At 36.3% G+C, this 72,089-nt stretch overlaps 1 long non-coding RNA gene across 2 annotated transcripts; it reads right to left on the bottom strand.

The window, feature by feature from the left end:
- Positions 1-22,175: 22,175 nt before the first annotated feature.
- On the bottom strand, positions 22,176-48,098 carry LOC110201604 (uncharacterized). 2 transcript variants are annotated; one of them, XR_013485084.1, is made up of 3 exons: positions 47,843-48,098; positions 42,265-42,349; positions 22,176-24,067 (listed from the first exon to the last, which is right to left on the bottom strand). It is a non-coding gene; the product is annotated as an uncharacterized LOC110201604 (long non-coding RNA). The 2 variants fall into 2 exon arrangements; XR_002322523.2 differs by lacking the exon at positions 47,843-48,098 and adding an exon at positions 42,527-42,857.
- Positions 48,099-72,089: the final 23,991 nt, after the last annotated feature.

Consider the following 72,089-nt stretch of genomic DNA (forward strand, 5'->3'; position numbering starts at 1 on the left):
GTTTACCTCAGTTTCCTCATCTGTAAATTGAGCTGGAAAAGAAAAAGTCAAACCACTCCTTTGTCTTTGCCAAGAAAACCCCAAATGGGATCACAAAGAATTGCATATAACTGAATGACTAAACAATAAGATCCATTAAGCAATGAGATGGTGAAAGTGGACCTAAAGACAGGAAGTTAAAATACAACCACAGACATTGACTTACCTGTGTGACTCTGGGCCAGTCATTTATCTTCTGTCTGCTTCAGGCTCCCCAAATGTAAAATAGATTTAGTAATGACACCTATCTCACAGGGTTGTTGTGGCATTCTTTTTTTGTTTGTTTGTTTGTTTCCATGACTTCAATTTATTTATTTATTTTGGCAAATAGTATTTTATTTTTTCCAATTACATGTAAAGGTACTTTTCAACATTAATTGTTTTGGAAGATTTTGACTTTCAAATTTTTCTCCCTCCCTCCTGGATAGAAGAAACAGAATAAAAGGAAAATCCAGAAGAAACAACAAAAAAGTGAAAATAATATGCTTTAAATTCCATAGCTCTTTCTCTGGGGGTGGATAGCATTTTCTAACATGAGTCTTTTAGAGTGGTCTTAGATCGCTGTACTGCTGAGAGGAGCTAAGTAAATCATAGTTGATCATTGCACAATGTTGCTGTTACTATGGACAAAATTATTCTGGTTCTGTTCACTTAATTCAGCATCAGTTCATGTAAGTCTTTCCAGGACTTTATGAAATCCACTTGCTCATCATTTCTTCTAGCACAATAGTATTCCATTTGTTCATATACCACTACATGTTCAGCCATTCTCCAAATGATGGGCATTCCCTCAATTCCCCCCAAAAAATTTTTTTTGACTAGGTAATGGAGTTAAGTGATGTGCCCAGGGTCACATAGCAAGTAAGTGTTATGTGTCTGAGGTCAGATTTGAATTCAGATCATCCTGAATCCAGGGCCAGTGCTCCATCCACTGCGTCACCTAGTTGAACCTAATTTCAAAAATTTTGCCACCGCAGAAAGAGCTGATAAAAATATGTTTGTATCTCTAGGTCCTTTTCTCTTTGTAATGATATCTTTTGGATACAGACCTAATAGTGGTATTGTTGTATTAAAAAAGTTTGTACAGTTTGATTGCCCTTTGGGCATAGTTCCAAATTGCTCTCCAGAATGGTTGGAGCAGTTTACAACTCCACCAACAATGTGTCAGTATCCCAATTCTCCACATCTTCTCCAATATTTATCATTTTCCTTTTCTGTCATATTAGCCAAACTGAAAGATGTGAGGTGGTACTTCAGAGTTTTTTTTTAATTTGCATGTCTCTAATCAATAGTGAGTTAGAGCATTTTTTTATATGACTATAGATAGCTTTAATTTCTTCATCTGAAAACTGCTTGTTTCTATCCTTTGACGATTTATCAATCGGAGAATGACTTGTATTCTTATAAGTTTGATTCAGTTCTCTATATATTTGAGAAATGAGGCCTTCATCAGAAACACTGGCAATAAAACATGTTCTATCTCTTCTGCTTTCCTTCTAATCTTTATTACATTGGTTTTGTTTGTGTAAAAACTTTTTAATGTAATGTAACAAAAATTATCCATTTTGTATTTTATAATGGTCTCTATCTCTTGTTTGGTCATAAATATTTTTCCTTTCTCCATATATCTGACAGGTGAACTATTCCTTGTTTTCTTATTTTGCTTATGGCATTACCCTTTATGTCTAAATCATGTATACATTTTGACCTTATCTTAGTATATGGTATAAGGTGCTGGTCTATGCCTAGTTTCTGCCATTCTATTTTCTAGTTTTCCCAGCAGTTTTTCTCAAATTGTGAGTTCTTATCCCAGAAGCTGAAATTTTTGGTTTTATCAAACAATAGATTATTATAATCATTTTCTACTGTGTCTTGTGTACCTAACCTATTTTGCTGATCCACCATTCTATTTCTTAGCCAGTACCAAGTAGTTTGATGATTGCTGCTTTATAATATAGTTTAGATCTGGTGCAGCTAGGTGTGACATTCTAATGAGCTGTTATTTGAAAAGTGCTTAGCACAGTGCATGATATGTAGTAGTCAGCACTTAATAAATGCTTATCTCTTCCCTTCTTTTTGGTTCTTCAAAGTTTATAAAGTACCTCAGGGACATTATGTATTTTGGATCTCATAAGGACAGCAACAACAACAATAATTACTACCATTTATATATTATTTTAAAGTTTGCAAAGCACTTCACATAGATGTTGCATGCATTATTAACTTCCTTTTGTAGATAAATAATCAGTATCAGAGTGCTTAAGTTATAGTGTATAAGTGGTAGAAACTGAATTTAACTCAGCTATTCCTAACTGCAAGTGGAACAGAATATCCACAATACCATGCTACACACCTTCATTGCATAGAATAGCTAGGATTAAGTTCAGTCTTACTATGTTATCTCATCTACTCAGGTCTACAGTTACACATGTCAAGGAGAGGGAATTTCTTGAATCTATGTGGTGATGACCACAAAGGGCCAGTGGAAGAGGGCAGACATAGAGGCTGGGAGAGGATGGAAGAACACTGAAAGGCACTGTAGTTTCTTAATACCCCTGCTCATGGTGGGCTCCTGGGTTTTGCCTCTTGTATCTTCCTTTTGGTGAACATGGAGGTGTTCTGGGGTATTTGTATGGCTTCAGACCCATGTTCTCATTTTTTCTTAGAACACAAAATGCATTTCTGTTATATTATAGGGAACTGCCTAGAGCTGTCTTTCTGATTATGCTGGCTGGGATCATTCATTGCATATCCCCTCCCTAACAGTATGACACAGCAAGTGGTCATGGGACAATGAGTGCTTGGAGGGACCATGGCACTAATGTATACTTTGCAAAATGTTATGTTAATGCAATTATAGAGAATTGTTACATTTAAGAAATGTGCCAAGCACATGTGTACTTTAAAATAACTAGTAGTTAAGGGCCAGACTGACAGTATCTGAAGCTGTATACCCTTAAGGACTTCAGCAAGACTGGCAACCGACCTTTCAGAGATGTGGCAGAATGGATTCCTGTATCCAGTAAGGGCTTGGAGTACCTGGAACATAATAAACACTGATGAATATGTGTTAATTGATTGATTGATTAAAGTACATTCTCCCTAAGCATACTTCCAACTCTAGAACGTATAATTCTGAAGGGTAATCAGGAATAGCAGAGCTCTGTTTTATTATGGTAATGTGCTGGCCAAGTCCAGAAGTATCAACTAACTGAGCAAGTAACAGTGATTTTGTAAATGTGATCAAGGTACTTTGGGACGTTGCTCAGAAAAGAGGCCAGAATTTGCTAACAGTGTAGGCAAATTGCCAGCCATCTAAATTTAATTTAATTTAATTTTGTTTTATTTATGCATTTTATTTTATTTTTTGGCTAGGCAATGGGGTTAAGTGACTTGCCCAGGGTCACACAGCTAGTAAGTGTCATGTGTCTGAGGCCAGATTTGAACTCAGGTCCTCCTGAATCCCGAGCCGGTTCTCTATCCACTGTGCAACCTAGTTGCCCCTAAATTTAATAGTATAATAAGTAACTCGGAATAATATTCACCCAGCAAAAGGCAGCTGGGAAGATGCATTAACCTTCATGGCATTGTGGAAATAGTCCTCAACTTATACTGAAAAGGCCTGGAATGAACTCTCTCTCAAATGCTACTTTATAAAATCTCAAAGATCATTTGAAGCTCATTTTGAATGCCACCTACTACAGGAAGCCCATCTTATCCATCTCCCTCCTGACATCTAGTGTCATCCCTTAATTGTTTTTTGTATCTTTTACATTTAATTTCTCAACAGAATGGAAGTTTCCTGAGGGTAGGAACTTTCATTTGAATCTATTTCCTCAGCTCCTAGCATGGTGACTAGAACATAGTAAGGAATTAATAAATTTGTTGAAATTGGAACTCCTAGAATTGGATTCAAAAGCTGTCTCCGCTGCTATATGAGTGAGTGACAAATGTTCTGAGCTTCATTTCACTCATCTGGGAAATGAGGAGAATAATTCTTGTACTACCCACCTCATATGGTACTTATGATGAAAGTATGACATAAATCTGAGCTATCACATCATGGAGCAGCTGGTTGTGTACATATGTAATAATTTATGTTGGGTTTTTTTTTTGCAACAGCAAAGTTGCTGCTTGTTATAGGAGTTCTTGACACAGAGTAAGTACTTAATAAGACTTTATTGATTGATTGATTGAAATGACTTGGCCAAGATCATATAGATCAGAAGTATCAGAGATAAGGTGGCTAGGCTAGGTGATGCAGTGGATACAGCACCAAGTCTGAAGTCAGGTTGAAATCAAGTATGGCCTCAGACGCTTGCTAGCTATGTGACTCTGGGCAAGTCACTTAATCCCTATTTGTCCAGCTCCTCACCTGAAAAATGGGGATGTATTGGAGAAAGAAATGGCAAATCATTCCAATATCTTTGCCAAGAAAATCCTGAGGACAAAGTCTATAGGGTCATGTAGATTCAAACACAACTGAAAGACTGAATGACAACAACAACAACAGTTGCATCAGAAGCCCGTCTTCTGACTAAATTACCCAGTGGCCTTTCCATGGCACCATACTTGCACTCTTTCAAAGTGTTTGCATCTAGACATACATAACAACAATTCCAACATTGCAGAAATCATTTTTGGAGCTCTACATTGTAAATGCCTTCACAGCCCCTTGTTTGTTCTTTTAAATATTCTTAGGAATATGCAAAAATTTGTCCTTTCAATGTAATTTTGAATTTTTGAAAACAAACAATAGTTATTTGAAATGAATACCCATAGTGAGGAAGAAGAATGGCCAAACTGGGCAATTGTTTTGGATGAATAATGAGGCATGGACAATAAGACTTCATACTTAGGTGGCTTGAAAATTATAACAATTACAATAATGAGCATTATGCATCACTTCCAAGGTTTGCAAAATACTTTATGAATATTTTCTCACTTGATCCTTGCAATAAGCCTGGACAATAGGTGCTATTTTTATCCCTATTTTGCAGATGAGGAAATGGAGGAAGGCAGAGGTTAAGGGGATTACCCAGGTCATACAGCTAGCCAATTTCCGAGATCTGATTTGAACTCGGGTCTTTTTGTTTCCAGGCCCAGCACTCTCTCCACCATGCCACTTTGCTGCTTTTAGCACTGAAAAATCCTTCATTGAATCAAAATGATCACTGAAGATAATTCTGAAAAAGAAATCTAGGCAGAGCCACTCACAACATCGTAATCCACAACTGCATTTGTCATTGTTTGGTTTCATATCATCCAATTAGCCTCATTATTTCCCTATTCTCCTTGATTACTGCCCTCCCTTATGCCAGTGTGAGAGATCTGTTTCTTACCAGTGTTGTTCCTGTTCCTTCTCTCCTCTTCCAAATACATAAATCCCAAACTAGAACTCAGTGCACTTTGAGGAAAATGTGGTAATGACATTTAATAAGAATATTTTCTGGATGTTTAACACAGGGTATAACAAAATTCTTGTCGTTCCTACATACCAGACAGTGACTGTATATCGCAAGAGAGGAGGAGGTGGGTGGAAAGTGGGGAAGTGTGTTTTAGGCCTTTAAATATTTGTAGACAGGAGGCTATTCTAGGTGAAAAAAATATATTTTTTTTCCCAAAGAAGAAAACATTATATCATGTCATGCTTTAAGAACTATAGGTCTTGTAGGCTTGCTCTTGATGGAATCATTCTGGATTCATTTTATTTTTCTCAGTCTTAGCTAGCAAAATCCATACTTGCAAAGAGCTTTGCAAATGTTAAAGTGCTTGGGAGCCATCACTGTCATCTGCAGATGCATAATTTTATGAGGAGCAAAATTTCAGTTCTTATAAAAAAGAGTGCCCCAGTTTCTTTTTCTTTTTTTTGGTCAGAGTTGCGATTTCATCACTGAAGGGAATGATATAGTCTTATAGTGTTGCTTGGGGAACTGAGAGGGTAAGTCATTTAGTGACTTGCCCAGAATAACATATCATTGCCCAGTACATGTCAAGGGTGGGATTTGAACATAGACTTCCTGACTCCAAGGTTGGTCACTACTTCTTGCCACACTTTCTCTTGTTTAGATACATAAACCATTACTATATTCAATAAGGAACTTCATTGACTTGCTATGTATAATTAGATAAATCTCCCAACATCTTCTCTTTTATAAATACAAAATAAAATACTATTTATAAATTTTGTTCTCCCAGCCATGTCCTCTTGTCACTTCATCATAGGTTGTATGGGTTGGGGTCTGGTCTCAAGATTTCCTTCATCACATAATTATCAATAGTGTACTTGAACTGCTCATTGAGTATCCGGCACCTTAGTTATAAGTCTTAACTTTTTACTGTCCAAAAACTTTCTGATGACATACTTTATGCTAATTTTCCTCTGTGATTTTTGATTACTGTTGTATTATAGCCTACTTACATCTACTAGATACCTCTGTATTGTGCCTTAGATTTTAAATTTTTGGAGACTACGATTTTGATACAATATCACTGGAAGAATACAACGTTAAAATGATGCATATTTACTTCACAGATAAGCTTGGAAATCATTAACCACAATGCAACATTTCACAATGGCAAGTTAACTTACTTTCTTCCTCCTGTCTAATTCTTGGAATTGTCCATAAGCAACATATTTTATTTACAAAATGTTCTGATGGGTTATCCAGACAAATACATATCATAATCTAAAAAAAATAATCATGCTTCATCTACTTTTTCAACCACTGGGGATCAGGGGCCATGGAAAAGAGTTGTACAAGATTAGAGAGCATGATGGCTTGTAAATCTGCTTCATTGAAGGAAATACCTATATCAATGAGATCAAAGATTTATATAAATATTTAAGTGATTATTTCCACTGGAAACCTTGATGTTTAACATGTCAATTAGTGAAATAATAAATATTAAGTTCCTAAATTTAGGCTATGTCTATATGAAATAACTACATGGAATTCTTAAGTCAGCAAACAAAATAAAGTTAGCTGCATTTAGTATACCCAGTCTTCCCATTCTATGCCATTGTGTATTCTCTCAGTAGTTTTCTCTCCCTCCCCTGCCCCCAGTCAATAACCTGATGTGGTGGAAGAACTCAGATGAGAAGAGCAACAGAGGCAATGGGGCTAATGAGCACAGGTATCTCCAGAGGTTGGCAGCTGATGCATTATACTAGAGATGAGCATCAAGGCCTATCCAGGTACTGCTAACTACCTTTCCCTTACAGATACTCTCTTTTCTAGTTTTTTTTTTCTGTGTGTATGTGACACTGTTCTCTCTTGATTCTCCTCCCACCAGTCTGCCTTACTTCTTCTCAGTCTTCTATCTTTTTTTCATTATTCATTTCATGCCCACTAACTATGGTTATACTTCAAGTATCTGTCCTGAGCCTCCTTTTCTCTTCTTTCTGTTGCTTCACCTGATAATCACCCAAAGGGTCCAGTTTTATGCAGATGATCCACAAATTGATATCTCTCTATTTTTTATTCTAATCACAATCCCACATCATCAACTGCCTATTGGGCATTTCAAAATGGACATTGAACTGTCAAAAAAAATATATATATATATAATCATCTTCCCCCTCCCAAATCCACCCCTCTTCTGAATTGATATTACTTTAGGGGCAATAGCATCCTTCTAGGTACCCAGGCTCAAAATCTCAGTGTCACGGCTTGACTCCTCCCTTTCATCTATTCCACATAGTTAGTTAGTTGACAAAGCTCTTTGTATTGTTTTTAAAACATTTCTCAGATATATTTTCTTTGCTCTACTTACATGGACACCACCATAGTTCATGGAGTTATTACCGCTTGCCTATGTTATTGCAATGACTTCCTAATTGGTCTTCCAAACTTGTCTCTCTTCACTCCAGTCGATCTTTCACAGAGCTGAGAAAGTAATTTTTTTTTTAATAAAGCTGACCCTATCATCCCCTGATTAACAAAAATCAATGGTTTTTTATTACCTTTAGGATGAAATATAAGCTCCCCTGTTTGAAATTCTAAGGTCTTCACAGCTTGTCCCCTTCGTAGCTTTCATGTCTTCTTACATATTAGTTACTGCCATGGGCTCTACATATATACATAAATATGTATATATATGCATGTAAAATTATTCTATATATAGTTCTATTTATCACCTCTCTCTCGGGATGCAGATAGTGACTTTATTCATATGATATTTATAGTTAATTTGGATATTTATAATAGTCAAAATAACTTATTCACTTAAAGTCATTCTTAAGACATTATTGCTGTTACTGTATACAGTACTCTCTTGGTTCTGCTTATTTCACTCTTCATTATTTCATGCAAATCTTTCCATGTTTTTTTTTCTAAAATGATTGAGCTTACCATTTCTTATAGCACATTAGTATTCTTTCATTTTCAAAGAGGATCAATGAGATCAGGAATGAGTAATGTCTTGACTTGCATATGAATTGGATATAAGTGAGGCAGAGTTGCACAGCATAGTTAACCTCACTTTCTCTCTCTGAGTAATCAAAGTCCAGTTTCAAGGCAAAAGCCAGGATGACTTACCTTGAAGTCTTCAATGTATGACCGAACTCCATAATGTCTGCTTCGGCCTCCTTCATGACCATTGGAACAAATCATTCTCATCCACTTATTCCTTCAGGGGAAGTCTTCACATACTTCAGGTAAATATTCCCCTAATTCACCAACAGGTTTGAGGCCTGTTGCTACTTTCAACCTGGTTTAGCCCCTCTACAGAGACATTTTACCAGGGTTTGACCACTGTGCATGCTACAGCTTCTTGGAGCCACAGGTGAGAGTTGAGTGAACCAGGTGCACACCAAAGGTGGATAAACAGAATGAAAAGTGCTCAGCAAGTCCCCACACCAGAGGTGCTAGTCCTTCTGAGCATACCATACACCCCAACATCGTAACATAAATTCCTTGAATTTTGCTATTTTTTTGTATCCTTGTTATTAGCATATCTGGAACATAAATACTTTATTCTTATTGATTAATATAAAAACTCTATTAATTATCTAAGCTGGTTCTGCACTGCTTCTGGTTTTATCTGGTCAGAGTTGCTCCACCCTTGTAAGAATCTCTGCAGAGGTTATGAAACTCAGTCTCAAACCAGACATCCTGTAGATATCTTAAACTCAAAGTATCCAAAACTGAACTTCATTATCGCCCTCAACTCCTTACTCTCTTGACTCTCTATATCCAGTCTGTTGCCAAGGCCAGTCAATTTTACCTTAATAATATCTACCATTATCCTGCTATAGAACCTCATTATTTCATACTTGGACTATTGGAATAACCTGATAGTTGTCTCTCTGCCACAAGTCTCTCCCTACTCAAGTACTTTGGTTGTCAAAGTGATTTTTCTAAAGGTCAGATCTATGTTACCTATCTTACTGAATAATCTCCAGTGGCTCCCTGAGCAAATATAGAATCCTCTGGCATTTAAAGCCCTTCATAACATCCCCATTCCCAAATCTTTCCAGTCTTCTTACACCTTATTCTTCTTTACACACTCTTTGATCCAATGACATTGGCCTTCTTGCTGTTCCTCAAACAAGACATTCTATCTCTGAACTCAGGGCATTTTCACATTCTCTTTTTCATGCCTGGAATTCTCTTCCTTATTTTTATGTCCTGGCTTCTCTGGATTCCTTCAAGTCCCACCTAGAATCATGCCTTCTGTCTTTCCTGATCTTCCTTAATGTTCCTTCTGATGATTGTCTCCAATTTATCCTGTATATTGTTTGATTGCACATAATTGTGCTTAAATATTGCCTCTGCCATTAGACCATGAGCTCCCTGAGAGCAGGGACTGTCCTTTGCCTTTCTTTGTAAGCATTTAGCACAATGTTTGGCACATAGTAGATGCTTAATAAATGTCTAACTAAGGGCCTGGACAGAGATTTCTTTTGTGTAGGAAACTCCCAGATATGCAAAGTGCCTCCCCCAATGCAGGTCAGCATCTTTTCAGCAATTTACTGTCTCAATAGAGTTAACTAGAACACTTACGTGACTGGCCCAGGGTCACACAGCCAGTACTTGTTGGAGGTGGGTTTCTGAAGCCAAGGCTGTATCCACTACCCTATATCTCCACATTGCCTCTCTTGCTTAGTAAGAACAAATTAGTGAAATAAGCTGGGTAACACCCTGTCTAGTGAATTTAAGGAAATATGCAAACAGGGGTTGTCCAAGATGATAGTTTGAAGATGGAATTACAACACTGGAATTCATATTAATAAAATTATAAATCAATCCAAGTAAGACTTGTCAACTTCATTGTCTTCATTCTTAAATAAAACATTTTCTTTCAAAAAAAAAAGTCTAAGGTTTCAAGAAATTTGTAGTGGCTTTCATAGATATTTATTTGGTATTCTAGGTATGTCCTGGTAACCCTCCAAAAAGTGTTTTTGCATTTTAATTTAATAACTTGGTAACAAAGAAATGCTTACTATATTATCCAAAAAAGTACTATATTATATGACCTAAATTTTGTAAAAATGTATAGAAAGCCTATATTTGCTGGCAGCATACATCCCCATTTATAGCACCACATTGCCATCAGGCCTCTCCTTTCCATTCAAATAGTATTCTAGAAAAAGTCCCTTTGGGGCAGCTAGGTGGCGCAGTAGATAGAGCACCAGCCTTGGATTCAGGAGGACCTGGGTTCAAATCTGGCTTCAGACAAATAACACTTACTAGCTGTGTGACCCTGGGCAAGTCACTTAACCCCATTGCCTAGCCAAAAAAAAAAAAAAAAGAAAAGAAAAAGTGCCTTCATCAGGCACAGCCAGCATCATGTCTGCAGAGATTGTAATCCCTGCTGCAAGTACACTACTGAAATAGCATAAAAAAACCTGTGTCTGCTTTATGAGTCAATTTTATTATACCACTTTTTATCTTAGTATATTAATTGGTTGGTTAAGATAAGAAAAGAAGTAGACAAACTGAATTACAATGCTGATAGTAGATCCAATATCTTGGACTCCTCAGTTAATCATTTAAATAAAAATAATGCTGCCATCTATACCAATTTATTTAGTAAACTGAATAATGGCTAGCAGAAAACAGATTTTCCTCTTAAGTTGTCAATGTAACTCCTGTCCAAAGCCATTAGAAGTTCTGTCTGATGACTCACTCTATGAAAAAAAAAATAAAGCCAGTATTGAATATGTAGAAGTCTTTACCAGCCTAGATGGACCATGCTACCTAGAGGTGAAATAAGAGATAAACAAAGAAGCTCACAGTCCACTAGGTATGAAAAGTATAGGCGGTTGGGCTACAGTCTCTCAAATGATACTAGATTTCACATTTATTCCTAGTACCATGACTGAAGAGTAATGGAACATCTAATTGATATCATTCTGGTTGTTTGTTTGTTTGCTTGTTTGTTTTGTAAAATGTGGGAGGCCATTCTGGGTTCATAACAAAATTTTCAGTTTTAATAAAAATATATATTTCTAAAACCTGTCAGTGTGTTCTAAAACAATGATATTATCATGGCCAAAGATGTACAGCAATTTCCTTGGAAAGCTACATTTACCCTGTATTCCCTTAGAAAATGGTTTAATTATGGCCTTGACCAAGTGTTTAACAAAATATTGTGTCTTCGTTAAAAGTAAAAACATTTTCAATAACTGACATTGCTCAAAATGGTCATCAGGGTGGCCTAGTATTTTCAAAATGAGTCATTGTCCAGTTCAGCATTTGGTATCTGGTCAGAGAATATGGACAATGGTGTTCCATCTATTTTTGACCATTACAGTAAAATGTCCTTGACATCCTTTAACTGGACTAGTCCTTGTTTATATCTGCAGGATGTGATGATGCAAGTGCTATGTTTTGATATACTCTTGGCATTCAAGGGAAATGGAAAGAAATAATGAAATATGGAGTGCTATGGGCATTGTTTGACCCTCTTCCTATTAGAGGCATAAATTCTAAGGGCACAAGAAAACTGTCTGGTTTCTTTTTTTCATGTTATTTATACTCTTTACATTTCCATGGAGGGGAGTCCTATATAACAAGGAGTAAAGAAGATTTCCCAAGAATTCCAATCCTAGGTTAAGAGTCTGATTTTCTGATTTCACTGGTTTCCCTTAAGTCTTAGCTATGGTTCTATCCTTTATTGGAAGCCTTGCCCATCCCCTCGTAATTGCCATGCCCTACCTCTCTTAATTGTTTCCTATTTATCCTGAAGATAGCTTGTATATATCCTGTGTGTATATATGTATATGTATATACATATACATATATACATATATGTTGTGTGTGTGTATATATACATACATACATACATTATATATGTATATATGTATATATATATACATATATATATACAGAGAGAGAGAGAGAGAGAGAGAGAAGAGAGAGAGAAGAGAGAGAGAAGAGAGAGAGAGAGTATCTAGATTGTATATTATTTATTTTCATGTGGTTTCCTGCATTAGATTGTAAGCTCCTTGAGGGCAGGGACTGTCTTATGCTTCCTTTCATATCTCCAGTGTTAGCACAATACCTGGTGCTTAATGTTTGTTGATTTGATTTCTGTAAAACAAAACCTATAATTTTATGTTTATTTCTTTTCCACTCTGTACATTTTTTCCAATTACATGTAAAAATAATTTTTAACATGCATTTTAAAAATTTGAGTTTCCAAATTTCTTCCTCCCTCACTTCTCCCCTCCTTGAGATAGAAATCTGGAAAGCAATTTGATGTAGCTTATACATGTACAATTACCACCTATTATTTTATAAGCTTTATCAGAGATTTTGTTCATTATAAAGAATTGACTTTGTCAGTTAATTACCATGATGTGATTGAGGAATTTAAATTCATAACCCATACTAAGTAGTAACTTCACATTCTTTAGAATAGAAAGAAGACAAATTAATCTATTTTTCTTACTTTGAGATAGGTCATTATCATGTTAAACTTAAAGATTATGAAAATCATTGGTATTTTTATACATGCCTGCTTATAACTACAGTAACAATTTGTCATTCCATGTCTCAGTTTTGAAGCTATTATTTTAAAATAGCTTATGTTAAAATAAATTCATTATGTTAAATAGTATAGTTGCTAACAAAACATTGTTTTAATAAGTTTTATATTCTTTAATATGAATAAAATGATAATCTGTATAATTTAGTATCAAATAAATATTTGCAAAAAATTCCCTGGATGCACACCCCAGTGCATCAGAGTAGATCCTCACTTCTCCATTGCATATTGTCCTAGCATCCTGCCTGGAAACATGAGTGGCCCTAGCTGTTGTACCTCTGTCAAACATGAAAAAAAAAATTCAGTCAGAGGATTGTGTGATGTCTTTGCATCTATTAGGGTTATGTGTGATATTAGATGGGGGTCTGGTCAAAATACATCCAAACGGGAATTTGAACAACAGTGGTGAAGCTGATAGACTTGGCCTCAGAACTATAGAGTTGATTCTTCATAGCTAAACTGAATCCCTTATCACCGAAAATGAGTATCAGTGGATATCTTCATGACAGACTGTGATCTCCATCTTTTCCCATTTCCACCTTACATGTACTTCAGAAGCCCAGTCTCATTATGTTTTCTCTCTCAGTACTCTACTGAAATCTGCTATGGCATGTGTCATTTAGCTTAAGGTGTAAATAAGTGGTCATAGCTCAAAGTTTTAGCCTTTCCAATGACATTTTCATTTGAACAAGAATTGAAGCCTCAAGCTAAATGTATTGAGTTCTAACTGGAATTTAGACATCAGATAGAGGGTAGGGTAAGTTATTTTGAGTACCAAGTCCTTCATCAGTGCTCTGGAAATCATACCATGCGTGTAGGTGGTTGTGTACTGTTCCTAATGATAATAGTAGCTGACATTTATATAGCAAAATCTTGTATATATATTTTCTCATTTGAGTCCCCTAACAACCTCATACAGAGATAGAGAAATGGTGATTATTATTAGCCCCATTTCAGAGATGAGGAAACTGAGATACAAAGAGATTTAATACATTATATGTATTTACATAACCTAGCCAGGTGTCCGAGGTGGGATTCAAATACTCATCTTCTGACTTCAGGTCCATTTACCTATTTACTCCACAGTAACTTTATCTGAAAAGGTAGCTTCAAGAACAAGTCACTGTGGAGGGGGAGCTTTGTCCTGTAGCAAGAATGAATCAAATAGAACAATAATCAAACTCAAGAAGTATTTATTGAGTACCTTTTATGTATACTTCGGTAGATTAAATCGACTTTAAGACTTAAATGCCCATTAAGCCATCAGAAAGTATTAAATAAACCTCACTCTGATCCAATCCACTTTTTTTTCTTTCATTAGGTGAAACAGCTGATTTCTTTCATTAGTTTCCATCATTTAAAGTACAGCCTGTTCCATAGGTTTCCTTTAGTATTCCCCCACTACTCTGCCCTCCTACATCCCCACTCTTTCTTGTAAATTTAATTTATTTTTTCCAATTAAGGAGAATTTATTTTCTCTCACTCCTCCCCATCCAACTGAATAATAAGAAAAAGGAAACCCTCTTAACAAATATGCATGGTTAAACAAAATTATTTGGTCATGTCCAAAAATTGTATTTTTGAACTGTTTTAAGTCTATTCCACATCTGTATTTTAAGTAATTTTAAGTCTAATTAAATCTGTTCTGTATTTTAAGTCCACCACCTTTCTGGCAGGAAATGGGTAATATCCTCCTTCATCAGTCCTCTGTAATCAATAAAATCCCCATTCTTAAGTATTATAGCCTCTTCTTTTGAATTCAGATGCACCAGCCTCCCCAACTTGGTAGATTGGGCTTGTAACCAATGAGTGGGACTCAGTAGTCTCACATATGCCTGGCTATATTGTCCCCTCAGCCACATGGCATATCCTAAAAAACAACATGATCTCATTTCTAAATCAGCTGATGTAAAAGAAGAATGTTCATTCATAATTGCCTTGAGAAAAACTTTTTTTTTAAAGTTGGAAGTAGATAGAATATTAGGTCCTGCATCACTGACCACATTTTGAACTGGTCCTCCTCTTCTAAATATTCCCTACAGTTTCATCAGAGATGTAATTTTTTTCTTTCTTTTTCATTTTAACTGTTGTCCAAGGCCAGTGTGTACTGTTAAACAGCTGCTGTCGCCCTCCCCAGAGGATGCTGTGTTTTTGCATTGAATTCGGTAATCCTTATCTAGCTCTGCTTACATCTCCTGGGTGTTGTCTAAATCAGTAGAGTACCTCTGAGACTGGTTTAGATAAAAGTCGGGAAAAGATAAAATAAGCTTAAGTCATTCACTAAGAGTATCCCATTGTGCACATTGCTATTATCATTATGTTGAGTTAAGAGGGATAGAGCGCTGGCCTCAAAGCCTGGAAGACTTGGGTTTAAATTCTGCCTCTGACTCATCCTTGTTATTATTGTTTGTCCTTCCTTTTCAAAGAAGACCAATGACATTACATATGATGTCTTGACTTGCTTGTGAATTGGATTTAAGTGAGGCAGAATTGCGCAAAGACATCACCTTTATTCACTCTTCCTGTGTCATCAAAGTCCAGTGGCAGGACAAAAGTTAAGACAACTAGCAATGGCCTGGGAGCAGTGGATAACCTTGGCATCTTTGATGTCTGACCAAGCTTTAAATGTTCTACAGTGCCTGCTTCAGCAACAATAAAGGATGTTGGAACAAATTGTTCTAATTCACCCATTCTGACCAGGAAAGGCTTCACATACTTGGGGTAGACACTCCTTTAACTCACCTACAGGTTTAAGGCTTGTTGGTTATCCTCATCCTGGTTTAGTTTGTTGGCTGAAACAATTTACTGGGCATGTGACCACCTGGCATGCTACAGCTTCTCACAGCCACAGGTGGGAGTGGACTGAATTATATGGAGCTCGGAAAAGGGCTCAGCAAGCCCTCACACAAAAGGTCCTAGTCCTCCTGAACATCCCACACACCCCAATACATTTATATCTTGATTATATGTCCCTAGTTAATGAAATCACCTAACTGCTCAGTGCTCTAGGCAATTATTTACATCACAGAAAAGGTTCAAGGCTGCCTTGGTAAAGAAAGTTCCTTATACTAATGAATTCTCAAACCCCTATCCCCTATGTTAAGATTATGATATGAATGTTTCTTGGGAAATTCAATTCAATTTGCTTTCAATGGCTTTTGAACCTATTATAAAGCCTTTGATTAATTGATTGATTCAATAGTAATTCAATAAGTCTTAATCACAATTCATATCTCTGATTTAGAGATTGGCTCAATGGAATTATTTTCTCTTAAAGATCAGCCTTAACCCCAAATTCCTCTGGTCAAGAACAAGCCCTTCTTGTTCAATGTTTGCACTCTGATTGCCTCAGAATATATATAAATAACAATTGTTTCCATTTTTTCCAGAAATCCTGAGGGTCTTCCCCTCCCGGATTTTTTTTTAAAGAGGGCATTCATTGTCTCATTTTTATTAAGCCTTAATCACTGAATGGGTGCTGCCTCATTCAAAATGGGACCTGTTAAAGAACTTAACTTGAAAAGCCCAAGGCCCCCCCACTGCATCCTGAGCCATATCCAGTTGTCCTGATGCATATCTGACCACTGGACCCAGATGGCTGTGGAGGAGAAAGTCAGGCTCATGAATGAATTGAAATCCCTCACTTAAATCCAATTCACTTGCTTGTCATGGCATTACCTCCTTGATGTCATGGTCCTCTTTGAGAACGAATGACAAACAGCAGCAACAGTAGCAGCAGCAGCAGTTTGATAAAGGTATTCATAGCTGAGTGGGACAGGGCTGATCAAAGGAATGGTTCAATGGACCGTCACTTTTATTGAGAGAATCTCATTAATTTAATGCTTCAAAAGTTCAGTGATATCATCCTATAAGTGAAAAGGTCATAATCTCTCAACATTTTAATAGAAAATAGCATGTATTCCTGTGGCTAGAAAAATTTACCTAGTGGCCAAGCTAGATGTTATGAGTCTCTCCAAACTTATTTGAACTGCTTCCTTGATGCAAAGTTGGAAGACTTTTTCAATCTAGCATGAGCTGTCAGAACGTACGCGAGGCTGGCATAGCTTTATGGAACCCGAAGTAATTTCAAAGTCATGATGAGGCAAGCATAGTAGTGCTTTAGTAGAGGAAGGACTCAATCAACTAACATATTTATTTAATATCCACATGTTGGAAAATGGAATGAGGAATGCAAGACAGCAGAAGATTTGATATCCATCTTCAAGGAGTTTACAATCTAGTTGAGATGGCTTACCTAAGATGAGGCCAGTTAGAAAATTGTTAAACTGTGAAAAATATAGCATGTAGGACTCAAGGTTGATCTCTGCCACATTCCATCATTCACTTTTGCCAAATGTAAGAACATCATTTCTAGAGCTCAAGAATGGAGGCAAATGAAAAAAGAGAACAACTAGCAACTTTAAACATTTATAACTACTCTTCTACTGAGAAGGATTTGAATAGCCAAACAGTCTATATAGAGGAGAGGATGGATTTTTATTTGTAGAAAGTAGATTATAATGAGAAAGTAAAAGTCACATTTCCTAGAAGATTTATTCTTTAATAAAGGATGAGTGCCTGTTTTTTGAAAGGGGAAAATATTAAAAAATGAAAAGTTTTGCAAGATCTTTTGATACAAATTCCTGCATTATTTTTAAAAGAATGGAGTATAAGAATTAAATTATCATTATTTATGATATAGTAGAGAAAATAACTAGTATTTACACTATTAACTTATGAGTCTAGAGCTATGAAAGACATTTTTATAGTTTATTTAATTAGAAGAAAAAATTCCTAAGATTAATGATGCAAAAAAAAATTGAAACGAATGATGAAATTGGAGTCAAGAAGATACAGGTTCAAATCCCATTTGTGGTACTTGTTAGAAGTTTGATCATGGATAAATGACTTAACCAGTTTATGCCTCAATTTCCTTTTTCTTTAAAACATGGGTCATAATGCCAGTAAGATTCACCTCATAGAGTTCTCTGGTTCCAATGAGACAATATTTGTAAAATAATTTGTAATCTTTAAAGCACCATATAAATGACAGAAGCTATTATTTGTATGAGACTTACAAATATTACATGGATAACAATAAAAAAAAATTTAAATGGATGAAGATTTAAACATATTTAGGAAAATGAAGTCCATTTAGATTTAGGGAAGAGCTTAAATTCCCCCAAATGAGTCATACAGTAAAAGTAAAATATGTTAATTGATAAAAGTAATCCTTGGGTATATTACAAATTTCATTTTTAAAAGCATTAGAAAGCAGTTTGATACTGCTATGTGTCCCCTCCCCCCTTTAGGTTGTTGTTGTTTTGTCCTTCATTCTCAGAGAGGATAATGACACCAGGAAGGTGATGCCGTCACTTGCAACTGGATTGCATTTAAGTGAGGAAGGACTTTGAAAAGTCACCAGCCTCACTTTCTCCTTCGAAGCCCTCTGAGTCCAGTGTCAAGATATAGATCAGGAGGACTGGAGATGGCCCAGACCCAGAGGTTATATTCTAAATATCAATGTCAATTACTGATAGGTTACTTTCTCCTGAGGCAGCTAGGTGGAGCAGTGGATAGAGAGCTGGGACTGGAGTCAGGAAAATTCATCTTCCTGAGTTCAAATTTGGTCTCATACATTTAACCAGCTGTAAACAATTCAGTTAACACTATTTGCCTTGGTTTCCTCATCTGTAAAAATGAACTGGAGAAGGAAGGACATGGCAAGCCATTCCAGTTTCTCTACTAAGAAAACCTCAAATAGGGTCACAAAGAGTAAGACACGACTAAACAACAGTAACAATCAGTAACACTTTCTCCTATGTGGCTGGAATTGTGAAGACAGCTTCAGTGGAAGCTGAAAGGAGAGAGAGAAGGAGGGGGGAGGGAGGAAGGAGAGAGAGACACAGAGAGACACAGAGAGACACAGAGAGAGAGAGAGAGGGAAAGGGAGAGAGAGAGAGAGAGAGAGAGAGAGAGGAGAGAGAGAGAGAGAGAGAGAGAGAGAGAGAGAGAGAGAGAGAGAGAGAGAGAGAGAGAGAGAGAGAGAGAGAGAGAGAGAGAGAGAGAGAGAGAGAGAGAGAGAGAGAGAGAGAGAGAGAGAGGGAGAGAGAGAGAGAGAGGTGAGAGAGAGTGTAGAGGGATGGGGAAAGAAAGGAGACACAGAGACAGACAGTGATTTCTTATGAAATATCCCTAGAAAATGTCTGTAGTTCCTAAGTAGCTTATATAAGGAGGAAAGCTTCAAGGAAATATAGTTGAAATTGGGGCTGTTGTTTTTCCTTCCAAAATAGAATACTATTAGGGTACAAGTAAAAAACAAAAACAGTAAATGATTTTTTGAAAGTTTAAACCCCCATTCTCTTTTTCACAGAGTATATGTTATCATTGATTGGTTGAAGTTGTCAATGAAATGAGGTGAATAAAGTTTATTCCCTACTTGTGAAAACTGTGGAGAGATAATTTGTCTCAAATACACCAGCTTTTCCAGTCATCTACCATCCTTCATTAAGTAAAACCAAGACACTGGCTCCTCTATTACATTGTTTGTAAATATTATCCATTTGGATACTGTCCATCACCTTTTTTGGAAGTAATTGTTTTTTTTTATATGCTAGGCAATGAAGGAAAGAATGGATCTCTTAACCTTTACCGTACCTAGAAGGCAAATTTTATGCTTTTGCAAATACACATACACATACTTTTCAGTTTACAGATTAAGTATAAAATGATAGTAATAAAAAAAATCTTCCTGAATTATGGGGAAATCTTCATCTTGGATGTGTGTGTGTATCCATTCATCCATAAACACTTATACACATATATCTATATATCTATATATATACACACATATATATACATATGTATGTATATATATATATATATATATATACACACACACACACACATATACATATACACATAGGTATACACACACATAAATCTATACATATACATCTGTGCCATACACACACACACACACACACACATACACACACACACTATATATATACATACATATACATATGCATACACACATCTCTCCCTATACATATATCATCCATTGCTAGTGGAAATTCTTTACTAGGTTCTCTTTTCAACAATGAAATAATGGGTCTAGTTTCTATCCCTGTATGTATTTATAGTTTAACTGTACTTATATCTCCCAGTTTCCTAATATTAACATAATAATTGTAAATCCTGTGTGTATATAGCACACACACACATATATATATACACACACACACACTGTATACACCCCCATATGTATAAATATTATTCTATGTATAAGTATATATACTCTCTTCTCCCTCTCTCTTTGTATATATTTACATACATATGCATATGTAGGAAGAAGGAAGGAAGGAAGCAAGGAAGTACTTACTATGTACATAGCACTTTGCTAAGCTTTTGGGATAAAAAGAAAAAGTACAACACTTCCAAGGAGCTACCAAAGAGCTCACTTTCTCATGAGAAAGATAATACAGAGGGAAGGTTTCAGCTACTGGTCAGATGGAAAGGTAAAAAGTCTTCACAGTACTGAAACAAATCAAATACAAATGCTTCTTTAATGCTATTTCCACTTACAAAAATATGAAAATATATCTAACATATACATTATATAAATTAAAATATACTCAGTATACAACATATAATTTGCTATATCAGATATAATTATTTGTCATTGTTGTTCAGTTGTTTCAATTATATCCTATTCTTCATAACTCCATTTGGGCTTTCTTGGCAAAGATACTGAAGTGTTTTGCCATTTCCATCTCTTGTGGATGATGGTCTTGGAGTTATACTTTAGTTTATCTATGATATCATTAATGAGGTTAATTCCCCTAATAAAACAGCTAACCACCTATTCTGGCCATTTCATCCTAGGTGACTTTTGATTGTGTCCTACTATAGCTCTCCCACAGGGTGTCCAATCAGATATTCTGGGGGCTTTCCTCTAGATATTCTGGAATCTTATGAATTCCAATGGAGCCTGTGAACTCTCCATCAGTTATCCTTCACTCTAGCCACATGACTTACCCACTTTCCTTTTTAGTCCTCATTGATAAGAAAAATATCAAGATGGAGATAATTTCAGGTCCTTTTATAGAATGTTAATTCATTGGTTGTAGTACTAGTATCTCACATTTAGAACATTAAATTAATGTTTAAAAATCATCTGAAAACTATAGTTCTTGGTATACTTTGCCACCATTCTGCCACCATCACTGTGGATGAAGAAGGGCATATGCAAGACTGAGGGCCATTTTGTATTCTTTGCTTCAAGGGTTGCCAGGGCTGAAGAATTCATCACTAAATATCAGATGTATTATCTAAGAGCTACTTATTTAGCTAGGCTTGCTATCAGAAAGCAGACATAGCCCATTGCCAATATGACAGAACATGCCAGAGCTTGCCCATAACTGGCATAGACTTTGTGAACCCATGGTCACTTTCACTTCATATTGAATAGGACCTTGTGGAGTTTAAGATTATATTACACATAAAACACCTTTTCTTTTTAATGAATTCATGTTGCATATGTATTTTATATGTGTATATTAAAATTTTCCTCTTTTTTTTTGTATGTTTGTGTGGGAAAGGTAGACTGTTGTCCCTTGCTCTGTTGTTCTCTCAATACTTTTTTTACTGGTCCTAAGGAATTCTAAAACTTCCTTTCCCAGTACTTTCCTCTGAATAAGCTTTGACTGTCAAATTCTCCCAGGTACCAGCTAAGAATTTCAGATAATTATATTTTCCTCTTAAAATGTGGAATGATGGAGAACTCTTTCAAATCACCTGAAAATTAGTTTGCAAAGTATATTAACCCTTAGGGAAAATAGCTTAAAATGCTGTAGCAAAAGAACCTGTGGAGAAGTAGCTCTGAGTAAGGAAGAAAATGTCATTTTCACTATAACACAGAAAGGAATTTTTATTACTATTATTTTAGATTTGTCAATTGGCACATCATTATAATTAATCTTGGAGTAATTGCTTTGATTATAAACCTTCTGGACTGGGATTGATAGCTCTCTAATGATCTGTAGAATAATGTCATTCAATAAAAATCAGTAATTGTCATTTTTATTTGTACACTTACCACTAAGCCATCATCTAAAGTGGCTCAATTCAATCTCGTGAATAGCTATTTTTTAATCATTAGACCCAACAAAATGCCAGAGAATTTTCAGTGGTCTCAGCCTAATTAATCAATGACAGTCTGGAACTACTGTTCTCTTTCTCTCCTACTCTTCCCACTCCTGGATTACCTCAGCTTGGTGGAAACAAAGGCATTAGCCACTTCCTAATATGCTTAGTTTTAACCCATCTCTTCTGCCAATAGATTCCTAAGGAAATCAAAGGAAGAAGAAATAATGGATATTGATTTCTTTTCTCAAGTTGTTGCTGCCTTCTCATTAAATCCATTGCTTACTTGCTTTTTAGAACATAGGCATAGCTGGTGAAGTTAAGGATATCTTTTCATGGCTGGTAAGCCATAAGAAGCCATCTCAAGAGAACTAAATAAAGGCCCTGAAGTCACTGGGAAAATTCCCTGTGATAGATTCATGGGAGAATATGGATGAGTTGCAGAGGATAGATCATGCTCAGTTTCATAGGATGGACTGTCCATCAAATAGCAAAGATTAACCCATTTTAGCCTACTGTGTTGGAGGTGACCCAGTGGGGCCATGAGGCTATAATTTAGCAATGTTATTGAAATGGACTAAAGGGTGTGGCAACTGAGAACTAGAATGCCAAGACATAATAGCATTCCTGCTGGGGTGGTAGTATGTAAGGAACGGAGGAGACACAATCTTTAGAGTTCTAGCATATTATTCAGTATCTACTTTGTGCCGTAAAGGTGGAAAACAGAATTATAAAAAAAAAAGAATTCCATAAGTATTTATTAAGCATCTGCTATGTGCAAGGCCCCAGCATTACCAAGACAAAGCTGCTCTCAATAACCATAAACTCTATGGAGGGATAATTTGAGGAGGTAGACAACATTGACAACTGACGGGATCACGGCAAGCTGAACTTCAAAGGAAGCTAAGGTTGCAGGGGAAGTGCTAGTACATTCCAGGAATGAGAACACAGCTGAGGTAAAAGCATGGAGAAGGGAGTTGGAACTCTGAATTCCAGGAGCAGCAAGAAGGAAGTCAGTTTGGCTAGAATGGAAAATATGTAAATTAGAGTATTGTGAAATATACTTGGGAAAGTATCCTGGAATATGACTGTGAGGGACTTTTTGTTTCTTTGTTGTTATTGTTGTTTAGGCTTAAGAGAATAGGAATCCTTGGAAGATTCTTGAGAAAAGGAGTAATATAGCCAAACCTGTTTTTTTTATTTTTAGAAAGATTCTTTTGTTAGAAGAGAGGATAGACTAGAAGTAGGGAACTCTGATCTTCAGTAGCTTACAATATAGTTAGGGGATATAGAGCATTTTTCTTCTGGGAATGCCCTTTCTTCTCAGCTCTGCCTATTCTATTCCTACTCTTCCTCCAAGGCCCAGCCCAGATGTTATCTCCTCCATTCCCTGATTCTCCCCAGCTAGAAGTTTTCTCTCCTTTCTTTAAATTTCTAGAATGCTCTGCAGCTCTCCCATAGCTCTCCAAACTTCACCTTAATAATCATGTACATGTCTTATCTTTACCACTAGGCTTCGTGGGGACAGGGACCATGTGTTATTCTTCACATCAGCTGGTCTCACTATTTCAGTAAAGTAAGGGAGTGATGTAATTTGCAATAAACATTCTGGCTGGAGCTGAGGGCGGTGGTGAGAGGAGACAATAGTCACCAGACAAAATGAGATATAAGATTTCAATAAGGGTGGTGGAACAGAAGGATTGTTGAGCATCAGAAAGGCCAAGTTGTGGTTGTGTGCCATGAATAACGGTGGGCAAAATCAGCTGGATGATGTGATTTTCTCCTTTGGTATCCAGCTGCTCTGGAGCAGGAGTGGAGAGACTGGATGGTCGCAGTACCCCAGGGATGTGGCTTCACCCTGCAGTATTTCAATATCTTTGCAGGTCTGTAGAGGGTGAGAACAATAAGCATGAATTGTAGGGAGAAATAAATACAGAATGATTACCCATGCAAAAGGTTTCCCTAGATAAAATCATTTTCTCATTTTTCATCAGGTATGAACAGGAATGAAAATATGAGTGAGTCACTCAATCCATTAATAATCAAATGAACAATGAATGAATATATTTTTATGTACAACAGGTCAAGTATAAGTACATGTGGGGGAAACTTTAAATTCTGTGCATATGATTTAATTGCACCAGATATAAAAATATAAGTGGAGACTGCAAAGAGGTAAATATTTTAGGCACTCTACAAAGCTTAAATGTATGTGCCTATGTGTGTGTGTGTGTGTGTGTGTGTGTGTGTGTGTGTGTGTGTGTGTGTATGAGACAGAGAGAGAGAGAGAGAGAGAGAGAGAGAGAGAGAAAGTGTAATACAGAAGAAATATATGTTGGGGAAAAAATTCTGTTAGCACCACAAAAGGAAAGAAACAGCAGGAGTTAGGGAGGCATGGGCGTAAAGTTAAATGAGAAGAAACAAAAAATAATTATGCTTGGTCAAAAGGGAAAGGCAAAGATAGCAGGAGTATAAGGTTATTCTCTAACTTATTTGTTTTTTTGCTGTTCCAGAAATGAAATGACTTATGGGGAAAGAATGAAAACTAATAATACTAATTGCTAGAAATAGAAGTAGGGATGATCCCAGCAGTGCTGGGATTAGAGCAAGGAAGCCCCAAATTCAGATTCTGATCTTGACACATAGTAGCTCCATGACACTTGGCAAGCCACTCAAACTCTCTAATCTTCCCATTTTATTTGTAAAATGAAAATTTTACTAGCATTTTCCCAGCCTTATTGTAAGGATCAAATGAAAAAGTGCAATATGAATGTTAGTTCTACTTATAATGTAATTATAAGACAGCAAGACCTAATGTGTTGAATATATTGAATCAATATAGTATGCAATATGAGAGTCAGCTGGGTGTCATGGTTGCTAGAGCACTGGACCTGAAGTAATGGAAACCTGAGTTCAAATTTGGCCTCAGATACTTAGTAGCCCTATGACCCTAAGTCACTTAAACTGTCTTCCTCAGTTTCCTCATAATGGGAATAATAATGGCACATACTTCTTGTAGTTGGTGTGAGAATCAAATGAGATAATAGTATGTAAAGAGCTTTATAAACCTTACAGCACCATATAAATACTAACTGCTGTTATTGTGAATTGAGAGATAAACATTCTGTGAAACACAATCAAGTGACTTTGGAAGTGATAATAATAAAAGTTCCCTGTAGTGGTTATGTATTTGATAAATTTGATGGAAATCTATGGAGGGTTTGCTATTTAAAGAATATTCAGGAAACAAATGTTCTCCTGGAATATAACATAGTAGAAAGAGTTCAATATTTGGAATTTGTTGACCTGGGTTAGTGTCCTAGTACTGATAGTTATTAACTTTGTGACTTGGGAAATCATTTCATTTTTTTTCTAGGATGTAGTAGTTGTTTTTTTTTGTAAAATGAAGTGATTAGAGTTAAACTTATCACCAATGTGGCCATGAGGGAAAAAAAAAAAATCATTTAACCTCTCTGACTTTCTGGTTTCTTCTCTGTAAAATAAGGGATGGGACTACTGATTTCTTAGAACCTTGTCACTTCTAAATGTGATCATCATACTATGCTATGACTAGATGATTTTTCAGGTTCCACCCCAAAACCTGACATTATGTGATTCTTTGACATTATTTTTTTAATGTTTTAAATGTTTTTGTCTGTCCTTCAGGGGCATATATCATCTGGTTCCATTATAATTTTCCAATTTTATATTACCATCTGGTTAGAACATTACATACTGACCAAGAGAGTAATTACTCTTTATGTCATTGCTCTGATGCTTAATGCCATTCAGTATCTTTGCTCTTACTTCCTTCTTCCCTGCAATGTCTTCTTCTTTTTTTCTTCAACTCCTCATCCTTTATGGCTTCACTTTATTTCTGCCTCCTTCACAAAGCCTCATATCTTAACCTGGCATGGGAATCTGGCCTTAGAGATGTAAGCTTTTCTCCAGGATTCTACTGGCCACTGAGGCCAGATAGTGTGTGTGGGCTTATAGATTTCTTCGTGAAGAAATCTGTGGAATAGATATCAATCAAGAAAGAGAGGGAGGTGGAATTCAGTGCGTGGAGTTGCATCTTACATCTTGGGAAGATAGGAGGAGATTCTGATGCTCGTATACTCTGGTTATTTCACTTAGAAATTATGGGGAATAACTGATACTATAGTTGGTTCAGCAGTCCAGAATGATGACATGCTGTAGTGCTGAATGGACATGGTTCAGTGAGACTTTCTCTCGGATACATTCTCTTTTAACTCTGAGCCACAGAAGTAGTCACTTTTGCCTCCTTTTCTTTGTCTAGTCTGAAAAAGCTATTTCTTGTCATTACAACACAGAAGTGTTTAGGATTGGGTGTTGTATTTCCAATTTCCAGTGAACCACGGTGGCCAGAACTTCCTACTTCAATCCTCCCCATCTCTCTCTCTCTCTCTCTCTCTCTCTCTCTCTCTCTCTCTCTCTCTCTCTCTCTCTCTCTCTCTCTCTCTCTCTCTCTCTCTCTCTCTTTCTCTTTCTCTCTCTCCTTCCCTCCCCCTTCTCCTACCTCCCTATATCTTTCCCTTCTTCAGATATGCAATCACTAAACAAAAAAGAAATAGCATGTTAACTTGATTTATATCTATTAATTTGGATGATAGAATGTGGGGAACAAAAAAAAAATGCAATGTGGTCAACTCATTGAGCACCCACTGTAGAGGTAGGTACCAGGTGGGGAAGCAGCTGGAAAATGGGTTCTCCCTGGGAATTTACCATGCTGGTCATGCTGGCTGTGATAACTTTCTAAGGTAGACCTAAATAATAAGCATGGCAACAAATCAAACAGAGACATATTTATAACGTGAAATCATAGTTTTCCCAAGCTAGTGTTATTAGTAAGCTAGACTCTTAGGACAAAGAAGGAGAAGAGAGAGGCTTACTGCATGGGCTTGCCTGGGTTCCTCTATCCCTCTCCTCCTCTCCCTATGATTTTGCCCTTCATCAATCTGTATTATGTGTATGACAGCAAAATTGTTGCCATCTTCATCTTCAGATAAAGAATCCAGGGCAATCAATCAAATGAGTGTTTCCTTCTTACCACTGCCTTCTAATCCACCATAAATTTTTTTAAAGGTGAAAATAAAGTAATGTAGTAAAAAAAAATAACTGAACCAAGAGTCAGGAGATGGATTCTAGATATGGAATCTTGGGGATTATTTTCCCTTTCGAATCCTTACTTTCCTCCTCTCAGAAAGTCAGAATTCCTATTGTGAAAGGAAGTGACCAATGGGAAGGCAGTATAAACTTTCAATCAAGTGAGAGGCAGAGAAATGAAGCCTGAAACATCACTAGTATTCTCCTTGTCACCAGTTCTATACTGAAGGTGTAGGGTTACCAGACCTTTTCTCCATGCTGCTAAACTGTTTATCTCCCCAAGGCATTTGTAATAATAGAGGAACAAAGCTCCTACCCACTGACCCACTTCTCATCACCAAGCCTACAGGCTCCCTTTACTGCTCCAGAACCTCCAATTTCAGGACTTTGGCCTTTAGCTTGTATGAAATCAAGAGGCCTTCTGTTCAGAGGTTAATGCTCAGAATCAGAGAATCTAGCTTGTATTTAGCTGGTAAAATGTTTAAATCCTATTTCTCCAGAAGGTTAATGAGATATTATTCCAACAGGATTTCTAATAGGGAACATATCACGTGTTATCTATTTGATGTGTCTTCCTCTATCTTAGCTAATCTTCCCCTTTTTGTATCACCTGAAAATTTGACAAATATCTCATCTTTATCATTTTCTTAATCTCTAGCTAGAATTCTTTTTAAAAGTCTTTCCTATGCACCAATTTTCTTTATGTTTAGTTGACTTCTTCCTTACCTAAAAGCTACAAGATGCTTTATTTTTTAAAGAAATATAGTTGAGGGGTAGGGAGAAATGTCACATTCAAATTACATTAATTAGCTTCCTTTATATTTGTCAGAATCTAGGACAATAATTTTACTGTCTGATTTCATCAAATGAGGCTGAATAGTCTTTTTATTTTTTACATTAAGACTTATATTAAGTATTATGAAAATTAAGGCAAGGGTACAGCCTAATGGTGAGTGTCAGGCCATGAGAGATAACTGGATAGAGGTTACTGATTGACCATATCAACCCTCTCTCATCTCCTTATCTGTCATCTTTTCTCGGACCTCTTTATCTCTCTTTAAAATGTGCAAATTCAGTTTAGCTATTGTGTATCAGAGGAGTCTTGTGAACATTAACTAATGGAGAATCACTTTGAGATTCTCTGATAAAAGGTGCTCTCTCTATTTTTTATTATCATGAAACATTTTCCTTCTCCAGAAAAAAAAAAGTAGCTATGCCTTCGATGGTAATATGATTCAATTATACCTTGAACTGTTGCAATTACCTATAAACTTTTTTAATTATGGCATTTTTACATTTTCAATTCTATCCACTTTAACTTTCTAAAATAAATCCAATTTTTCTTGCTTTTGACATTGCTTAATTCCTTGCAAATTACAAATAATGCAGCCTCAACAAGTTTTTAAAAGCTCTACCGTACTCTGAAGTGATGCAGAACACCAATTAAAATTCATATATTAACTGACTTTTTAAAAATTTCAATTGAACATTCTTTATCCTTACACAGCATGGTATTAAATACTTAATACAAATGGTTTTTGAAAATTTTCTCTGCTTAATGACTTTTTGTAATGTTGGTGAAATGAGTTTGGATGTAAAATATTCATGTAGTTTTTAAAGTTTCTATATAATTGCAATGTCCATCTGTTTCTTAAGGGCGGGAATTGTGTCTTATTCAGTTCCTCCACCCATCCACCCAAACCCTACCCCCACACCTGTCATGTGACTACTACAGAGAATTAAACATAATGGACATCCTTTTGTTGATTGACTGATGAATGAATGGAGTAAGAGGATGGAATTTCTAGTAGGAAATATGTCACACGTATAATTTAAATAATGGCTCCAGTTTCACAGGGACGTATGTCTTAACATGTTTTTTTCTGTTTCTGTCTTCAATTGTTGTGATTTATGTACACTGAATATATAAAGTTGGTCACAGCCTTACTATAACCTATATTTCAGACTAATTTCCCAATATCTCTCCTCTCATATTCTAAATTTCAACCAATCTGACCTATTTGCTATGTCCCATAAACAACATTCCATCTCCTATCTCCATGACTTTGCATAGGCTGTCTCTTCTTCCTAGAATGTTTTTGCTTCTTATTTTCTGCCTCTTAGAATCCTAGCTTCTTCTAAGACTCAGCTCAGGTATCACCTTTTAAGAGATGATTGTGCTCCACAGTCATTCGTAGTTTCTACCTGCAAAAAATAATTTTGCCCATACTTTGTATATGTTCTGTTTTTACTCATTTCTGTGAATGTTATCCATGTCCATTAGAATGTGAACACCTTGAGAACATGGGATGTTTGGGTTTTCTCTTTTTCTGCCTATTGCTTTGTGTCATGCCTTGGACAAAATAGGTACTTAATATATGCTCATTAAGTAACTTTATCCATACACACCCCATCTCTCAACTGCATCCATATAAATGAGCTTATGAAGTATTAGGTTGGTGTTAAGGATTCAGCTTGTCACTACAGAATGGGTAGAAGCTAACAAGCCCTTAAGAAGATGAAAGGTAAGACTGGTATGGCTCCCACTGTGTCTTAACCAGGAGGGGGCAGAATGCCTTTACCACAAACTCAGAGATTCTTTCTTCTTTCCTTCCTCTCTCCTTTCTTTTATTCCCTCTCCTTTCCTCTCTACCTTCCTTCCTTCCTGCCTGCCTTCTTTCTAAAATTAAGACCTTTCTCATCCACATTACTTAGAGTGTTAGAGAATGGCACTGTATTCTATTTACTATTTCTACTTGCTCTGTATTGTGTTAACTGGAATAACTAATTACACTGAAAATTTCATCCCAAACTTGGTATGTTCCAGGATCCTCATCCACTGCAGGGAGTGGATGAGTCTCAAGAAAAGCAAGACCTATCTTGTACTATTTTTCCTTAGTCCATCCTTTGAGGAGATAGTGAACTGTGATTTTGAAATCAAAACTGGAAAATTCAGTGTGGATTACTCAGAAAATTGTTGAATTATTCATGTTCAGTGACTGAAGTTCTGAAAATTGTCTTTGAAGAAGGTCACTCAGATCTACAGTTGCCTCTTGAACTCCTGAGAAGTCAGAGACAACTTGTTTCATTAGTTATATCAAATGATGCCACTTTTGCTTCTATTTGCCTCAATTTTTCCTCATCTTTTTGGTATTTATTTGAAAGCAGAGAAATAGACTCTTCCCCTCACATATAGTATTATAATAACTGCTGAACTGATCCCCCTACCTACAATTTTTTCTCCATTCTTATCTGTGCTATGAACTGTTACCAGAACATCTTCCTAAACCTGTATTTCGATTAAAAAACAGATCAGCATCTCCTCACTGTTTACCAGACCAACCAATCAGTGAACAAGTATTTGTTAAAGGCCTACTATGTCAGAAACTTTGTGAGGTTCTGGGGGTTACACATAAAAAGAATGAAACGATCCCTACTCCCATTCAGCGTACATTTTAATGAGGGTGGCAACAAGGACATGACATGTAGTATATATGTATAGCTAGCTAGCTGGTTAGCTATATATAGATATGCTATATAAATATAAAATTATAAATGCAAACATATACAAAGTGATTAAAAACAAGGCAGTTGGGGGGAGGGGTGGACACTAAAGTCCCTGGGAGTTTAGAAATCTTCCTGCAGATGATACCTAAGCTCTATCTTACAACAAGAGGAGGATTCTGTGAGGTAGAGCTAAGGAGGGAGTGCATTCCAGGCTTGGGACAGCCAGTGCAAAGGCATGGACTGAGTGTTACATGTGAAGAACTGAGGCGGCCAGTTTGGCGGGATCACAGTGTATGTGAGGAAGAGTAATATCCAATGAGACTGGAAAGATAGATTGAGGCCACGTTATGCAGGGCTTTAAAAGCTATAGTTTATCACTTATCCTAGAGGCAAATAAAGTTCAAACTCCTCTATTCTGCATTCCACAATTTGACCCCAACCAATCTTTCCAAACCTCTCTTTCGGTGTTCCTTTTCGCTCACACTGTACTGTGGTCAAATTTAACCATTTGAGAGTGTGTGTCTCTGTTGAGCCCTGCTTTTTCTATAGAACTCCCACTCTTTCCTTAGTGTACCTTCAATAGCATATGTTACAGGTATCCATCTGTCATACTGAATGAGTGAAAACATCAGTGTTAATCCATAAATTAAATATTACTAAAGCTTAATTTATTTTAATTAGTTTATCAACATATCTAATTTATTTTTTTTTCCCAAATGAATTCAAGTACACTTCATGTCTTGTTGTTCTCACATCCTGCTAATCAGTAGAACCTAATTTGCTTTAATCAAATGCTAGATGCTAGGTGGAACTTATTTTTCTCTTTTGACCAGTGGGGAGTTCAGGGTTTGTGTACCTGTTGAGATGGCATTCTACTTGCTTAAGAAAGTCAAGTTATTAGAATCTAGGATAGAAAGATTGATTGATAGGCACAATTCTGTTTAATTCCCCTCTTGTCTGAAACGCAGAAGTAGCCATGCTGGGGTAACCATGCTGGAATATTTATAAATAGCCCTTCATTGAGAAATACCTTATAGTAGGTCTCTCCCTATATGCCATCTATAAATAATGAGATTAGCACAATTCATCAAAACCTCACCCTCCTTTTTTTCTCCTTTAGAAAATCATACTGTCCAAACAGTCAAGATTTTCCTCTATCACATCTTTAATTTACTTAATGATTTACTTCTACTTAAAGATTTATGTTTACTTAATAGTTGCTCAGATTTCCAACACTTTCCTGAACTCACATAGTTTTGCAGGAATGTTTTGCACTTGATCTGCCTTCCCATCTTCCTGGGATTTTAGGCCCTGAGATGTTTCAAATATTAGTGTTATCTTCTTTTGCAAATTAGTCTGAATTTAGCAACTTAGCTGCTTCTTTCTTCATATAGTCCACTGCCAGTTACACTGGGGGAGTGATTTTTTGGAAAGTCTTGGAAAAGCATGACTCTTTGAGTCTATGTTCACCTATGGCCCCTGGGTGGCTAGTCTCATAAGTGAATAGTCCCAAGGGTCACCTCTGCCACATATCTAGCAGCTTGCTATCTGCTATTTTCTTTGGTTTCATTTGTGGGAGCTCTAGAGAGCCTGTAGACAAACTCAGGAATTAGAATGATAGAGGCAGATCTTGAAGGCCTTCAAGCAAGGAATTAATCTTTAGGAAATAAAGCTTCAGCGTCCTGTTCCTTTCTCTCTGTAAAATGAAATTTTAAGAAGGAGTCACCTACAGAGTTAGGCAGGTTACAGAAAACTTTCCCTCTCTGTTTTTCTGTATTAATTTTCTTGCCCTTCGTCAATATTCTGAAATCCATTCTAATTCAGGACATCCTTCAATTGGCTTAGTCCATAGAGAGCTGTCCACTGAGTGAGTAAGAACTGAGTTCAAGTCTCATCTTTGATAAAAACAGACTAATTGACCCTAGGCAAATCATTTAATTTCTCGATGTTTCGTGAACCCTTAAAACTGTAGGTTATAGAGAAGGTGTCAGCCTTAACTGGTGGACAGATTTCCCTCATCTAATAGTTTCCTATATCAACAAAATCATAAGTCTAGCTATTTTCCATATAATTTCCTTTCCTATATATTTCTGTATTACTGTTCTTTGCTTGTTATTTATAGCTCTTCACAATTGGGCTGAAATCAACCTTTCCAGCCTCATTTCACATTATCTCTACACTTCCTTTAGTTACTCTTTGGTCCAACAAAACTGACCTTCTGACTGTTCCTCCTACACGTCTTTATATCTCCCATCCTCATGTCTTTGTATTAGCTGTTCCCTCTCCCCTACTGCCACCTAGAATCCTTTGTTTCCTTCAAGACTTAGCTAAAAAGTGATGTCTTTATACATGAGGCCTTTTCCAGTGCCCCACTGGCTGGCGTCTTCCATTCTGATATAATCTTATATTATTTTGTATATACCTATACCCATATGCATCATCCCCTCCAATCAAACATAAGCTTCTTAAGGCTATGGGCTGTTTTAATTTTTTTTTTTTTTGTATACCCGGAGGCAGGCATCAGGGACAAAGTAGATATAGCACTGAAATCAGGATGACCTGTGTACAAATCCAGCTCAGACAGTTGCTAGCTGTGTGGCCCTGGACAAGTCACTTATTCTCAGTTTGCCTCAGATTCCTCAACTGTAAAACTTGGATAAAAATAATACCTATCTCCCAGAGTTGTTGCAAGTATCAAATGAGATTTGCAAAGTAATTAGTATACTTCCCAGTACATAATAGATACTTAATAAATCATTACTTCCTTTTTTTCCTTCCTTCCTTCCTTCCTTCCTTCCTTCCTTCCTTCCTCCCCCTAGCAATGCAATAGCTGACACATAGTAGGTGATTAATATATGCTTCTGATTGATTCTAATCTTTAACTAGTATGTTAGTCCTGGTACTTTGGATTGGTGCCACTTGCTCAAGCTCATTTGCTGCCCAGCTCTTCAAAGAATAGGTGGAGAGAGAGAAAGGAGCTAGCTAGAGGCTCCACATGCCCTGTCTTGGACTCCTCAGTTCATCCAATCCAACCTCCTTAGCCCTGCCATCCATGCCTCAATCATCTTTACTTTTTGAGATGAACATAGTCCATCTCAAACTATATGTGTTTCCTCTGCTACCACTACCTAGGCCTCAAAGAGAGGGAAGGAAAAGAACTAATAGCCTGTTCATCTCTTGTAGTAGCCACCCAGATAGAGAAGCATCTATAAGAAATGGGCCATGTTGGTCCCATATTTCTGCCTACATTTGATCTAATCATCTTACATACCCTTTGGGGCTTACGACTTCCATTTTAGAGACCACTGTTCTAAAATAACACAGTTTAATACTAGGTGTCACTGTGGACTCCTAAAAGTTTCCATTTTCTTCACTTTTCCCTCCAAGATAGAAGGAGGATGTAGTCAAAATCTTCATAGTCTATTCCTACTAGGCTACCCCAGATTTGAGGTTTTGTTTGGCATTCTCTCCTATTTCCTTTCTTTCCTTGGTAAAGGGGCTGCATTTTGCCCCAGGGACTAGCACCTAAATCTCCAGATGCAACATAGATCCAATTAGCTCACTAGGGAAAATCTAAGAGATCCTCAAATTCAACTTTTAGGGTTTCTTTTGGGAGAGTTATAGGACCACGCATTGAACTGTGAATTGCTAGCCTCCAGGTAGTTATTATACCTCCTATGCCAGGGCTCCCTTCTCATCTCATTCGAACTCTGATCTGACTACAGACTGCACCAAATTCACTCATAAAGAGAAATAAGACTTGTAAACTACTATCAGCAATGGGGAATACAACAATTAAAAAAACAAGCATTTCAGCTCTGCATAAACTTTAGGATAAAGAGAGGAGAAGGAAATTATTCCTGCATTACTTACTTGATTTTGAAGCCAAAGGGTAAAGTGGAAAAAGAATAAAAGGTCCCAGCTTAGCCATGAGGCAGGGTACACTGAGGTAAATGGCAAGTATTTTATGGAAGATTTCTCTTTAAGTGGATTAGTGAGCCAAAGAACACTGCGACAGCTCATAACTACAGTCAGTCCTCGGGATCGGCATCCTCCTTCCTTTGCAGGCACATCTCATCCCTATACTCTTCTCAATAGAGTTCCATACTCCTTGGCTCTTGGGTTTCTCCTTCCATCTGGGAAAACTACTTCCCAGCAGCTCTTACTACCAATATAGTATGACAATAGTATATTGTATCTTTCATTCCACTTTTATCTTGTATTATCAGTTTTTTGTGTGTTTCTTACCTCGCCTGGAAATTCTTTAAAAGCAAAAACTCTGTCATGGTGAAATGTGAACTCTTTCAGGGCAAGAATGGTTTCCTTTTTTTTTTTTTTTTGCCTAGGCAAATGGGGTAAAGTGACTTGCCTAGGGTCACACAGCTAGTAAGTGTTATGTGTCTGAGGCCGGATTTGAACTCAGGTCCTCCTGAATCCAGGGCCGGTGCTCTATCCACTGAGCCACCCAGCTGCCCCCACAGTTTCACTTTTGCCTTTGCATCTCTGAGACTTAATAGACCCTCAACAAAAATGCATATTTATTGAATGAATGGGTGGTTGAAAATTATATGTGTTAGTTGTTTTATTTCTTTTTTAGTATATATACACCAACAAATCTTTATTAAGTACACTAAACCAGATGCTTGGGATACAAAGTTTAATGTAACACCACGTTCACTGATAAGTATACACAAAACAGAAACAAAACCATTACAAGATCAGGAAGCTAGGTGGTTCAGAGGATAGAGCACCAAGCCCGGAGTCAGGAAGACTCATCTTCATGAGCTGACATTTGGCAGACACTTACTAGCTGTGTGACCTAGACAAGTCACTTAACTGTGTTTGCCTTAGTTCCTCATTTGCAAATGAGCTGGAGAAGGAAAGGGCAAACTACTCCAGCATCTTTGCCAAGAAACAAAGGGTGTCATGAAGAGTCAGACATGCCTGAGAAATGACTGAACACCAAAATGCAAGATCATGAGAGGAGAAGTTTAGAAAGAATGACAGCTAGCAAACATATCTCTGAGTATAACAAAGGGAGCTTCCCTCTTTCTAGTGGCCACATCAGTACTTTGGAATAAATAAGAGCCTTAAATAATCACATGAAGTAGTACTTTGGTTATTTAGGCCCATGGGATATTGATGGCCCTGAAAAGGAAAACAACAACAACAACAACAACAAAAACATGTATAAACCACAGTTTAGACCAAAAGCGCTGTACTGTAGCATTTATATAACCATCAACACTGCTTTGTCAGAGCTGCACAAATTGAAAAAAAAATCTCCAGTTGTTGATTACACATTCACACCGCCTATAGATGTTCTAGGCCCTAAAGGACTCAGGCTAATACATTTAACCTTCCTCCCTTGGACACTAAATGCATAGATGATAGTGTTAAGTTTCCAGTGATTGGTGTTGACCTTGGTTAATCCCTAAAGGGCATTTAGCTATAGATTTTCAAAGCAGTCCTCATTCTGGAAAGTTTGAGGATAAAAAGGACAACTACAGGTCAAGGCCGAATTATGTTTTGGTGGTAAGGTTTTTTTTTTTTGAGAAATAAAGTCTTCCATTATTTTCCATCCTCATAAGCACATACTAAAATCTCTTGGTGTAATCATCCATCTCTCTCTCTCTGTCATACACACACACACACACACACACACACACAATTATATTATTTTTAATTGGAAATCAGAAGACCAGAAAGAAATTGATTGGCAACATTTTGACCCCTTTTATTCAAAGGAAAATTTCAAGATTTCTGAATTCCAAGTAGCTGTTTCTTTCTCTTTCCTCCTCTTCTCTCTTCTCCTCCCTTCCCCCTTTCTAGGTAAGTTAGAGCTTTAAACAAAATCTTGGCTTTTCTTTTCTTCCCAGCAAGACATTGCTTAAAATGTGTTCTTTCGTGCTGGGTTAATGACAGATCATGGCTACTTTGAAACAATCCCTATCAACATCAGAATCCACATTATTAATTGATATTGGAAATTCTCCATTTGAGCTACCCAGAGGAGAGAGACATACATTAGAGCATGGCAGCAGAAAACCACAGCTGCTTAAGAGTCACTGTTACTAAAATTTCCTCCTTTAGTTCCTCATTTTTTAATTCTAGGAATTACTTATTGATCCTTTGTTTCAATCCTATGGGAGCTCTGTTCTTTCCTAGGGAAGAGCCTTCAGCCTCTGCCACATGCATGTGTTTTCCAATTGATATATATTCCCTGAAATTACAGGCAAGGAGTGTTGTGAGGCAAGGAGCTGATGATTTTTCCACAGTACAGAGGATTCTGTTTTGTTGTTTTGTGTTCTATCACTCTGTGCCTAACACTGATGTTTGTTGTCTCCTCCCACTCTCCCCACCACCCATTAGACAGTGAGCTTTGTCACTTGACTCTTTTTGTATCCCCAGCACTTAGCAAAGTGCCTGGTACATAGCATAAGTTCTTGATAAAGGATGGGTTTTTTTTATATTTTTTACTGACTTACAGTGTATAGAAAGTGAACATTTAGCACAATGAATCCTTGTTACTAATTTTGCTTTTTTTTTCTCATGTTCAAAAAATGGTGATGTGTGTGTGTGTCTCTGTGTGTGTGTGTATATATCAGTCTTGGAATGAAGTAATCAAAAAAAAAGTTTCTACAAGGGTCATTAAGGTCATCTAATAAAACTTCTTTATTTTATACATGAGGAAACAGAGGCCCAGAGATGTAAAATGACTTATTCAAACTCACATTGCTAGGAAATAGCAGAAAAGGGTTTAGGTTTCCTGTTCTAAACCACTCAAAGTCCACTTGCCCCTTTGGGAATTAGAGTTACTGAATCATGGAGGTTTAGACCTGTATGTGAGTTCAGATGCTATCTAAGAAAGGCTTCTACTTTTGCAGATGGGAAAACAAAAATCCAAAGAAACTAATTGACTTGCCCAAGGTCACAAAAGGAGTAGATCTTGAATTAAAACATAAGGCTCCTGGTAGAATTTCTTGAGGTTGGATATGTTTAATAAGCTCTATAAATTGCCCTCAAAGAAGAGAAGACAAGTATTTCCTACACTATTTGTATTTAAATTATGGGCTTAATCTCTGTTTTACTTGCATAGAAATGAAAATTATTTCAGTAGATTTGTGTGGTAGGAGTGAATTATTTTATGACTATAAATAATCAGGTTTTAGACTAAGCTGTAACTCAGTGGTTAATAATAATCTTCAAGGGTGTTAGTGGCCATTGATGGGCAGAGCTATAACCAGGATTTTTTTTAATGTGGGCCAGGGTGACACACAAGAACTGCTCTACAAATTACACCTAAGGTAAGCAATATGAAAGGTGCTCCCAGAAGAAAAAGGAAACAGATCACCCAGGTGAGAAGGCAGAGATCCTAGGAGACTCCATTCTAACACTATGAGTATACTTCCATCGAGGGAGATGCCATCTGACAGCTTCATATTTTAATCAATTATTCCTGATAACTAGTTGTAAAGGTCAGTAGCTTGTATTATTATCTTTAATAATAATATTAATTCTCTTTAGTATATGTTAATACATTATATGATGTTAGTGTTATTAAAATAATATTAATAGCATTTAAAATACATTATGTTTTACAAAGCAATTTACAAATATAATCTCATTTTATTTTTTATAAAAACCCTAGGAGGTAGGTGCTGTTATCCCCATTTTACAAAAGGGGAAATTGAGATAGCAGGAAGATAAGTGCCTTGCCCAAGGTCACACAGTTAGTAAAAATCTTAGGTCAGATTTGAACTCAGGTCTTCCTGACTCCAACTTCAACAATATCCACTGTGCCAACTGGTTTCTTCTGATGTCTTTTTTCACACCTAGCATCCATGAAGACTGAGTATGTGGAAGAAAGGGTAAAATGATAACCCCTAAAGCAGAGGAGTTCTTAACCTGAGGTCCATGAACTCTTTTTTTGTTTGTTTGTTTTTAAAATTTTGATGATTATTTCAATGTAATTGGTAATTTTATATACTTTATTTTACCCACATTTAAAAACAATCTAAGAAGTGGTGCATAAGATTCACCAAACTGCCAGTAGGTTCCATGACACAAAAGTAGTTAAGGACTCCTGCCAAAGGGTAAAGACATAAATGTCTTCCAGGAGAGGGATGAAAAAGTTTGTAGCAAACCGCCTCGCCTACTGGACTGTTCCTTCCATAAGGACAAAAACTGCTTTTTCCTTTCTTTGAATCCTCAGAACTTGGCAGCCTTTGATGCATAGTAATAACTTCAAAAGGGCCTGTTGATTAACAATTGACACTATTTACAGCCTCAATGTATGCCAACAGAATGCTAGAGTTGTAAAACGACCTTAAAGGGAACCTATTACAGATCATTCATTTTTCAAGGGGAGTAAATGGACCCAAGGCAGGGGGAGTGACTTGGCTAAGGTCACACAGGAAGGATCACTCAATTCAACTCCCTTAAATAACTTAAAGTGGAGTCATTTGGGGACCACATATTACTCTCAGGCTTTTAAAACTGGAAGGGACTTTAGCTCTCACCTTGTGCGATTCTCTCTTTTTTACAAAAAAGGAAAGGAAGATCCAGGGTTATATTTAAACAGGGACTAGAACGCAGGTTTCAGAAATTCTAAATCTCTTGGGCAGGTTATTGAAATCTGGCCTTCTGTGACATGGCTAATTGTCATCTGGAAGCACCAGTCCTTTCTAAGAATCACTGCCCTAGTTTCACGACTCAGAACAAACATCTGAGATGGAAGAGGCTCCTTAGAACTTTTCCAGATACATGATGGCACCATGCTCATATACCTCAGAAATAGCTTTGGAAGGATGGAGTTATGGGTCAGCACACCGAGCAACACCTCCACTTGCCTTTTCCATGCCCTAGTTTAGGTTATCGGGCACTGAACATGATCATTAACACTTAGGGAACCTACTCACAAAGACTAACAATAATTCCATTTTATTAAACCTTCATGGTAAATATGCATTGTGTGATTAATGAATAATAATAAATAAAGGAGAAGCTCCTCCATCCCTGAAACCTCCAACTGCATCCAGTAATTGCTATATTAATTTCCCTCAATCTTGTTGTGGTTAAAAAATCCTCCACATCCTTTTGAAAGTTCAACTCCAAGTAATTTGCAACTCTGAAACAGAATGTGCTCCAGGCTGAAAATTAGCAAACACGTCCTTAACCCAAAAGGGAAGATGGTTACAAATTTCAGGGGGATCAATTTGGCAATAAGAAGAAATTCAAACTCTAATGTGGCTCTGTGGTTTCCATTGCTGGGGACTTCAAAACATCTTCCATTACTACTGCAGTAGCTCAATGGGTCTATAATTTGACAAATATGCACATTTCCTCCAATGTTACAGAGAGTAAACCACCCATATCATCCCATGTTCAGGAAGCCTTGTCCATGTTGCCCTTTGCATCTTCTATACTTAAAATGTTAAAATTCCATACTTCCATACTTAAAATATTGGAGAATGCCCTCTAATTTAAATGGATTCATGTATACCACTCTTTCTGAGTATCTGTTACTCTTTCTCTCACTTCAAGATCAGCCCTACCTCCTTTTTGATAATTCATTACCTAGTCATACCTTATGCCACTTCTTTAGCATTGATGATCATTAGAAATATGTGGTTGCCTGAGGAGTATGATGGACAGATTGATGGATTTTTAAAGTAAGGAAGTTTAGTTCTCTCTTACATTAAAAATTAGCTAGGTGAATACAAGTGGGTGACTTAACCTCACGGTGTCTGTTTTCTTGTTTAAACAGAATGGGATAATACCAATTGTACCTACTTCACAAGGTTGTTATGAGGTTCAAATGAGATAATATAAGCATTTTCAAAGCTTAAGTAGCTATATAGATGTCAGGGTATTTTTTTTCACTCTAAGGTATTATGCATTTCTCCTTTTAACTCTGGGTCACACATAGATTTTATTCTTCTGAAACTGTAGTGTTCCAAGATTAGAAAACATATAACAACAATGGGAAGACATTTGTGCTGAAAAACTGCACTTTTGTGCCGAAGAGTTGCTTGGAATAATTAAAAGCACTAGGAAATTTCCCTAAAGCAGTTCAATTTGTTCTGCTTATTTAATTCTGGGCCCAGTTTATTGTCCATCTGAAGTAGCTGTCCTGTGTGTGTGTCTGTGTGTGTGTGTATGTGTGTGTACACGCACACACATACATACATTCTCATACATACTGATATGCAAACTCAATAAATTGATCTTGCAACTGTATAACATCTTAACAATAAGGATTTTTCATCCATTTAGCTTTCGTTTATGAAATGAGTGGTAGCTAGATAACTCACAGTAGAGTGCTACACCTGAAGTGGGGAAGCCATGAGTCGAAATCCAGCCTCAAACACTTACTCCTATGGGATCTTGAGCTTGTGACTTCACCTTAGTTTCTTCATGTCTAAAGTGGGGATAATGATAGAACCTACCTCCCAGGATTGTTATGAGTATAGAATGAGATAATATTTACAAAGTGCTTTGCAACCTTAAAGTGCTATCTAAATGTTAGCTATTTTTAATTTTGTTGTTGTTAAGATGTCTTCTTTTCAGAAACCATAGATCTCATTAATAAGTGCTATAATCTTATTGATAATATAATCAGCCTAATACTATCTTCAAATAGGGACATCTGGAAGTCTCTACCATCTTAAATAATCCCTTTCTCATTTAGACCTTGCTCGGGACATCCTCTATGATATAGCTATAAGCATCTATATCAAGCGTATATATCCCAATTTCATATCTCATTTCACATTAATAATCCACAGGTCATTGAATACAATTATTTCTGTGATCACACTTCTCCAGGAATATTTTATGATCTTAATGTGTTTGACAATCTCCTTGTCACAGCCTTAATAGATGATTTTTGCTCTACTAAGTCAATTACAGATTGTTTGAAGTCTTCAAACAATGACTACAGTGTCATCGTGTAGTTTTTTACACAATCCAAATTAAAAAAAATGTTCATTAAATGCCTATTTTGTGCAAAACACTATGTTAGATACTTTGAATCTAGAGACAAATGAAATAGCTGTTGTCCTCAAGGAGCTTGCATTTTATAAATTAAATAGAACGTAGGAAATGCAATATAATTTTTGAGAGTGCCACAATACTAAGATCATCACGAAAGATCTCCATTAGGAAATAAACATGAATTGCACCTCAGAGGCTCAAAGGTAACATGTAGGAAGAAAAGCAAATGGAGGAACAGAGCAAATGGAGCAAATTTGAAAAGGGCCTTCAATATCAAGGTGAAAAATTTGTGTTTTACCCTGGAGATGGTAGGAAGCTACCGAAGGTTGAGTGACATGGTCAGATCTGTATTTTAGGAAGATTATTTTGACAGCTGTGTCAAGGCTAGACTGAGTTAACTGCTTGACTGTAAAGAGGTGGTCTTTTGTAGAAAAGTTTTCAAAAGCTTACCTGTTATTGATGTCCTCTTGACTATTCTCTTTGCATCATAATGTTATCCTTGCCACTTCTTTTCCTTCTTGTGATAGCTTTCTCTCTGTGGAAGCATATTAGAAAATCTCATTTTTAGTTCAATTGAAAAATAAATATTTATCTAATTAAAAACCCTCTCAAGACTTTTCCCTGTTTGATAATATGTAGGAGGTCAAGAACAAAAAAGACCGTTTTAGAGAAATAGATTAAAGGGTAAACCACATTTTATTATAAAGAGTACCTTTTTCTTTTGTTAACATTCCCATCCCTTGAAATGTTTGGGCTATACACACCCAAGGGCAGCATCCTCTTTTTCCAGTTGTTAAGAATCAAGATATTGATCAGAGAGTGGAATTTTCTTTGACTATTTCTGGACATCACTAGATTAAGTTATGAATGGTCACCAAAAGGAATTTAGTAGTGACTATTATTATGGAATGTTAACACCAAACTATTTTAATCTATTCTCTGTTCAAGAGTTCTACAAAGGTTGCCTCAATTTGCCTTCAGATAGTTAGTCAATCAATAATCATTTAATAAAGGCTTTCTTAGTGTCAGGCACTGTGCAGTAGTTGTTCATCCTTTGCTTTTAAAGAAGACCAGTGACATCACAATGTTGTAGTCAAGGTAGAATGTGTTCATCTGTGGCTGATCAGACCAATACAAGTTCAGAAGGCAGTACCAGGGATAGAGAAATGCCTGAGGGCTTGGTGGGAAGGGGGAGGGGTAGGCAAGAGTTATACAAGTTGGACATTTCTCTTTTGGCTAGATGTCCTTAGATTTAGAATAATATTGAATTATATAAAATTATTTCTGACAGACTTGTGCCTAAAGTCAGAGTTCAGTATTATTTTTTTCTTTGATACCTTAATGAAATGTAAATAAATTCTTTCACGTTATCAAGATTGTGTCTGCTCTCAGAATTATATTTCCTTGGTTTGTACTTCATCTTATCAATCTGCATTTCTCAACTTTGTCTGAAGGGTCATTTCTACTTCATCTTACTTAGCACGTGGGGACTGAGATGTTCTGATTCTTCTTTTTTATGATCAAGATCGATTGTTATAGGAATGTTGGTAAACCTATTCCATTTTCTGTCAATTTGTTGTTTTTTTTTCTGACAGTTTGAGGTATAAATATTGTTAGGATGACACGGCTCATGGGATTTCATGCCAAGATTTCTATAGACAGGATAAATTGGAAATAATCTCATAATAAAGGAGCTAAGATTAAAGAAGACTAGGAAAGTTTTCTTGCAGAAAGAGGGACTTCAGCTGAGACTTAAGGGAAGTTTATATTTTTTGTATAAATATGTTATTGTTCTGCTCACTTCACTATAAATCTGTTCTTATGAATCTTCCCAGGTTTCGCTGAAATCATCCTTTTTGTCATTTCATAGCACAGTAGTTTTCCATTGTACTCATATGATTTGTTTAGCACTTCCCCAATTGATGTATATTCCTTTAAGCTTGCAGTTTTTTGTTGTTGTTGTGTTTTGTTTGGTTTTGGTTTTTTTGGTCACAATAGCAAGAACTGGTATCTTTGTACATACGAGTCTTTTTTCTTTGAGTTTTTGGTGGAATAAACCCAGTAGTGGTACACATGGTCTAAAGCATTCTGCACAGTTTAGTAACATTTGGGCACTTAGAAATTGCTTTTCAGAATGAATGGACTAATTCCTGGCTCTTCTAGCAGTACATTAATATGACTAGTTTCAAATAGTCCCTTCAACATTTGTCATTTTCCTTTCTTTTTGGTTCAGCTTTACCAATTTGCTGGCATGATGTTCAACCTCAGAGATGATTTAATTTACATTTCTGTCAGTATTAGAAGTTTGAATTTTTCATGTGGTATTTTTAGCTTGGATTTTTTTTTCCCTTGAGAACTGCTTGCTCAAATCCTTTAAATATCTATTGGTCATACCCTACATACCCCAATGATTCTGGTCATCATTCAAACCCCATTTCCTGTTTTCCATCCCTTAATTACCTATTCCTGTCCCTCTCAACCCTCCTGTCCCGAAGTTCCACCAGCAGCTTCAGCAACAACAACAACGCCCTTTCCGCTGTGCCCTGCAGAATGACTATTCCACAGGCAAAAGATGTTCTTTTATCTTAAATATTTTCCTTTCCCACTCCTTCCATCTACTAGTTGTTACTGCTACCTGCAACCCCTGCAATGGTACAGACTTCTTGGCCTCTCTTTCCAGTACTGGTTGCCCTTTCATTCATTCCCCTTACTTCATTGGTTGAGGTAGGGAAGCTGGAATACTCCTTGTTCCCCATTGCTACCTCCAGATTTTCTCCCTGACTTCATTACTCAGTAACCCTTCCTCCTTTTAGGTTCATGCTATTCATATCTACTACCCAATCAAAACCCTGGTAGTTGTTTACCAACCTCAACCTTCAAGTAACTCTTCTTCCTTCTTAAATAAGTTCAGTACATTGATCACAAATGCTCTCTTTTCCCCAACTCCTGCCCTCATACCAGGGGGCATCAACATGCACATCATCTCCTCCTCATATACTCTCTTACTCTCTCTCTCTCTCTCTCTCTCTCTCTCTCTCTCTCGCTATATATATATATATATATATATACACACACACATACACACATACATGCATATACATATGTATGCATATGTATACGTATGTATATATGTATTTGCATGTGTATATGTGTGTATATGTGTGTGTGTGTATCTCCCAGTTCTTCAACACTCACTTCCCATTCTCTCCTCTTCCACCCTACCTCAGCCATAACACAAATTATGTCATACTCTTCATCTTGACATTACCCACAAATGCAGTAGCTAGACATTCAAGAAATTTGAAGTCTTTTTAATCGAACCATAATCTCTTTTTTTTCACTTCTCCTCGGACTTCCTATACAAAATCCTACTCTTCATCTACATCATGAGCTCAGAACCCTTGAACTGTCCATTCCCTTTCAGGCTACCTCTCCTGCATGAGTCACTCTTTCCTCTTTTCCTCATTTTGACCCCTTGGTAAATCAGTTCAGATCTGCATTGTCCTCCTCTCTTGAATCCCTTATTGTTTTGCTGATCACACCCTGCCAAGCCTAAATCCTGGATTACTCCCACCATTCACTGCTTTCACTCTTATACACATGCTGCTGAATGAAGGTAGAGAATATCATACAACGATTCTAACTGGGTCCTCTGCAAATTTATATTACACAGCATCAACTGGGAACTCACTTTTGCTAGGCAGTCATTCTATACCTGCCTCATAAACATCACTTTTCCACTCTCTACAGAGGCTTTTCCAAACATTTTAATCCTTCCTCAAATCACCCATAGCTCCCACTTCCCCAACACTTTCATTTGAGAACCTTGACTCATATTTTACAGAAAAAAACTGAGGGCATTGTCAATGAGCTCTCTCTTCTCCCCTCTTCCTCATTTCATATTACTCATATGCCTTCTGTCATTGATTTTAGGAGGGGAAAAAAACTAATAAAATAGATAGCCCACTGGCTAATTTGATTTAAAAAAGAAATAAAAAAATTATAAGTATCAAAAATAAAAAAAAGGTGAATGAACTATCAATGAAGGTGAAAGTGAAGGTTTTATTGGGAACTCTTTTGCTTCATTATGTGCCAATAAACTGACAACCTAAATGTCCTGGATCAATATTTACAAAAATATAATTTGCCAGTTTAACAGAAGAGGAAATAGAATACTTAATTAATCCTATCTCAGAAAAAAGAAATTTAATAAACCATAAATGAGTTCCCTAAGAAAAAATCCCCAGGACCAGATGGCCATAAAATTAAATTTTACAAAAAAATTTAAAAAATGATAAATACAATACCATAGAAACTATTTCGGAAAAAATAGGCAAAGTAGTGTTACCAAACAAATGGTTCTGATACCTAAATGAGGGAGAACAAAAAATAGAGAAAGAAAAGTATAGACCAAATTCCCTAATGAGTATTGATGCAAAATTGTTAAATAAAATACAAACAAAGAGATTATAGCAATTTATTGCAAAGATCACACACTATGACCACATAGGATTTATACCAGTAATATAGGGCTGGTTCAATATTAGGAAAATGATAAGCATAATTTACCATATCAATAACAGATACAACAAAATCATAAATATTTAAATAGATGCAGAAAAAATCTTTTGACAAAATTCAACTCCTATTAAAACTACTAGAAAGCGCAAGAATGAATGGACGTTTTCCTAAAACGATGAGTATCTACCTGAAAGCAAGAGAAAGCATTGTGTGTAAGACAGATAAGTTAGAAGCTTTCCCTTCTTATAAAATCAGGGGTGAAGCAAAAATGTCCACAATCACTCCTACTAATCAATATTATGCTGGAAATGCTACCTATAGCAATTAAAAAATAAAAAGAAATTGAAGGTGTAGCAACAGACAACATAAAATAAAAACTATCAGTCTTTGCAGGTGATATAATGGTATACCCTAGAGAATCAATTAAAAAAAACTAGTTGAAACAATTAACAACTTTACCAAAGTTGCAGGATATAAAAAAACATACATAAATCATCAGCATTTGTATGTATTACCAACAAAATTTATAAGGAAGGTAGAAAGATAAATTCCATTTAAAATAATTGTAGACAATATGCTGTTTTACTTGGTGATCCCATCCATTCCCATGGATTTAATTATCATATCTATGCTAATGATTCTCAAAACTATCTATCCTGCCTTAATCTCTCTGTGGAACTCTAATCACTCATCTCTAACTGCCTTTCAGAAATCTCAAACTAGATTTCCAATAGATGTCTTACATTCAATATTTGCAAAACCAAACTCAGTATCTTTCCCCTGAAAGCCTCCACTCACCACATATCTTTGCCATTACTTGGAGGGCAATACCATCCTCCTAGTCCCTCAGGCTGGCAATGTAGGTGTTATCCTTGACTCCTCAATATCTCTTACCCCTCCATATCCAATCTGTTGCCAAGGCTTGTCAATTTCACCTTCGTAACATCTCTTGAATATGCCCCCTTCTCTCCAGTAGTTTAGTGGGGTCCCTCATCACCTCCCACCTGAACTATTTTAGTGTACTTTTTTTCCAGTTGGCCAATTGTATTTTTTAAGGACTTGTTTTCTACAGTTAATTTTTGTCCTTCCTTTTCCAAGCTATTGTCTCTCTCTTGCATGCCTCTAATTTCTCTTCCAATTTTTTCTTCTACATCTCTTATTTGACTTTTAAAATTCTTCTTGAGCTCTTCCAAGAAAGCTTATTTTGGCTTCAGAGCAGTTCATATTTCCTTTTGAGGTTCCAGATGTGGGTTTGTTGACAATGTTGTACTCTTCAGAATTTCTGCCTTGATTGTCACTGTTCTCATAATATTGATCTATGGTACATTTCTTTTTGTTCATGGTGTTTGCTTATTTCCTGGCCTTTTAAGAGATTGAGCTCTCTTGCTGGGAGCAGAGGGCATTGACCCAAGCTTTTTGTGTTGGGAGTCTAGGGCCTGGTCACTGGCTGTGTGTGCTGAGGACTCTGATGTTGGTAGTTGGAGACTGTAGGATTCTGGTAGCTTACCTGGTGTTGGGCTGGAATCAGCAACACTGGAACTCTAGGGGTAGGATTGGATAGTGTGGTCCCTGGAGATTTCCTGCTCACCTAGGCCTTTCCTTCCTTTCTCTTTCTTCAGCTCCTTTCAGATGGATGTTGCAGGGTTTTTATTGGCCTGGGGCCCCTTGAAGTGCTGCTTCCCTTAGTTGTGCTGAGGCCCTGGGAGACCTGGTTGCTTAGAATGCTGGGGCACCTGGTGGTTTTTCAAGCTGGTTTCCACCAGTTCTTCTGCCCTCACTGAGGCACTTGAAGGTCCAGGTGTTGGTATTTGCCTGCTCTACCACCTGGGTTTCAGTATCTCTTCCTGGTATGCTGAGGTGGGGCTTTCTGCTAGCTTGCTGGGACACCTCCCATTCTGTACTGTGCCCCTTCCCCCAGGGCAAAAGGGGCCTTTCCCGTTAATCCCTCAAGCTACCTGAGCTACTGGACTGCTGCACCCCATCTTTCTTCTGGTTCAGCTGTTCCAGGGTTTTTCGTGGGGCAATATTTTCTGGGCTTTCACAGGTTACTAAGGGAGGGTAAGAGCAACTTACCTCTTACTCTGCCATCTTGGCTTCCGGAAACAGAAGTCACCTGAACTATTTCAGTAAGTGGGTCTGCCTACCTCTAGTCTCTCACCACCCCAGTCCATCCTCCATTCAGCCACTAAAGTGATTTTCCTAAAGTGCAAATTGAGCCATGTCCCCCTTCTTACTCAATAAATCTAGTGGTTCCCTATTATTTCAAGAATCAAATACCTTTGGCATCCAAAACCCTTCATAACCTGACCTTAACATAACTATAACTTAACCTAATTCCTACCTTTCTAGTCTTCTTACACTTTACTCTCTGAGATGTATTCTTTAATCCAGTGACAATTGTTCCTGGGCTATTTCATGAGCAAGGCACTCCATCTCTCATCTGAGGAATTTTCTCTGGCTGCCCTAATGCCTACCTACTGATATACCTGGTTCCTTTTAGCCCAAACTAAAATTCCGTCTTCTACAGAAGCCTTTCCCAATCTTTCTTAATTTTGGTGACTTTTCTCTCTCAATTATTTCCTGTTTATTGGGTTTTCTTGTTGTCTTCCCCATTAGATTGTGAATTCCTTGAAGTCAGGGACTGTCTTTCACATCTTTTTGTTTTCAACACATAGAGGGTGCTGAATAAATGCTTATTGATTGATATTGGGGAATGGCTTTTGTTCTTAAAATTTTGAATCTTTTCCTTATTTATCTTGGCAATGAGATCCATAACAGAGAGACTTGCCACAAAGGTATTTATTCAAACCACTTGCTTCCCTTTTAATTTTAGCTGCATTAATTTTGTTTGTTCTTAATTGTTTGTAATTGAAATTGTTGATTATATTTTCTAAGATATTTTCTATTGCTTGCTTGCTTATGATCTTTACTTGTTTATGATGTGACCTTTCACATCCAAGCAATATCTTGGATGGAGCTTATCTTGGTATATGGTATGAGTTTTCAGGGAAATTAAATTTCTACCAGATTGCTTTCCAGATTTTTAAAGTTTTTTTTTTTTTTTTTGTCAGTGAGTCAATACAACAGTAGTTTGAGTCCTTCTGTTAATCTATCACTAAGCCACTGGTTTCTTCTTTTTTAATTTTGTGTGTCTAATCTATTCTATTGATCAAGCTCTGTATTTTTAAACCACTGCCAAAGTGTTTACATAATTACTGCTTTATTGTACAGCTTAAGATCTGGCACTGCTAGGCACCTTTCTTCTTCACTTTTTTTTTAAACATTGTTTCATTGGAGATTCTTGACTTTCCCTCATTGAGATGGATATCATTCATATTTTTCCCAGGTTTATAAAATAACTCTCCAGGTCATTGAATACAATTATTTCTGTGATCACTGGTATTTTCTAACTCAATATCAAGTAGTAGTGGTGATAATAGACCTTTTCCCTTTACTCCTAATATTATTAGAAATTCTTCTACTTTATCTGCATTACATAAAATCCTTTTGGTTTTAGGTAGATACTACTTATGTTTTAGGAATGTTCCATTTGTGATTTAGTTTTCTATTGTTTTTAACAGGAATAGTTGCTCTGTGTTCATAAAGGCTTTTTCTGATATGATCATGATCTTTATTGTTATTATTATTAACATGACTATTTCTTAATATTAGACCTTAATATTGGACCTAGGAATACATTGTATTCCTACAATAAATAAAATATGGTCATAATGTAGATAGATAGATAGATAGAGAGAGAGAGAGAGAGAGAGAGAGAGAGAGAGAGAGAGAGAGATGGATAGATAGATGGATCAATGGGTAGGTAGATTGCTGTAGCCATTTGCTAATTTTTTTTTAATTTAAAACTTTCACATAAAGGTTTATTGGAGTTATTATTGTACAGTTTTCTTTCCCTGTTTTAGCTCTCCCGGGTTTAGTTATCAGAACTATATTTGTAACATAAAAGGAATTTAGAGTGATTTCCATTTCTTATTTTTGCAAACACTTCATGCAATCAGAATTAGTTGTTATTTAAATGATAGAATTCACACAAAATCCTTAGAAGCCTTTTTTCCCCATTGGGATTTTATTTGTTTGTTATGCAATGTATTTTTAAGAAATCACATAATTTAAATTCTCTATTTCCTATTGAAAGAGAACCTCTAAGCTGTTAGTTTCATTTCACTGACACTTCCTTTCATCTACTTTTCTTAAAGCACTAACTTATAGGTATTACCGTGCTCCAGTTCTTCCCATGGATTCATTGCTCATTGAACAAAGATTTCACAGTGATTATCAAGATTTATGTCGTCACTTAAAATGTACAAGTATTCTAAGAGTGCTTGATTCTCAATACCTTCTGTCTCTTCTAACAGAACAATATTGTCACTGTTGAAACTAAAGGGAGCCACACAGCACTGAGGGGCATACAATTTTCTTTCTTTCATGGGTTGCCACAACCAAAGAATTTTTCATCTATTGGCCAGCCTTCTACAATGAGTTTCTTCATACTTAGTTGGGTTGATCTTCGAACAATAGACTCCCTCACCATGTCACTACTTAAAAAAGCTTTGTCATCATAGCAGATACTGCAAGAGCTTATGCTCCTCTAATAGGGGTTTTGAAAACTGTGTTGTCTCCATTTCACACTGAGGCATTGTAGTAAAATTTTGAGGAGGATCTTGACAAAGATTTGAGTCTTCATCTATTTTGGAGGAAAATGTGTTAGATATCCCCCAAATATCATGTATTATCCAGAATATTACAATGCAAGTATGGAAAAGAATTGGTCAATTTTCCAAAATATAGCACTAACTTCGCACATCAAAGTTATTAACCCAGTATGTCATTATTATTTTCTTTATGCCTTGTGGTTCTGCTATACTGGGTCTTTGAATGGGAAGTGAGATAGTAGAAGTAAAAGGATTATAAGTGAAAAATGAAGAGCATTCATCTTGTACAGATTAAAAACTAAGCTATGTGAATTTCTAAGCTAGAATAACCTTTTGGATCATCTGATCTAATTCCTCAGGCATTTAAACATTGTCACCCAGAATGTTCATGACAGAATAGTCCATGTCTTTTGCTGTCTACTTCAGCATACTTTCTAATACATCGTGTTTTGCTCCTTTATGTGAGCATGATTTGTGAGAGGGAATTGAGTTCAAACTGCATGTAACAAGTTTTATCTCTAACAGGTATTTTTTCACAGCTTTTCACAGTTAGCTGGAAGTATTGGATAAGAAATAATTTGAGAAAACCAAAAATTGTATTGATGTTTAAGAAAATAATAGAATGTCATTCCTAGTACATTGTGTTAAATGTTATGGGGACACAATATATATTTGTTGAATTTTTCAGGCTCTTTAAAATAATGACCTAATATTATAGTCCAGTATACTAGAAAGCCAAGATCTGTCCATCAAGTATGTGTAGGGGAGATGGAGATAGCCAACAATTAATGTTGATTCAACAAGTATTAGTTGATAAACTATTATGTGCACTGTGCTGGATGTTGTGTATATACAGGCAAAAATGGGACAGCCTCTGTCTTCAAGAAGTGAGGATTGACTATACGGTAATCCCTGACTCCAAATGTTTCTAACCTCTATCTATCGCAATGTCTGGATTTCTATTCTGATAGATTCATTCCATTGGGCAATTATGACTTTTTGTGCTCATCTTGTTGAAATATGGATACGATCATACAATGTTGTTATCTCTGTATGACTCAGTTTATCTGACTGTTTTCTTTCACAATAGGAAAAACATTGATATAGAAGGAACATCTTTCTGCTTTCCTTCTGACCATAGGTACATTTGCTTTGTTTCTACAAAAACTTTTTCTTATTTAATATAATCAAAATTATTTCTTTTGCATTTTGTAATGCTCTCTATCTCTTCTTTGGTCACAAATTCTTCCTTTCCCCATAGATCTGACAGGTAGACTATTCATTGCTCTTCTCATTTGCTTATGGTGTCACAAGTCATGCCAAAGTTCTTTCATAAATAACTTTTCTAATGTTCTATTTACTTCTTTAGTTTCTTTCTTGTTTATTTTTTTTGCTTGAATTTGATGTCCCCCATTAGTATAGTTTTGCTATTTCTTCCTGTAACTCACTTACCTTCTTCTTTAGAAATCTGGATACTATACTATATGATGCAAATATGGTTTATATTGATATTAATTCATTGTATATGGTACCTTTTAGTAATATGCAATTTTTTTCCCCGTATCTTTTAAGTAGGTCTCCTTTGCTTTTACTTTGTCTGAGATCAAGATTTCTACCCTTGTTTTATTTTTTTTAATTAAGCTGAAGTATAATAAATTCTGCTCCAGCCTCTTACCTTTACTCTCTGTGTGTGTCTCTCTGCTCAAGTTGTGTTTCTTGAAAGCAACACATTGTAGGATTCTGGTTTTTGATCCACTGTGCTATCCAATTCTGTTTGTGGGAGACCTCATCCCATTTATAATCACAGTTATGATTACTAACTCTGTCTTTCCTTTCATCTTTTTCTTCCTCCTGTTTGTACTCTCTCTCCTTTCCCCCTTTACCCCTCACTAATGTTTTTCTTCTGTCTACCACCTTCCCTGATTTGCCTTCCCTTTTGTCAATCCCCCAATGCAAGCACCTTTATTTGATTTCCTCCCCTCCTACTTCCCTATGGGTTAAGATAGATTTCTATATACAACTGGTTGTAAATATGATTCCCTCTTTGAGACAATAGTGATGTAAGGTTCAAGCAATGCTTATCACCCCCCCCATCTTTCCCTCCACTATAATAAGTCTTTTGTGCCTCTTCATGTGAAATAATTTACCCCATTCTTCCTCTCACCTTCCTTCAGCACCCATTATATTCCTTTATCACCCCTCAATTTTTATGTTATTCCCTCAAATTCACCTTTTATTCTTATGCTCTATGTGTATTCCTTGTAACTATACTATTAGTGGTATAATTTTTGAGAATTACAAGTATCATCTTCCCATGTAGGGGTATAAAAATGGTCTAGCTCTATTGAATCCCATGTGTGTGTGCATATATATTTATACATATACATATACATACATACATACATATATATGTGCATGTATGTATATATATATATGTATGTATGTATGTGTGTATGTGTGTGTGTGTGTGTGTGTGTGTGTGTGTGTGTGTGTGTGTGTATTCTTTGCTTTTTACCTATTTTCGCTTCTCTTGGGTCTTGATATTAGTAGTCAAATTTTCGGTTTAGTTCTGATCTTCTCCTTACGAAAGCTTGACATTCTCCTATTTCATTGAACAGCCATTTTTCCCCTTGACTCCCCAATATTTGTTTCTGGCCAACTGTATTTTTTCCTTGACCTGATAGTTCTGAAATTTGCCTATAATGTTCCTTGGAGTTTTTATTTTGTGATTCTTTCCTGAGGTGATTGGTGGATTCTTTCAAGGGTTATTTTACATTCTGGTTCCAGGACATTGGGGCAGTTTCCCTTAACAATTTATTGAAAGATGCTGTCCAGGTCAGGTAGTCCAATAATTCTGATATTGTCTCTCTTGGATCTATTTTCCAGAAGAGTAGTTTTTCTCATGAGGTATTTTACATTTTCTCCCATTTTTTTCCTTCTTTTGAATTTGTTTGATTGATTCTTTATGTCTCATACTTAGCTTCCATGTGCCCAATTCTAATTTTTAAGATGTTGTTTTCCTCAATTAGTTTTTTGTACTTTCTTCCTCATTTGACCAATTTTACTTTTTAAGGAGTTGTTTTCTTTAATGGATTTTTATACCTCCTTTTCCATTTAACCAGTTCTACCTTTTAAGCAGTTTTCTAAGCTGTTAACTCTTTTTTTAAATAGTTTTCTTGCAGCACTCTCATTTTTTTCCCTAATTTTTCTTCTATTTCTCTTACATGATTGCTAAGCTCCTTTTCTAGCTCTTCCATGAGTTGTTTCTGGACTTGAGACCACTTCCTAGTTTTCTTTGGGATTTTTCCCAGAAGTGTATTGACATTGATTTCCTCTTCTGAGTTTGTGTCTTGATTTTCCCAGTCACTATAATAACTTTCTATGGTCAGATTATTTTTTGTTGTTTCTTTTTGCTCATTGTTTGGCTTTTTTTCCTCTTTTTTTTAAAATTTGAGCTTTACTCTCATAGTTGAAGGGGCACTTTCTTCAGCTTCCAGTTCCAGTGGCTAAAGAACCCAGCTGTTCACCTGGTGCATTGATGTTGCATTGAGGCTCTTGGGGCCTCATGTCTGGTGCTTTGCTGAGAGACTAAGGGGGAGGGCGGTGCCACTGCTGAAGGCTGACTGGGTATGGCAGCTTACTTGGTGATGAGGTGGGGCTCTAGTGGTGGTGTTTGGCATGTGCTGAGGCCAGATGAGATGTTTCTGGGTTTCTCTGGGGCTCCAGTGAAGCATGTGGAGGTCTGGCCACTGGATGATGGCTCTTTGCCCAGGGCTACACTGAAGCTTATGGAGGTATCTATGTCATTAATTTTATAGGAACTACTATTTTCAGTTTTAAGTGCATAGCTTTTATTTAATAAAATAACATTTATGATCATAAGTGTCTATTTGTCAGTAAAGAAACATTTTTTGGACAGGCAGAGCCAAGATAGTGTAGTGAAAGCAGGGACTCACCTGAGCTGTCCCCCAAATCTCTTCAAATACTTCTAAAAAGTGACTCTGAACAAATTTGAGAGTGGCAGAACCCACAAAAAGGCAGAGCAAGGCAGCTTTCCAGGCCAAGACAACCTAGAAGGTTGACAGGAAAGGTCTGTTGCACCAGCCTGAGAGGACTGTCTAGTGCACAGGACATAGTGCAGACCTGGCCTAAACCAAGCCAGAGGTGGCTTCAGGGGACTGAATCACCAGCATCAGGGTAAGGTTCCAGTCTTCTCAGCCCATAGATGCTAGAGACAACTTAGAATAACTGTCAGCAGGAGGAGTCTTTTGGAACAGAGTGAGAGAAAAGTGCAGTCCAGCACAGGGCTGCAGAGCATGCCATCATAGCCCCTGCACCAGAAAAACAGGAACAGGCTTTGGGAGTGACTGAATTAGCAGCAGTAGGGACAACAGCAGCCACAGCACTCAAAATCAAAACAGAGAAAGAAAATTATAGACCAATTTCCCTAATGAATATAGGTGTAAAAATTTTAAATAAAATATTAGCAAAAAGATTCCATCAACTTATAATGAGAATAATACATTTTGATCAGGTAGGATTTATACTAGGAATGCAGGGCTTGTTCAATATTAGGAAAACTGTCAGTATCACTGACCATATCAACAACCACAACAACAACAACAAAAATAACAGAAAGCACATGATTATCTCAATAGATGCAGAAAAAGCTTTTGATGGGGGCAGAGCCAAGATTGCAGAGTAAAAGCAGTGACTTGCTTGAGTTCTCCCCCAAACCCCTCCAAATACCTGTAAAAAAATGTCTCTAAACAAATTCAAAAGCAGCAGAACCCACAAAAAGAGAGAGTGAAACAAATTTCCAGCCCAAGACAACCTGGATGGTTGATTGGAAAGGTAATTACACCGGGCATTGAGAGGAGCACAGTTTGGCATGGGTGTGCTGGTAAGGCAGGCCTCAGAGGACTGAATCAGGGGTAGCTGTGGTGATTTCCAAACTTCTAAACCCATGCACGTCAAAGACAACTTAGAAGGTCAGTAGGAAAAGTGTGTGTCTGCAGTGAGAGAGAAGCTCAGTCCTAGCCCCAGCCCCGAAGGTTGGCCCTCGGGCTGCGGTTGCTTCCTGAGCTTCCTGCACACAGACTGAGGGGGAATCTAGTGGCTGGTCAGAGGGGGATTGCAGGGATCTCATTGCTAGTGAAGGATTCTTGTGCTTTGCTTGTGCTTGGATCTGGTTCACAATTCTGGGCGGCAGTCCTGGGGCAAGGAGGAACACTGGTCTGGTGGAGCTTGTAGTGACAGTGAAGAGAAAATCCTCATCACAGTTCCAAAGCAGAAAAGAGTGCTTGTGGTCACTTATAGACAAGGGAATAGGACAGGAAAGGAGTGAACACCTCACCCCTTAGCATACCCCCTTGGAAGACCTGAAACTTTACAGGTCCCTAAAAGTATCTCTGAAAACAGCCACACAAAACCCTTAAAGCTTGGGACAGTACCTTCTCCACACTGGAAACAGACCCCTACCTTAATAGAGAGTTTATAACTCAAGTAATTGGCTGAGATCTTGAGCAGGTAGCTCAAAAAGAGTCAGACAATAGAATCTTTCTTTGGTGACAAAGAATATCAAAACACAACCAGAAAAAGAAAACAAAGTCAAAGCTCCTAAATCTAAAGCCTCCAAGAAAAAAATGAATTGGTCCCAGGCCATGGAAGAGCTCAAAAAGGATTTTGAGAAGCATGTAAGAGAAGTAGAGGAAAAACTGAGAAGAGAAATGAGAGTGATGAAAAAAAAATCATCAAAAACAAGTGAACAGCTTGCTAAAGGAGACCCCCCCAAAAAAAATACTGAAGAAAATAGCATCTTAAAAAATAGCCTAACCCAAATGGCAAAAGAGGTCCAAAATGTCAATGAGGATAAGAATGCCTTCAAAAGCAAAATTGGCCAAATGGAAAAGGAAGTCCAAAAGCTTACTGAAGAAAATACTTCCTTAAAAATTAGAATGGAGCAATTTGAAGCTAGTGACTTTATGAGAAATCAAGACACTGTAAAAAAAATCAAAAGAATGAAAAAATAGAAAACTATGTGAAATATTTCATTAGAAAAATAACTGACCTGGAAAACTGATCCAGGAGAGATAATTTAAAAATTATTGGACTATCTGAAAGTCATAATCAAAAAAAAAGAGCCTAGACATCATTTTTCAAGAAATTATCAAGAAAAACTGCCCTGATATTTTTTTTCCACAAGAAGTGATGAGCAGGAAGACTTCAGAAAAACCTAGAAAGGCTTGTATGGACTGATGCTGAGTGAAGTGAGCAGAACCAGGAGAATTCTGCACATAGTAACATCCATGTTGTGTGATGACTAACTTTGATAGACTTAACTCTTCTCAGCAACACAAGGATCTAAGACGTCTCCAAAAGTCTCTTGATGGAAAATGCTATCTACATCCAGAGAAAGAACTATGGAGTTTGAATGCAGATTGAAGCATCCTATTTGCTCTTTTTTTTTTCTTCTGTTTTGTTTCTTCTTTCTTCTGGTCCCTCCTTATTGGTTCTAATTATTATTTACCACATGACTAATGTGAAAATATGTTTAATAGGAATGCATATGTAAAGTTTATATCAGATTGCATGCTGAATTCAAGAGGGGTGGGGAGGAAGGGGAAGAAAAATTTTAAACTCAAAAGCTTATGGAAGTGAATGTTGAAAGCTAAAAATAAATTAGTTAATTAAAAAAAATTTTTTCAGAAGTACTTTGAAGGGATTATAGGTTTAAGTGAATTTTGATTAATTAATCTTGGTAGAATGTCAGCCCTTTGAGGTCAAGAAAAATTTTATTTTTTGTCTGTCCATCCATGACACAGCGTCAGCAACAGATTAGGTACTGAATAGTGCCTAGTGTACTGAACTGATTTTTCTGACAGGTTTCTCTTTTTTTTTTTTCTAAAAAATTCAACCAGAACCATAACCCAACTTCCATAATGATTGTATTTAATTGTGTCTCCAAAAGTTACTTTGCTTTGTCATTATCCCCTCTGTAGAGAGTGAATTTTGCATTCTAAATTCTTTATAAGTCTCATGTGATTATTTTGAACAACTGTGTAGGTGGTATGTACTTGAAAGTTTAGTTTCTTTGTATATGTTTAAGTGATTCTTTTGTATTTGTTTTGTTTAGGGAATGTGTGTGTGAGTGTGTGTGTGTGTGTGTGCGTGTGTGTGTGTGTGTGTGTATGCACGTTTGTGCTTGACTTTTTTCCCACTGCATTTAAATTGTGGAGTTTGGCAAGCTTAAAGATACCTTATAAGTGCTAATATTCCAAATTCTGTTATTTGTTTTGGATTCGAAAGTAAATTTACTCAAGGAAATTTTTTCATTTTATACAACAACATTCAGTTCCCAGAATCATTTTGACAAAGAGTCTATAGTAAGTATTACTTTGAAGTGGGAAGTATTCAGTGCAAATTAAACAAAACATAAAACAAAAAATAATGAATGCGAAGCTTAAGAGGAGAATATCTTTCTCACTACACTGAGTTTTAACTTGATTTTCCTTTTAGCTGTGATGAAACAGAATTATTATTATTATTATTTTGTGAGCGTGGCTAAAATTGTATCCCATGGAGAATCAATATGCAGAAATCTTGCTCTATTTGAAAGCCTCAGCAAGACATAAAGGTGACCCTGAGTTTCCTGAGGACATGACAGCATAGACCAAGCTCTAGAAAACTGTACCAAATTAGAAATTCTTGACATATGAACCCAGGGAAAATTTGATCTTCCGTCTAAGACCTAGTCAAGTTATATTTATATACAGAAAAGCTCATCCTTTACACTTGATCCTGTGAGTTCCTTTGTGCTTCCACAAAGAGCATGTCAAGTGACAGAAAGAATCAAAGGTTTCTAAGAATCATCCAGTTTGTTAGCCTTTTGCCTATACTAGTTTTATTATCTCTCTCTCTTTTTTTTTTGTTTTTGTTAGCAATGGGGTTAAGTGACTTCTCCAGGGTCACACAGCCAGTAAGTATTATGTGTCTTAGGTGAGATTTGAGCTGAGGTCATCCTGACTCCAAGGCCAGAGCTCTATCCACTGCACACCTAGCTACCCCTACTAGTTTTATTCTTGATACTCAATATATAATGTTTGTCCAAACACCAATGAATTGATGATTGCTATGTTTCCTCTTTCTTTTGGTTCTTCCTATTGGTTCTAATTCTTCCTTACAACATGACTAATGTGAAAAATATGTTTAATAGGAACATGCATGTCTAGCCTATTTCAGATTGCAGGGGGAGAAAAATTTGAAACTCAAAAGCTTATGAAAGTGAATGTTCAAAACTCAAAATAAATTAATAAAAAAAAAAAAACCAAGAACCACCTACCCAGCATAATCCTTGAGGGAAAAAAATGGACATTCTGTGAGATAAAGGTCTTTCACAAGCATTCTTGATGAAAAGAACAATGCTAACTAGAAAATTGGACTTTCAAATGCCAGACTCAAGCATAAAAAGGTAAACAGCAAAGGGAAATCATAAGGGAATTGATAAGGTTAAACTGTTTACATTCCTATATGGGAAGATGATATTTGTAACTTATAAGACCTTTCTCATTATTAGGGTAGTTAGAGTATATAGAGACAGACGGCACAGGTATGCATTGAATATGAGGAGATGATCCAATATCTAAAAAAAAAAATGAACTTAAAGGGTAAGAGAGGAATGTACTGGGAGAAAGGGAAAGGTACAATGAGGTAAATTATCTCACATAAAAGAGGCAAGAAAAAGCTTTTAGAATGGAGGGAAACCAGGGGGAGGTGAAAAGAAATGAGTGAGCCTTACTCTCATCAGGAATGACTCAAAGAGAGAATAACATAAAGATAAAATTGGGTATAGAAATCTATCTTGCCATACAGGAAAGTAGGAGGAGAAGGAAGTAAGAGAAGGTGGCTGTGATAGAAGGGAGGGAAGATTGGGGTTGGGGTAGCCAGGAGCAAAACACTTATGAGAAGGGACAGGGTGAAAGGAGAGAAAGAATAGAATAAATGGGGATGGAGGGCATAGGATAGAAGGAAATATAGTTAGCAAAACTAACTGTTAAGAAAATTTTGAAGCAAGTTTTTCTAATAAGGTACCCATCAATAAACATTTATTAAGTACCTACTATGTATACACCAGGCACTCTGCTAGATTCTGGGGTTACAATTATGAAAAAAGAAAGATACTCCCTTCCCTCAAGGAGCTTGCAATCTAATGAGGGAAGACACACAAAAGGAAACTGAAAAGATAGAGGGGGAATGGAACGTTCCTGGCTCTGTTGCATTTTAGAGAAGTACAAAGAACAGCAGCCAGGTGGAGATTTAATTGCATAATCATTGTAATTCTCTAGAATTTTGTGCAATGAGATCAAAGTAAGTTTATATAGGAGCTTATTTTTTTTAATTGTTTTGTTTTGTTTTAGTTAACAGAAATCTATTTTCTTTCCCCTCCTTACACCATCCCACTCCATTGGGAAAAGAAAAAAACAAACAAACAAAACAAATAAAAAATAAATTCATTTAACCAATATGCATAGTGGAACAAAACAATTCCTTTCATGGGTCATATTAAAAAAAAGTCTCCTTTTGCACCCAGCATCCATCATCTTTCTGTGAGGAGGTAAAAATCATGCTTTGTAATAGATCCTCTGGAAACATGGGTTATCATTGAGTTGTTCAGAGTTCTTACAGCATTTAAAGTTGTTTGTCACTAAAATGTTGTATAAATTGTTTTCCTATTTCTGATTATTTAATTTTTCATTAGTTTATAAAAGTCTTCAAAACTATTCACTTTTGTAGTTTATTTTTTTTTATTATATAAATTGTTCTTTTGGTTGTGCTTATTGGTGCTTGTTCTGATTCAGTTGATACAATTTATTTTTATGTCTTTTGGAAATCATCTATTTCCTTATTTCTTATACCATAATAATATTCCATTATTCATACACCATAAATGGTTCAACCATCCTCGATTGATTGATATCCCATTATTCTACATTTTTTAAAGGTCATTAAAAGTATTTTCCAAATAAAGGACCTCTCTTCTTCACTCTTTTAAATACAGACCTAACAGCACTATATTTTGTGTATAATTCCATATGGTATTCTGAAGTAGTACCAATTTACAGGTCTGTCAATAGTGTATCAACGTGCTTGTTATCCCACAACCCTTCCATTATTTGTTATTTCCCTTTTTTGTTATCTTTGCCAATCTGATGGTGTGAGGTAGAAGCTCAGAATAGCTTTAATTCTCATTTCTCTAATTGTTAGTGATCTGAAACATTTATTTGTATAGCTATAGTTAGGTTTGGTTTCTTCCCTTGAATACTCCCAATTCATATCCCTAACCATTTACCAATTGGGGAGTAGCTCTTATTCATAAAAAAAAAAAATCGAATCAGTTCCTCATATAGCTTGGAAATGATACTTTTATCAGAAAAACTTGCTACAAAGATTTTTCCCTACTTGTTTACTCTTTAATCTTAGCTTTATTGAATTTGCTTGTGCTACCTTTGAAAAAGCTTATACAATCAAATTATTCATTTTATCTTCTATTAAATTTTCTCTATCCCCTATTTGATTATGAACTTTTTGTTTTTCTACATATCTCAAAAGTAAATTTTAACTAACTCTTGGGATAAGGACTCATTATTTGATCTTTAAAATTTTATTCAGAAAATTGGAAGCAATATAAAAACAAACAGAAAAAAATAACCCAAAAGACAAAAATATACATAAGGTTTAGACCAACACCTGACTACTTTAATCAAGATATGGTTCAAATAGATAAGTGACCTAGATATAAACGGTCACAGAAGAAAAAAAAATCACAATAGGAGACTTTTGAAGAAATTCTCCATTAATTTTACACTAAATCTCAGTTCTAAATGTTTTGATCCTTTTTTTTTCTGCTTTAAGTCAATGCAGAACATCTTCCATGATTTGGTGCAGCATATGAGGTAGAAAAATTCTTCCTATTTTCTGTATTTTCTGATGATATTCCATTGCTGGACAAAATTACCTTTGCGATTATATCTGTCAAAAAAATCTTGAATTTTTATATTATATGGCTTTACCCTATGTGAGTGATAATGTATCTTTAAGGAGAACATTTAAGACTGAATTTTGTTCTACCAAGTCAATTTTTTAAAATCAAGAAATAATGGATTCAGAAGTATCTTATTTTATCTACATGTCTGTGAGTTGTGTTGCTATGAACACATGATCTATTATACAAAATTGCATGTGAAAGCCTGCCTGTTTCCTTCTTAGGTTTTTACCAAGAATAACTTTGATGCATATTTATATTGTATAGAAATGAGAAAGCAGGTATGTGGATTAGTAGTTGCTGATTTATTCTCTGTCACTTTTTTTGGTAATACTTCATTATTGTTTTAAAGTTCTCTCTCTTTTTTATTTATATCAACAAAAATTTTCTCTAATATCCTTCCTCCTTCTCTTCTTAGAGATCCAAGTAATATAATGAATAATATTTTAATACAAAAAGGAGGAAGAGAAAAAATTGGGAAAACTCATCAATGCATCACAAAGGTCTAAAAATAAATGCAGTGTTATCATATCTGTGGACCACTCACCTCTGCAAAAGGCTGGGTTGGAGGTTTCATCTTGTATTTCTTCTTTGGAGTTTATACTGGTTCTTATTAATTTTGCCACTTTCACTTTTGATTTTTTCTAGTTCTTCCCATTTATATTTTTGTAATCATTGTGTATGTTATTTTCATGGCTCTGCTTCCTTCCTTCATGTTGAATCAGTTTATGCAGCTTTTGCTATGCTTCTGTTTCTTTTCTCTGTGGAGGGTACCTTTCACAATTCATAACCTTTCCCACCTTAGTAGATATGTTTCTGAGTTGTATGGTCAGAATGAATATCTTCTGTGCAATAAGCCTATCTAGATTTTTGTGATTATTCTAAAAGGACTGATATTCTTTCAAAAGGTCTTGATCCAAAAACTTTTCAGCTTGTTGTGACTTTCCAGAATTTACATTGCATTAGCAGGGTCTTTAAGAGCCAAAGATCATACCTATGCTTCATTAAGACTTGGGAGTAGACTTTAGTGGAAGAACTTATTTAATAAAATAGTATATGTAATAGATCACTCATGCTATTAGAACTGGCAAATAATTTCTTAATGTTTTAAAGTCTTTCAAATGATTTTCCTCCCAGGAGTAAATTTAGGAAAATTAAAAAAAAAAGCCTAATAAACAAAACAAAACAAAACAAAACATTCCAGGTCTGGGCTTTGGTATAGCAGGTGACAGCATTTTTTTCTTCTCCCCACCTTTGGTATGTCATGGATTGTTTCTGCATATTACACAATATAATGCTATACTATAAGAGAACACTATAACGATTTTGGTTTAACACATACCAAAAGCACATTTTCCTAAATGATATTTTTTTTACAAAAATCAGACCTCAAAGAAGAAGAGAATATAGAGTTTTGTTTTAATTAAGAAGAAATGATAAAATATATCATACTCTTTTATATAAAAGGGGTGAGAATTAACACTTATTGTGGTTGAGCTCAGGGCATGTGACTACAGTAATTTCAAACAAAATATAAAAAATATGAATTTAATTCCTAGATAAATTATACTTTTTTTCTACCTAATATACATCAAATGGGAAATTTCCAGGCATACAAACTCATTGTGAAGAAAAATAAGACTATTTTGTATTTGGGCTAAAACAAGCAATTGGAAATTAATAAGAAGGTATATTTTAATTAAGGCAATTATGAAGCTGCATAATTTGATGCTCAACCTGGGGCTTATATATTTCTTGATAACTGTAACTATAAAATATATCTTTATACTGATAGTAGTGTCTGTGTGTTGCCACAACTCAGGAACCTTTCTAGGAAGAAGCAATTATATTTGTGTGAACAGGCGTATATATATATATAGACACACACACACGCATGTACACACATACATAAACATATATGTATATATACACACATTTCTAAATATGCAATACATATGCTTTAGTATATGTGTATATATAAGTATATAGTATATATATAAGCTTTGACCTAAAACTAAGACTTGGAACACCATCATAGACATCATTATATACATATACATACATACATACATACATACATACATACATACATACATATGTATATATTGTTTAACAACAGAAATACATAATAAACACCAAAATAATAACAAAGGGTATGTTTCCTTATGTTAATATATGTAGAGGGCCGTTTCTGGAGAGTTGGAGGGCTTAGGCCAGCCCAGGTCTTACCTATAGTTTGTACTAAGCCCAACAGCTGTGAAACTCAGGATGTCGGCTCACCACCCCCTTGTTCCATCTCTTGAGAACAGGATGCAGGAAGGGAGAAAACAGAAAGGGTACAGGACAGAATGCAGGAAAGAAAGTAACAGACAAGGTACAAGGAAGTAAGGAAATCACTTAATTAGGTTTGTGCTTTTTATGGAAAATAATGTTACTATTGGTTGATCCAGTACTATATAAACCTGAGCCCTCACTTCAATAAACAAAGTTTGTTCTTCCCATTTTCCACCTGGCTCGTGATTCTTTCTCTCTTCACACTCTGCCAGCATCAGACCACGGCTGCGGACGCCAGCTCTCGAGGCAAGTATATACATACATATATGTACATGCATATATTTTACTATATATCTACATACTATGCATATAGATAACAGTATGTATATATATATATATATATATATATATATATATATTATATATATGTGTGTGTGTGGATATGTGTGTATCTTTTTGTATACACACACAAAATACTTATAATATATACATATGTTTATATATGTAGATATTTGTACATATTTTCATTTAGTACTTTAAAATTTAGGAACCTTATATCCATTTTCACAGTCTGTGATTAATTAATGTCTCTTTGCTTAATAAAGTTCTTTTTGCATTGAAAATTCCTTCCATTGTATTACCTTTTTCTGCCTAAGAAACTATGATGGATCTCTATGGACTTGCAGAATCAAGCAAAACTCTCCAACTGGTCTTCAAGGCTTCCCATGATCTGGCTCTGCCCTATGTTTTCAAATTATGCTTGAACTATTTCCCAAAATATATCCTTTATTTGAGTTAATTAGTCTTGTTACTATTCCACAGGCATGCTATGTTGATCCTCTCCTCTGTCATAGATCTTCCTATATCCTATTTCGATATATTCTGTCACCTCCCTCAAAGCCCTATTGACTACATAACCAGTACTATGCTTTTTGTTTAATTGATCTCTAAACAAAATATATAATTATAGACCCATAAGAGACCTTACAGATCATCTATCCAGTTTAGCTGTTTAATATGTGTTTTCTTTTCCTCTGTACCTTGGATCACAAGGATGTTGGAAGTGGGAATTATACATCCTATTTTGGTATGCCCTAAGGTTACGAGAACAAGCACATTAAAGGTTTGCTGTTCAGTTGTTTGGGGTTTTCTTGGCAAAGATACTGAAGTGCTTTGCCCCTTCCTTCTCCAACTCATTTTACAGATGAGAAAACTGAGGCAAACAGGGTTAAGTTACTTACCCGAGTAACCCAGCTAGTAAACGTATTGGGCCAGAGTTGAATTCAGGAAGATGACTCTTCCTGACTTCATGCCTGTTATTCTATCCACTACACAACATACCCTTAATGTGCCTGTAACTTCAATTCAGAACTTCAAGGAACCATAATAAGATTGGAGGGGGCACCCCCTCCACCAGTGAAGACCACAATCTTTGCTGCATCCTTCAGGAACCTTTATAATCTCCTACGGCAAATAATAATAACAATAATAGTAACATAACATCAATAAACAAGCAAAAAATAAAATAAAACCAAACAAACAAAGGCAAAATCTTTTCTTGGTGGCCAGCTCTCTGGTGATGATCCTCTAATTCCAAGTGGCTTGTTCCTTCTAGGATGCCTGACATGCTGCCTATCTTACAGATCCTGTATTCAAAACTTTTACAGTTTCATATGGCTTACAAGAGTTTGTGCACTTTAGCATAATTTTCAAGCCAACATCATTTACATACCATAACAAGGCATTAGAGAGAAAAGGGAGGGCATAAGCATTCATTGAAAGTTTACTACGTTCTAGACACTTTGATAAGTGTTTTTGCAAATATTATTTCATTTGATCCTCACAACAATCCTGCAAAGAAGGTGTCATTATTATCATTTTATAGTTAAAGAAACTAAGGCAGACAGTGACTTGCCAAGTCACAGAAGAGCACAGTTGTTCAACAAATACTTGACTGATGGATTAATCCCAGCCTGAGATTAATCTAGGTCCACGAGAGCTCTTCCAATTTGGCAATTCTGTCACAATAGCCTGATACAACACAAATCTATCTTATGTAATTTAATAAATGTAATATAATATAATTCCCTCCAATCCCCTATCATCCTATTTGGACATGCTATTATTGTGATCTTAAATTATTGTGTAACGATACTGAGGGTCATGAAGTAGGTACATCTCAACTGTGGCTCCAAGAAGCTATAGCATGCAGTGTCCAAACTCTGATAAAACCATTTCAGCACATGGGCTAAACCAGGTTAAAGGTAACCAGTGGACTCAAACTCGTCAGTGACTTAGTGGAGTGTCTACCCCAAGCATATGAAGACTTCTCCTGTGAGAATAGGGGGATGAGAATTATTTGTCCAACGGCTATGAAAGTGGCTGAAGTAGTGCTGTGAAGTGCCTAGAGCTTGGTCAGACATGGAAAACAGCAAGGTCATTCACTGAATCCTGGTCCATCACCAGTCATTCTGACTTTTGTCTTGCCACTGGACTTTAATGATGAGGAAGAGGGAATGAGGCTGATGACTTTGTGCAACTCTGCCTCATCTAAATCCAATTCACACAGGAATCAGGCCATCAACTTGTGATGCCATTAGTCTTCTTCAAAAACAAAGGACAAACAATAATAACAACAATAACAACCCCATCCTTGGATGTAGAATTTGTTGTTTTTTTGTAATAGAAATGAAGTGTTCCCTATATATCAAAATTTCTTAGTTAACATGGTAAAATATTTTGTTGATTGTCTATACTTAAGAAAGCAATGGAAGAAAATGTTAACTCAGATTAAACATAAAAGTGTGTTGTGCATGCACTACCTTCCACCACACTCCCCTTCTCCCCACAGTCAATTGTCAAACATTTACTAGCATACCCTTGTATGTATGCACTGGATTATGCCTATGTCCTTACTGCATTCTGAATGGTGTCAGCATAGTGACCAAATCATTACCCTTGGAGTCCCATACTCTGATATCCCCAGCTCACATATGACCAAGCCTTTTTGAGCTTTGCTTTTTAACTATGCAAAAGGCCAAGATAAAATATAGCAGTTTATTTTTACAGAGAGACTTAAAGTTTACAAAGTACTTGACATGTACTGTCTCTTGTCTCTGGAAGGTTATAGGCTTAAGGGATCTTTTGTTTCTCTACAATATTTAGGACATATTAAATCCTTTTTGTCTTTCCTTTGATTGCCCACTCATTTCTCCTTCCTACATTCACAGACCCTTTGTATCCCATATCACTGCATTCCTTTTATACCCATTGTCTGTCCCTATGATGATACTAAATGACAAGTTCTTGAAAGCTGCAGGTGCCCACCACAATGGCCTGGCAGACCATTATGAGATTCAGTGTTGTACGGCTTCCAGAAACAGAATTCAGATTGTCAGTTTTGGGTATAATGTAGGCAAGAGTATTGAGAAATTGATACCAGCTGGTGTTCAAATGTGATCAGCATCTCTAACTCCAATGCTACCCTCACTAACTTGGTAGATAGAGATGCCATATTGAATCATGAAAATTGGGGTTGTGAAAGATATTTAGTAAAAAAAAAATAGCTTTGGATATCATGCTCTTTATTTTTATACTACTTTTCTTTCCATACTCCTTACCCCTTCTCCAACCCTTCAAATCTTATCTTGACTTATTAGTCTATATGTGAGCTACAATTTACAATACTCAGATTTGTGTTATTTAGTCTTCAATACATTCCAAACAAAAAATGTGGAAATCACTCTGAGTCTCCAAAATAATTAAACTCTTGACTTTACTCTGGCTCTGAAATTCCAAGTTTTCCTTGCATCCAGCCCAGAACAAGCATCCTAACCACCTAGAATTGTGACCCAGATCCAAGCACTGGAAAAGCAAGAGAATCCTGCAGCAGCAGAGAAACCTCTGCAATCACCCTCTGATCAGCCACTGGATTCCCCCTCAGTCTGTGGACCAGAAGCTCAGGAAGCAGCTGCCACCCCGGGACCGTTTTCGGGGACTGGGGCTGGGACCCCACACTTCTCTCTCATTGCAGACACAGACTTTTCCTACTGACCTTCTAAGTTGTCTTTGATGTTCTTGAGTTGAGAAGTTTGGAAACCATCACAGCTGCCTGTGATTCAGTCCTCTGAGGCCTGCTTTAGGTTCTCTGAGGCCTGTTTTGCCTGCACTCCCAGCTGAACTGCCTTCCTCTCCCAGATGTGCATGATAGACCTTTTTAATCACTCATCCAGGTTGTCTTGGACTGGAAATTTGTTGCGCTCTGCCTTTTTGTGGATTCTGCTGCTTCACAATTTGTTTAGAGCCATTTATTTACAGTTATTTGGAGGGGTTCGGGGGAGAGCTAAAGCAAGTTACTGCTTTTACTCTATCATCTTGGCTCTGCCTCCGAACGAAATCAGAAAATTACTCTCAAAGATAAGGAACATGAAGTTTTATTTCTGAAGTATATTAACTTTATAATATTTAATTATTGTTCATGTTAGCCTTCTTTGATACATAGTCTTAATATATTTAAAATAATGCATTTTCTGATTAATCCATTACTCATTTACTACATCATTAAATTATTTTACCTAGATTACACTTGTTTTCAATTTTCTCTTTTCTTCAAATTGCATTTGATTTTTTAAATAAAGAACATTAGCAAAGGGCTTTTGCATGACTATTGCAAAAATGGGAAACCTTCATTAAAAAAGTCACTGTCTTATGAGCAATTTGAGAAGCACTATCATATAAAGTATAGATTGCTGAATGCAGAGTCAGGAGATGAGAGTTCAACTTATATCTCGCATTTTACTGCTGTATAAATTACTTAATTTCTTGCAAAACCTCAGTTTCTTTAGTTATAAAATGGGTATAGTAAATTACTGAAAACTGGAAAAAATAACCTATAGTATATGAATGAACACAATATTATTATACAGTAAGTAATTCTAATTATGAGAATTCTGATTAACATGGGAAAATGTGCATATATATATATATATATATATATATATACTTACATATATATTTATGCAAAGAAAGATAAATAGAACTTTGTCTTCTTCCTTAAGCCAAGAAAATGATACCTGGAATTTCAAAAACATAAATAAAAAGATCACCAAAAGGAAGTTGAACACTAAGAAATTAGAAAAAAGTGATAGTCCTAGAAGACAAATAGTGAATCATATTATGACCTCACATGGAGCAAAGGTGAAGGAAGGGTGGTCTATTAGTGAAGAATATGTATTTCTGATAGGTATGTTCAGTATATTGGATATTTTGTTTATTTTTTCTAACAAGGTAGGATTCTACATGGGAGATGGGTGAAATGACCAGGATATAAAAATAAAAAAGAGAAAGGACTTTATTATTATTGATATTGTTTTATATCATCCTCACTTGCAAATATATCTCTTCACTTCATCTTTTCAGAGTGCTGTTCCTTGTAATAAAGAATAAAAAAGAAAAGGGAAAAAAAGTTCAGCAATGGATAAACCATGTCATCAGTATAGCCAATGTTCCATACTCACAGACCTCTCTTTTAGAAAAAAAAAAAAGCAGGGAAGTGCATACTTTTAGGCCAACCTTGATTATCATAATTCCATGATGTTCAATTTGGGGGCAATATCCATTTGTAGATATTAAAGAATTATAGTATTAGAAAACACCTCAGAGGTGACTTGATCCAATGCTAACCCAAGTCAGGAATTATATTTATGGCATTTTAACAATTCATCTTATAGCTCCTGCTTTAACATCTCCATTGACGGAGAGGTAACCACCTTTCAAGGCATCTCATTCCTCTTCTGTACACCTAATCATGAAATGTTTCCTTTCTTTAAGGAAAAGTCTACCTTCTCATAATTTCTTTATTTTATTCCTAGTTCTCCCATCTTGAGTAAGAAGAAAAAGTCTAAATCTTTTCTATAATATAACCCTTTAAATATTCGATGATAGCTATCATATCCCCTAAGTGTTTCTCCTTCTGGGCCAAACAGTTATCCTTCCTCCAATTGCTTCCAGACTACTCACCATTCTAGTTGCCCTCTTCTGAGTGTGCTCCAGTTTAACAGTGTCACTTGTAAAAGGGGGTGCCCCAAACTGGATCTGATACTGCAGATGAAGTGTGACCAGGTCAGAGAGCAGCAGGACTTCTGGATCCCTATCTCTGGGCACTGTACTACTGTTACTGCAGCCAAAGATTGCATGAGTTATTTTTAATGACATGAGCATGCTGCTGACTCAGGTCTCATGCCTGACTCACTAATACCCCTAGGTTGTCTTCAAATGAACTTCAAAAGCCCTGAATGGCTTCTAGGCTAATACATTTTTTTTCATGAAGACCAGAAAACCGTCCCCTGTTTAGGACAGTATGTATGTAAGGAGTGTCTTTCCTTGCAGGGGACCTCCAGGAAACCTCTTCTATTTACTTTGAACTTTCCTCTGTTGACATTTTCTCCTCCCTTTGGTGAATTTTACTTGAAAGGTAATGGTGTTTCTTAGAATTGAAAAAGAAAACAAAACAAAACAAAGGAAAGCAGAACACATTAACATAAAAACAATTATTGGTTTCCTGCTGTTTATTTATGATAGTGGGGAAGAGTGGAAGACTCTCTTTGAATATTTTATTTCTTCAGCCTTCTTAAAAATAAAATCTCTCAAACCTGTTTTAAAAGGAATTCATTTGAGACTTTTTTTTCCTTGCCTCTCTGTCTTCAGATCTCAGAAAAGATGAAGATCTTGGCAAAATGAAGAGTGTGATGCTATTTTGAGAGAGAACCAAGAGACAAGCCAGATAAAGCATTTAAAAGAACAAGAAAAACTGTACCTTACAGAACATTAGCCACCAGACATACAAATTGTAAGCTGTCATAAAGGACTGTCAGTTTCTAGCTCCCAAGACAAAAAAAACCCCAAAAAAACAAAAGATGTACTTTGGGTTAATATGTGTTTATGTGCTTGAAAACAGTAAGATATAAAGCACTAAGAAATCTTCTGATCTACCCAGTAATAATGGTTTCTTTCTAAGGTGCTAATTCAATATAAATCTGAAAACCAGGTCTTACATTCGGAATCCTGAACTGTGTAAGAGCCAAGTATTATAGGCTACCCTTCTCTGCCATCCTTTTACTTTCTCCCCATATCTTATTCAATAAGTTGTCCTGCTTTGGCAGTGGGCCCATATTATACTTCCTAGTAGCTGTGCTAAACTCCTTTAGTCCTGTAATCTCAGAATGATGAAATATGTGTTGATTCTGAAGTTAATTTCACCTCCCTTATGACCTATTGATGATATCCTGTGCTGCCATTGGCATTGAATGATGTATAGAAGGCACTGTGGTTTTTCTACCTTTCATTCAAGAGATGGGGAAAATGAACAAGGGTCTGTTTCCTTGGCTAATATCCCACACCGTCCCTTCTCTCCATTTCATCTGTACAGTAGGTATTTGTTTCAGGAAGGTTAGCTAAGTCTTTAGTCTTTTTAATGACTGATCATTTGTCGTAAGTGAAAAATATGCACACGTTTCTAGTCAGCAGATGGATGAGTAGAGAATGTAAGCACAATTGACTGAGTGACGCTATTTTAGTACTGATGTCTGTGATGGTGATTAATCACAAAGGCAGGTTTACTGGAAAAGCTTGTTCCAAAACAGAACATTTTCACTGCAGTATAATGGTATCCTATATAACTCTACATGTGCTGGATATGAGAGACCTGAATCCCCACACTGTTGTGGGAGATGATAGGAAAGTTGAGAACCATTGTTTTGAATCAATGC

This window comes from Phascolarctos cinereus, unplaced genomic scaffold (genome assembly GCF_003287225.1).
Source record: "Phascolarctos cinereus isolate Bilbo 61053 unplaced genomic scaffold, phaCin_HiC Scaffold_3;HRSCAF=262, whole genome shotgun sequence".
In the NCBI taxonomy this organism is placed as follows: Eukaryota; Metazoa; Chordata; class Mammalia; order Diprotodontia; family Phascolarctidae; genus Phascolarctos; species Phascolarctos cinereus.